General features: G+C 36.1%; 1 protein-coding gene across 1 annotated transcript; it reads left to right on the top strand.

Moving 5' to 3' along the window:
- Positions 1 to 40,556: 40,556 nt before the first annotated feature.
- LOC145059857 (putative histone acetyltransferase HAC-like 2) lies at positions 40,557 to 66,236 on the top strand. The gene is made up of 8 exons (XM_079007628.1): positions 40,557 to 40,700; positions 41,880 to 42,020; positions 64,876 to 65,013; positions 65,133 to 65,254; positions 65,362 to 65,677; positions 65,800 to 65,870; positions 65,958 to 66,036; positions 66,111 to 66,236. Exons 1-8 carry the CDS (start codon positions 40,557 to 40,559, stop codon positions 66,234 to 66,236), a joined length of 1,137 nt encoding a protein of 378 aa, XP_078863754.1.
- The last annotated feature ends 5,853 nt before the right edge of the window (positions 66,237 to 72,089 follow it).

Raw genomic sequence — 72,089 nt, 5'->3', positions numbered from 1 at the left:
GTCTTAAATGGACTTTGACAATGGTAGCATTGGATATCTAGAAAAGCATTTCTCTTCCCAATGGAAAGGGATCGGCCATAGTCAACTCGGTTGACCAAATGGTAAAGAGAAAGGCTAAGTCTGAGATAGTCTCATGTGCCATTACCAAAGGGTCTATATGTTTTATTGCCAAAGGGAAGGACACTGATTGCGAAGATGCCATATTTACCTAAAAGATCATAAGATTTATCAAGTCAAAAAGTTTGACTCTACTTCAGTTAAAGTCCACTGACTAACTCTATTAAATTTCTATTTGGAGATTCTTATTACATAATGTGAATGGGTCACATGTTGATGTTTTTAAGAATCAAAGAAAAGATAGGAAACTTAAAGTAAGTATATGTTGATTCTGATTGCGAAGGTGGGTTTCGATCGCATGGTTCGGCAATCAGAATTTTGAGCTGTTGCTTAAGAGTTATAATATATTGCTTATGAATAGATAACAACAAGGTTTTCATGTGGATTGTAAGGATAAGTTTTTCCGCAAAGTTTTAAAAAAAAAGGAAAAAAAAGGGGTTTTAATTTTATTTATTTTAAAAATATCCTTACAATGGCATCTGTGGAAAATTGTTGCTTATATGTTTCCAGTAATAGCAATATCGGAAAGTGGATTTGATTCCTTCATTTGTGGTAGTGTCTGAATTTACCGAATGAAGAAAGTTTTCATCACCCAAGTTTCAATTGGACAGAAACTTGGAATCATACAAGTTGTATTGTATGATGAATGAGAATTTTCATTTTTGAAAATTAAGACTAATTCTTTGATCACATGTATATGTGAGTCAATTGAAGGACTAAGGAATTAGGTACACTAGGTGTGCGCTGGTCAAGGTCCACCACAAAGATTGACTTGTCATGATTTACTAAAGATTAGTAAATATGATTATACTTATGAGGTTAAGTATAATTTTGTAACATTGGAAAGGTTACAATGTATGACAAAACAAATGAGAAGAATCAAATTAGGCAGAATGATAAAAGTTTCTCAAATCTGAAAGGATGGGAGAGTAGTTTAGTATCGTATTTCATGATCATCTTAATGATTATGAAACCATATCACAAATTCATACTCTAAGGACGTCTTAGTGCATTGTTATGGCTCAGAAGAGAGGTCATGAATTGTTGGATTGGTTCAAATCAAGAAGATGAGTCATACTTCGTTCCAAAACAATTCTTAGAGTCATACTCCAAGATTGTAACTTTGAGTGACATAAAGGAGGATTTATTAACACTAGTCAAATGTAAGAGTAAAATGTTTTCTACTCTTGTACATTTGAGATTGGTAAGTTGTGATGTCTTGGATGAGACAAAGACCAACTAAGACCAATTGTGTGAAGTGTTAGTCTTGATAAGAATCCGCATTGTCCCTTGAATATTTGTTTTGTCAAGGAATGGTTCTTGACTGGGGAAACTTATATGTCAAGGGGATAGTGGGAGCCTTAAAGATCCTGAAAGAGTTTCAAGATTTAATCAAGAGTAAAACCTGTAATTTATCACTAGCACACGACTTAAGGTTTGCAATCTATCGTGTTGACATAATTCTTATTTCTGTACCTACTTCAAATAAGTTGAATTTGCATGTGAGTTATCAGAGTTCAACTTGGAAGCATTGGTGGGCCTTGTGCTACCAAGGTGACAAGAAACTAAGACTGAACAAGTTTAATCCATGTAAGGCTGAATTTGTCACTAACCTTATCTTGTGATTATGGTTTTGACAAATTCACATGGGTAGGAACTCATACACTATAAAATCTAAGTGTCATAAGGTTTCTCTTCGATTCATGAAAATGATGCTAAGGAAACGCTTTCACTAAGTAGATTTTACGTAGATATCAATTGTGTTATTTGCATTTTCAAAAGTCGTTAGTGGAGCGCGTGTGGTTCACCGACACACCAACATGGACTTGTGAGAAATGGCAAATGTCTAAGCAATTGAGACTATGATTACGGTATCCCTTTTCATAGTTCTGAAAATTGTTTAGACACACATGTGAGCCATCTAAGAAAGGGTGTATGAATCTAAATTTCAGAAGTCCAGCAGATTTCTAGAAATATGTCAGAGCTAGTGGGAGCATAAGTTTTATGCTGATAATCATCATGTTAGTGGGAGCATGATTATTACGTTTAGTGTTGCAAGTTAGCAATGTTAATTATAGAAAAGAAAGTTTCAATTCGTGAAGTTGTAGGGGTTGAAAAGTTGTTTTGCTATAATTAAGGGAGAGGAAATTATACTTCATTTCAATTCTAAAGCTTAGATTGAGATTTTAATCATCTTTAGTCAAGAATATATATATGAATTTTATGTTGGAATGTTTCAACTTGAAGAAATTTTATATATATTGCGTTTTCAAAATTCGATTATGATTACGACATCCCTCTTCATAGTTAAATTTTGAAAACATGGCAAATAAAAAATATTGTAGCAAAAGACTGGTCTAGTATCATGTCTTTATGTCAAACATCATGAATCGTGTCCCATATGCTTCGGATATAGGATCGATTGCATGTGCTATAATATTCATCTTTTCTAAATTTTCCAAATGCTTAAGGCATTGAGAAGGGAAAAATCTAGAACTGGATATGACTAAAGTGATTAAGCAATTGTCGAGGACAATCTGAGGTTCGCCAAAGATTGGTTGCTAAGGGAAAGTTGGAAGTATGATGTAAGTTGTCGGAAAGGACCATATTGACATATTCTGAAAAGAAGTAACTCTTGTTCGGAAGTGATAGTCAAAATGGGACTATGGAAATGTCTCCATAGGTGGAAGTTATTCAATCTATGTAAGATTAGAAAACCTTAATGCAAGAAGGATGTTCAAAGCAATGTACTTTGAATATGAGACTTCCGTTCCATAGAGGTTGACCTTCTTTGGAATACTCTGTAATGACTGGTGACAAGGTTTTGGTGACTTTTTGCATAATCATTACAAGAGGAACATTGCATAAAAGTTTAAAATCTAACAGATTTTTTGGTAAACGATAGGAATCGGGGATTCTCACATTTACAATAAGGATTTGCGATTGTGAAATGAGTATCAATGGAATCATGTTCAATTGATCTATATCACAATGTAAGGATCATAGACAAACATAGTGTGCATACTTGGAGTATGGCATAACTATTGTTTAGAAAAACAAAGTGTACATGCTAGGAGCATGGGACGACTGTTGTTTTTATTCAAGTCTTAAGTTGATTGTTTGAAACATTATACAATGAATAATGTGTAATCAATATGGTGATAAATAAAAGGTGGTTCTATTTATATTCAAAAGGGTTCTAAGACCATATTGGATTCGATTATTATTGTGTTTCACTTTGCATGTTTTGACTTCCAAAATAGCTAGGTTATTCTTTCCGAATGACTAAGTTATTTAAACACTCCACAGTCGTTTATATGTTGGAAGTAGGTATGAATCAAGACTGTCATGAATCGAGTTTGTAGATGGCTAAATGGGTTTAGTCATAGCAATGGTTGCTACAACATTCATGAGTGCTCATAAGTTATGAGTATTGGAATAAACCCACGCTCACATATCACTTCATGGAATTTATCTCTAGTGATCGTGAGACGGTAATATCATATAAATCTTCAAACCTAGAGATATGAGTTGTTACCTATGAGTTGGTTGTGCATTGATTGCACGTAACACATCAGTAACTTGATGTTATAAAACGTGCCTTTGTGTGCAATTCAACAAGTAGTAGAACAAGCATATGAGTCGAAGTTTATCTGTTCCTTCTAGAAATAGAAGCGATATTTGGGCCCCTCGATGATTTTGTTGTGACCTGTGTACCGGCCGGTCAGAACTAAATTGATGTGTTCAATTAAGTTCTTTGTCAAACAAATCGGAAATCGGGAAACAAACTGTTGGACAATAAGTACGATGTTGTTCCATGTATTTGTCCGGCTGATATCATGAGAAGAGAGGATTATATGATCACTTACCTAAAATGGCGCTTCATAGTTCAACAGAGTTTTCGAGAGCTACGATTGCTGGTTGGTTCCTAAAGTAACATACGCAAATATCGTTATTAGACTTATCCAAGTGGGAGTCTGTTGGATAAGGTGTCTAAGTCCATAACTTATTTGGTACATACTTGACCCGACCCGACATGGTCCATTTGGGTTGCACTTCACCCGAACTATTTATGGATAATTTTATGAGAGTTATACACATATGTTTATTAATATATTGTAAGCTATAATATATTAATATGAAGTTATTTAATTAGTCTTAGTCTTAAATTAATTATGAATTAATTTAGAGATTAAAAGGAAGACTAATTAAATTGTGGGCTATTGTTTTATATGGTGTGGGCTAACACTCATTTGTTAATGGGCTAGGCTTATATGGAAGTCCATGGATGATCCATGGAGCTTTTAACCCATGGATCCTTGGAAAAGGAAAGGTCATGGGTTATTAGGGTTTCACCCTAACCATGCACACTATATAAGCATGCTTATGTTGCATGAAATAGCCACTAGTGTGGTTTTATGTGTGTGGCCGATTTTCTATGTGTGTATACACTCTCTCAAAGTTTTCCAAGTGTTTGTGGTGATTTGTGATTCCATTTGAGGCATTCACAATATTGGTGCTTGGCTCTCAAACTCCAAACAATCAACCATCATCAAAAGGTATGTATTTCTACTAGTAGTTTTATGATTCATAATCCTTATGCTATGCTAGTTAGGAAGAAACCTTGGAAATTATTATTTGCATTTATTTTAGAAGAAAACATAGATCCAAGGTTTATTAGGATTGCATGCACACTTAGGAAGTGTTAGATTGCTCAAAACCCAACAGCCTATATGTCAATAATAAGTCCCGATGAACAAGTAGGGTTTTTATTACCAAAAGGGGTAGAAGGTCCTTCGAAGGTTGGAAAAGCTTCAAAGTAGTCTAAGAAGCTATCTGAGCAACCAATTGTGAATGAGGTTGTCAAAACCGGTTCAAGATCCTTTTGCTCAAGAAGTTCAAAAGGGGGTGGTTCCTTGGAAAACAAGAGTTCTTAAAAGAACCAATAAGTCGGCACATAGACCTCGCCATTCACCTGAAAGACCACTTGTTGAGCAGTTCCAGAGGAGCATCTTTTATCATCAATGGAGGGTTATGTTTCTAAAATCAAGAATATTTGCAAACTCCATCTCAATCGAAGTGGTTTCATCATTTGTGAGATTCCTCATTCTGTTTCTCTTGCTTCGAAGAAAAGAAGAGCACATGCTATGGTATAGAAGATTAAGAAAAAGAAGAAGCAGTTAGAAGAACCTCTTGATGAAGTGGTTGTAGAAACAGATTTCGAGAGTGGAAGTGATCATTCTCCTATTTGAACTGCAGAGATTGGCTTCACATCACTTCAAAGGGACTCTCTGGTCAAGTTGACTTTCGAGGAGACTGGAAGTATTAGTGGCTCTGTGAAAGTATCTAATACAGACACAACCACTACTTTGGGTGACACTTCATCTACTTCCATCCCTGATACCACCCAAACTTTTGGTGGCTGAATCCGTTTCGGAGGAGGTTCGAACTTCTAGCATCCATGTGAAAATATCTAATACGGACACAAATTTCAACAAGGGTGATGAGATGCTGACTTTCGAAGCTTAAGGTAACACTTCTGTTTCAAATTCGTCAGTTCCTATTTCACTTATTTTATCATCCATAATTGAAACTTCACTCATCGACATTTCTACTTCCTTACCACCATTTCATACATCCAACCACACTTCATTGCCCGCTTTAACAATATCACCTGCTTATTCCAATATCATGAATCAACCCTTTAGTTCTCTATTCTCTTCTTAATCAACCGAGGGTGAAAAGTTAGTACCTGAAGAAGCTCATGATGTAGATGATGTGATGGTCTCTTTTTTTAAGATTCAGTTCGACCTAGAGGAGGATAACATTCCTGATGATATGCTTATGTCAGGAAAGTAGTTCAAGATTTTAAATCACAAGCTGAATTCGTAGTTATAGATTCAGGCTGCTACTGGTGGTCGAAATATTATTTTTAGGATTGAGGTTGATATGTTGCTTAAATCACAATAGCATTGGTTGAAGTTGGCCATGGAAAATATTGAAAGACAACAAGAAGATATTTTGAAACTCCATGCAAACAATTTTGAGTTTGAAGTCAAGAAGCTTCGTGATGTAGCAAAAGAAAAGCATATTCTTTTTGTTGAAGAAGTGAAGAAGGTTAAGGAGTCTGTTAGTATTAAAGTGGTAGAGCTCAAATCTAAAATGTCAAAGGAGATTGCCAAACTTGATCAGAATTTTTCAACTCTTCATACCAAGGTTGATGTAATTGTTGAAGTTGTTATGAAGGTTGTGGAGTATTTCATTTCACTTTCTACTAATGTTGATTCTAAGACAGAGTTTGATTAGAAGGTGTTTTCCAAGTTGGAAGAATTTTTGGTGAGCTTGAAGGAGTCGATTTAAAATTTTGATACTTCTCCTAAAACCTATGTTTCTCAGGAGTCTTTATCATAGATGTTTTCTTCCTTAGTAACTAATCTAAAGGCCGAACTTTCTCCTCTCCTAAAACTTCTTCATTTGATGCCAACAGATGCCCCACTTGACAAACCGGTTGTGTAGGTGGGAGATAAGGGGGCTGGCTCATCGAAGGATCCTAATCAAGGAAAGGTTGTTGGGAAGGTGATAATCATGTAAATTCCAACATCACTTCCTACTTCTATGTAAACAAGCTCAACCATAATGACTTCGTAGCCATTAACCAAATGCATAGTCATTGGTTCTACTGTTGGGGGTTCGAGTTCGAAGCCACCACCTTCAAAACAAGTAAAAGGTGATAGAGGAAAGGGTATTAACAACATTACGAGACAAGGGTAAGGTGATCCACCAAGTCTTAATAATTGATATCCAACTAATGAATATTTTTACGAGACAACTGAACATATTGTTTCTCTTGGGGATATGTATGATTTTGAGAAAGTTCCGAAAAAGAGTTATGAGATAGAAAACACTAATTTCAATCAGTTGGATTTTCCCATCAATCATATGATGTTAATCTCAGCTCAATATCAGTTGGTAAATAAGTTTGATGATGTAATGCCCGCTTTTCCAGGCTAGGCATTATTGTTGATGTAATAGTCTAGGTTAGCCTTTGTAATTCTGTTGAAGTATTAATGATGAAATATTTGAGTATTATGTGTTTTATGCTTAGTGGTGTGGCTTAATTGAATTAAGAATGAAATAAGCATAAAAAATAAAGTGTGAGATAAGCCCGATATCTTTCATAAAGTTGTAGTGGTCGAAACAAGGATTCCGGAGATATAAGGAATGCCGAAATCCGAGTTATAACGAAGAAGTTATGACATGTCGAAGTTTTGCGACAAAACCGGCACGACACTGAATGACGTAAAATATGAATTTAAGATAGAGCGATATCTAGCCTTAGTGATCTAAACGAAAGTCGTAGGGTTCGTTAAACCGAGAGCGTGCATAAAAAGAACGGCCAAATCTGACTTCGTATGAGGAAGTTATGATTTTCCGAAGTTTCGACTTAGCGGTCTGCAACCCGAATACTAAAATATGAGATCGAGTGATTCTTAACCGAAACAATCTAAACGAGAGTCGAAGATCTTGTCAATAGTAGTCCAACGATAAAAAGACAGACGAAAACGGAGTTCAGATAAAGGAGTTATGAATTTCGAACGGAGTTTTCCTGTCCCGGCCTACTGAAAATAATATATGAGTAATATATTTTTAATATATTAAAAATAAATTCAAAATTAGCCAACGGAGTCTAAACGAGAGTTGTATAGCATAATCTCACCTTTGCGTTGATATAAAGAACGTCGAATAAAGAGTTCGTATGCGAAAGTTATGAATTTCTGAAGTTCGGGGCGCGAACCCCAAAGCTGTGTCAGAGACCACGACGTGGCAGGTCTTCTAACACCTCCGGGAGTCCCCCAGACGCAACTTGTGATGACACATGCAGTGACGATGAAGCCCACGACATGGAAAAATGTGCCACGACGTGGCAAGGGCAGATTTTTCCCTATAAATAGATTTGAAGGGCTAGCCGTTTAGGGTTGCTATTTTCTCTCCTCTCTCCCGATTTACCTCAATTAACGTGCAAGAAATATCCCGAAGCCCCGATATCATCCCGAGACCTGAAGCGAGTCCCGAAGCCCAAAGATCCCGAGAAGAAAAGAGTTTCCGAGCCGAAGCTCTGCCCGCGAGGAGTCCAGTTTTTGTGAAGATCATCCACATCTACCGAAGAATACTACTTTTACAAGCCGTAGTGCTGTCTGATCATCTTCTGATCAAGTGAGTGTGTAGTTACTTTATTCTAACGCATAATTATGAAGTATTTTATATAAAATACGTGTTATGTGTATATATTGTTGTTATATGTGTGAATGTATATTCACTTTCTTCTATCTCATAGATCTGATTTATTCTCTATGAAATACGTGTTATGTGTGTGTGCCTCATCTATTATGTGGAATATGTATTGATTGAACATGCTATACTGGTTTTAGACTATGTATAAAAATATATATTTTTATCTACTAATATGTTGGGTAGAACATGGGTAGATAGTTGACGTGTGATAAATAGATGAGAGGCCTCGATGTAGTTTTTGATTCAGTCATCTAGCGGAGTTTAGATGACGACCACATACTTTTCTAGACAGTCCTGTGGAACGCTAGCATGTTCGCCACCTGTAGGTGTTAATGAACTTCGGTGTTCCTTCGCTGTACTCCATCCCCCTCATGGTTGCCTTATTTGACTTATATGCCGAGGAACCCCCGAAGCATGTGTTGTCGCCCCGATGAAATATTCTTAGACTAGGTCCCTTATGTTAGTTGTCTTAGGGACGTAAAGTGAGAATAACGGGAATGGGTAATTGGGTTATTGTTGGTTGGTGGAATTAAATATAATTATTTATCGTGGGTTGAAAACCCTATATGCTCACCAGGCTCCCAAGCCTGACCAACTCAGTTTCTTTGTATTACAGGTAGTGGCGCCAGAGCATAAGTTGGATGACTTGTCAAGTTATTTTTGGATTATAGACCAGTTGTTGTAAATAACTGTTGTAAGGTCTGTATTGAAATGTTTATGCTTTTGGTCTGTTTATCGGAACATGACATCCAGAGTATTGTAATATAATGAAAAATACATTACTTGAAGAAATGCTTTGTTAAATCTTATTTTATCATATTTTGTTTTGGGAATGAATTCCGCAACTCTTTAAATCAAAATATTACTTTGAAATCATTTTGAAAGCATAAATTAAACCGGTCTTTTCTCGCCATGATTTTGGGGATGTCACAGTTGGTATCAGCGCATTAGTTTAAGCGAACTAGGAATTTGTAGGATTTCTAGACTTAAACTTAGAATGCTAAGTGAAATTGTGAGATGTGTGTCTGTTATATTTTAGACACGAGCACTAGTATATTTTAGGAAAGTGGCCTAAAATGCTTTCATGTGCTAAATGTTATATGTTTCCATATATGATATTATTTGTTCGGATCTATGGTCTGTTGCCGACCAGATCTGGAAACCTTATGTGTGTTGGATTCTAAGCATACGTCGACGACATTAGAACTAGCATGTAAACGTTTCGGAGTGATAAGGATGATTTGAATATCTATCGTGAATGAGGATCTAATTTCACCTTCTTCGGTGTATAGATCAAAAATGGTGAGAACGAGGAGTGGAGTTGGAAATGCTGACGAAAACAGGAATCAACCACCAATGATTGAGCAAATACCTGTCGTAGCAGCAACACCTGAGCTGATAACAATGGCTGGTGTACAAATGATGATTCAAGCAATGTTGGATCGTCGGATGGAGGAGACTAGGCGGTTGCTTCAACAGAATCATGAAGAACTGTCAATTCAAGTAGAAGAGCTCGAATTGAATGAAGGGCACTCGGAAGGAGGAAAATTCAATGGATCTGTTGGTCAAGCCAACCCACTGATAGTTAGGCAGAACAACCAGGAAAGAAGGAATGATGGTATGGGATGCAAGTATAAGGATTTTCTTACTTGCAAACCATTGACCTTCACTGGAAAGGACGATCCGATTGGAGTTATGGATTGGATCTCAGAAATGGAGTTAGCCTTCATGATGTGTGGCTGCAGGGGCAAGTTGCAAAGCACTTTCGCAGTACGTCAATTTAAGGGTGGAGCTGTTCGTTGGTGGAACACTTTAGGAAAGACCCTAAGCCCTAATGAGCCACTGCAACTGACATGGGTAGAGTTCTTGGTGCAGTTCAAGCGCAAGTTCTGCTCGGCCCAAAATCTGTTGGAGTTAGATAACAAGTTTCTGACATTGACCAAGGGCAGCATGTTAGTTGATGAATACACAAACGCTTTCACCGATAAGATGGAGTTTGCTTTGCGCATCGTGCCAGATGAGCTGACAAAGGTTGACCGATACGTAAAAGGACTTCCATGGGAGTACGCGGTGCCAGTACGTCAGGCACCTACTCTAGAGGCAGCTATTTGGGCTACAAAGTCTGTTGAGGACATGATCAAGGGAAGGACCGCCGACAAGGTTGAAGTTGGCGAAAAGAGAAAAATTGAAGGAAATTCAAGTTCCAATAAGAAAAGTAAATTTTCGAAGTCAAATTCGAAGAAGTTTGGAGGAAAGGGAGGCAAAGCGAAATGGTGTGATCAGTGTAAGAAAAAGCACACTGGGAAATGTAGTGAGGATGTAACCTGCTACAAGTGCGGAAAAATTGAGCATTTTGCCAATGAGTGTCCGAACAACAAAAGGATGTGTTTTGGTTGTAATGAAGAGGGGCACATTTTGAAAGACTGTCCGAATAAGAAGGAGGCAGCTAAGCCCAACATTCCACCAAAGCTGAAGGCGAGAGCCTTTCAGATGACATTGGAAGCTGCGAAGGACGAAGCTGATGTCGCTTTAGGTACCTTTCTCGTACACTAATTACCTGCTCAAATTTTATTTGATTCTGGAGCCAACTACTCCTTTTTTTCGCATGAGTTTGGTAGAAAACAAGCCTTGCCTGTTGATAGACTAGATAATGCTTTATTAATCGAAGTAACTAGTGGCAAGTTTGTACCTGTTAGCCATCGTATGAAAAACATCTTAATCGACCTTAATGGGAATAATTTTCATGAGGAATTATTACCTATCAAACTTAATGGTTTCGACATCGTGTTGGGAATGGATTGGCTTAGCGCCAATGATGCCGAAATATTGTGCAAGAAGAAGATAGTAAAAGTAAACCCGCCAGGGAAAGTGTCATTTATGGTGTATGGGGATAAACGCAGAGTGAATTCTAGAATCATTTCCCTAATGAAAGCCAGATAGTGTTTGACCAAGGGATGTACATCATATTTAGCATTCGTGATCGATACTAAAAAGGAAAAGAAGGTGATGCAGAATATTCTAGTGGTATGTGATTATCCGGAAGTATTTCCCGAAGATCTTCCTGGATTATCACCTGATAGACAAGTGGAGTTCAGAATAGACTTGTTACCAGGAACCACGCCAATAGCAAAAGCACCGTATCGATTAGCACCGATGGAGATAAAGGAGCTGATGATGCAACTTCAGGAGTTATTTGACAAAGGTTTCATTAGACCTGGTTCATCGCCCTGGGGAGCTGCAGTGTTATTCGTAAAGAAGAAAGACGGGAGCATGAGAATGTGCATTGATTACAGAGAGCTGAATAAGGAAACAATAAAGAATAGATACCCGTTGCCAAGGATTGATGACCTGTTTGATCAATTGCAAGATTCGAGCTATTTCTCGAAGATCGATCTTAGGTCATGATATCATCAGCTGAAAGTTAGAGAGCAAGATATAGAAAAGACTGAATTCAGAACACGATATGGACACTACGAGTTTTTGGTTATGTCGTTTGGACTAACCAATGCTCTGCCAGCATTCATGGATTTAATGAATCGGGTTTGTAATCCATTCCTTGATAAATCTATGATAGTGTTGATAGATGACATTCTGATTTATTCGAAAAGCCAAGAGGAGCATGGAAGACACTTGCGAGAAGTGTTAGAAGTTGTGAAGAAGGAGGAGATGTATGCAAAGTTCTCCAAATGTGATTTTTGGATTCGAGAATTCCAATTCCTGGGTCACGTGGTCAACCAGGAAGGGATAATGGTCGATCCTGCAAAGATTGAGGCTGTAATGAAGTGGGAACAACCAAAAAGTCCCATGGAGATCCGAACCTTTTTAGGATTAGCCGGATATTACCGAAGGTTTATCCAAGGCTTTTCTTCGATCGCTAGTCCATTAATAGCTTTGACTTACAAAGGAGCTACTTATGCTTGGAGTGATAAGCATAAAGAAGCATTCGAGTAGCTAAAGAAGAAGCTATGCGAGGCACCGATTTTATCTCTACCCGATGGAGTTGAAGACTTCACTGTTTATAGCGATTTGTCTGGAGTTGGATTGGGTTGTATTTTGACCCAAAGAGATAAGGTGATCTCGTATGCATCTCGACAACTAAAAGAGCATGAAAGGAACTACCCTACTCATGACTTGGAGTTGGCAGCGGTAGTTTTTGCTCTGAAAATATGGAGGCATTACCTCTATGGCACGAAGTGTAAACTTTTCACTGATCATAAGACTCTCCAATATCTCTTTAATCAGAAAGAGTTAAATATGAGGCAACGATGTTGGCTAGAGTTACTCAAGGACTACGACTGTGAGATACTTTACCACCCCGGTAAAGCTAATGTTGTTGCTGATGCTCTCAGTCGGAAAGTCAATGTTTAGAGAAAAAGGCCAAGAGCGTTGAGAATAGAAGTTTTCTCGACAATTGTAGAGAGTATAAAGAAAGCTCAAGAAGAAGCTTCTGAAAAGAATGACTGGAAGGAGGAACGTTTGGGCAAAACGTTGGTGTTTGGTACAAACGGTCATGGACTGAAGGTATTCCAAGATCGTATTTGGGTACCTAGGTTAGGAGGAATAAGAGATCTTCTGATGGAAGAAGCTCACAAAACCATGTACTCAATTCATCCTGGCAGCACTAAAATGTATAGGGACCTGAAACCCTACTACTGGTGGCCGACGATGAAGCTTGATGTTGCAAAGTATGTGGCAGAGTGTGTGACTTGTGCAAGAGTCAAGACACAACATCATAAACCATATGGGAGTTTAGAGCCTTTACCTGTGCCTATCGGTAAATGGGAACACATTGCTATGGATTTTGTCACTAAACTACCCCGAACAGAGAATGGTCATGACATGATTTGGGTGGTCGTTGATCGATTCACTAAGAGTGCGCATTTTATAGCAGCCAAGGAGAAATGGTCTATGGATAAGCTTGCGAATTCTTATGTGAAGGAAATTGTGAGGCTTCATGGTGCCCCGTTAACGATTGTGTCAGATCGTGACAGCCGTTTCACCTCAAGGTTTTTGAAAAGTCTACAAAAGGAAATGGGTACCAAGTTGTGTTTAAGTACAACTTACCATCCACATACTGATGGTCAGAGCTAAAGAACGATACAAACACTTCAAGATATGCTGAGAGCATGTACCCTAGACTTCCTAGGTAACTGGGATGAACATTTACCTTTGGTAGAATTTTCCTACAATAATAGTTTCCTCTCGAGCATAAAGATGGGACCTTATCAAGCTTTGTACGGACAGAAGTGTCGTACGCCGTCTTGTTGGCTTGAGGCTGGAGAAAAGCAGTTTATGGGACCCGAGATGGTCCATCAGACTGCTGAAAAGTTGAAAGTGATCAGGGAAAGAATGTTAGCAGCTCAAGGTCGTCAAAAGAGCTATGCTGACAAGAAGCGAAGGCCGATGACCTTCGAAGTTGGAGATTCGGTTTTGCTTAAAGTCTCGCCGTGGAAGGGACTTATAAGATTTGGTAAAAGGGGAAAGTTAAGTCCAAGGTTTATTGGACCATTTAAAGTTCTTTAGAGGGTTGGGAACCAAGCTTACAATCTTGAATTACCTGAAGAACTGAATGGAATTCATAACACTTTCCATGTGTGTTATTCGAGGAAGTTCATGGGAGAAGTTCCCGATATAATTCCAATTTCTGAATTGAGAATTGATGAAAACAAAAGGTTAATTGAAGAACCTGAGGCAATTTTTGACCGAAAGTCTAAGAAGCTTCGACGCAAGATGGTCGAATTAGTGCTTGTCCGTTGGAAACATTCGAATGGGCCAAATCTCACCAGGGAAACGGAGAGTGACATGTTGAGTCGCTATCCACATTTGTTTGTTGATGTGTGATTCCGCGGACGGAATCATCCTAAGGGGGATAGAATTGTAACGCCCACATTTCCAGGCTAGGCATTATTGTTGATGTAATAGTCTAGGTTAACCTTTGTAATTCTTTTGAAGTATTAATGATGAAATATTTGAGTATTATGTGTTTTATGCTTAGTTGTGTGGCTTAATTGAATTAAGAATAAAATAAGCGTCCAAATTAAAGTGTGAGATAAGCCCTATATCTTTTCATAAAGTTGTAGTGGTCGAAACAAGGATTCCGGAGATATAAGGAATGCCGAAATCCGAGTTATAACGAAGAAGTTATGACATGTCGAAGTTTTGCGACAAAACCGGCACGACGCCGAATGACATAAAATATGAATTTAAGATAGAGCGATATCTAGCCTTAGTGATCTAAACGAAAGTCGTAGGGTTCGTTAAACCGAGAGCGTGCATAAAAAGAACGGCCAAATCTGACTTCGTATGAGGAAGTTATGATTTTCCGAAGTTTCGACTTAGCGGTATGCAGCCCGAATACTCAAATATGAGATCAAGTGATTCTTAACCAAAACAATCTAAACGAGAGTCGAAGATCTCGTCAATAGTATTCCAACGATAAAAAGACAGACGAAAACGGAGTTAAGATAAAGGAGTTATGAATTTCGAACGAAGTTTTCCTGTCCCGGCCTACTGAAAATAATATATAAGTAATATATTTATAATATATTAAAATAAATTCAAAATTAGCCAACGGAGTATAAACAAGAGTTGTAGAGCATAATCTCATCTTCGCGTCGATATAAAGAACGTCGAAAACGGAGTTCGTATGCGAAAGTTACGAATTTCTGAAGTTCGGGGTGCGAACCCCAAAGCTGTGTCAAAGACCACAACGTGGAAAGCAGTGCCACGATGTGGCAGGTCTTCTGACACCTCCGGGAGTCCCCCAGACACAACTTGTGATGAAACATGCAGTGACGATCAAGCACGACGTGGAAAAAGGTGCCACGACGTGGCAAGGGCAGATTTTGCCCTATAAATAGATTTGAAGGGCCAGTCGTTTAGGGTTGCTATTTTCTCTCCTCTCTCTCCCGTTTTACCTTGATTTACGTGAAAGAAATATCCCAAAGCCCCGATATCATCCTGAGACTCGAAGCGAGTCCCGAAGCCCAAAGATCCCAAGAATACTACTTTTACAAGCCGTAGTGCTGTCTGCTCATCTTCTGATCAAGTGAGTGTGTAGTCACTTTCTTCTACCGCATAATTATGAAGTATTTTATATAAAATATGTGTTATGTGTATATATTTTTGTTATATGTGTGAATGTATATTCACTTTCTTCTATCTCATAGATCTGATTTATTCTCTATGAAATACGTGTTATGTGTATGTGTGTGTGTGCCTCATCTGTTATGTGGAATATGTATTGATTGAAGATGCTATACTGGTTTTAGACTATGTATAAAAATATATATTTTTATCTACTAATATGTTGGGTAGAACATGTGTAGATAGTTGACGTGTGATAAACAGATGAGAGGCCTCGATGTTGTTTTTGATTCAGTCATCTAGCGGAGTTTAGATGACGACTACAGACTTTTCTAGACAGTCCTGTGGAATGCTAGCAGGTTCGCCACCTGTAGGTGTTAATGAAATTGGGTGTTCATTCGCTATACTCCATCCCCCTCATGGTTGCCTTATTTGACTTATATTGTTGAGGAACCCCCGAAGCATGTGTTGTCGCCCCGATGAAATATTCTTAGACTAGGTCCCTTATGTTAGTTGTCTTAGGGACGTAAAGTGAGAATAACGGGAATGGGTAATTGGGTTATTGTTGGTTGGTGGAATTAAATATAATTATTTATTGTGGGTTGAAAACCCTATATGCTCACCAGGCTCCCAAGCCTGACCAACTCAGTTTCTTTGTATTACAGGTAGTGGCGCCAGAGCATAAGTTGGATGACTTGTCAAGTTATTTTTGGATTATAGACCTGTTGTTGTAAATAACTGTTGTAAGGTATGTATTGAAATGTTTATGCTTATGGTCTGTTTATCGGAACATGACATCCCGAGTATTGTAATATAATGAAAAATACATTTCTTTAAGAAATGCTTTGGTAAATCTTATTTTATCATATTTTGTTTTGGGAATGAATTATGCAACTCTTTAAATCAAAGGATTACTCTGAAATCATTTTAAAAGCATAAATTAAACCGGTCTTTTCTGGCTGTGATTTTGGGGATGTCACGGATGACAAGGAAGAATATAAGAGATGAAAGTTGAGATTTCATGCAGTCCTTGAAAAGAAGGAAGAGGATATATGTTCCTTATTGAAAGTTGTTAAAGTTCTTAGTGTATCGAAGGATAAATTGTTCGAAGGGTTGTTATAGAGCTTTTGTTATCATGTGGTTCGAGCTAACAATGTTGCATCTAATTTCTTAATGGCATATTTTCCTCTTATGAATCTTAATGATCTCATCTGTGTTTAAAAGATCTTGATTAGTGTTGATGTGTTGAAACTTCAAGTTAATAGCAAAGAAGATTTCTTTATAGGTTTTGCTCATATCAAGTTGTTCATAGATAATTACTTTGATTGTCTAGCTTTGACTGATGTGGAGCTTGCTTTGGCAATGAATCAACAAGTGACAGTGCCTCAATCGTTGCTGAAAGGTCAAGGAAATCTTAAGAATTTCGAAGATGGGGTGATTTGTGTTAAGCCTCTGGGAGTTGTATTGGTTGGGAAGAACAAGAATCAAAAGATTACAAAATTTTTGTTCACAGTTGAAGATATGGTGAGATATACAAATACACAGTACATGAGTCTTCTTGTTCGTCTTATAATAGCAAAAGGGATACAACTGGAGATAAGGCTGAGATTTGAAAGATGATTATTTAGTACATGAAGATTCATAGAGTACTTTATCAAGCAATGAAGATGCTAATGACATAATATTCGACACTTCTCATAAGGGGGGGTGGGATGTAATGTTTGAAATGTGTTGTGAGATGTCGAAGCGTCTTTTGTCATGTCTAGTTTCGAAGCATGTATTAATGTATTCGAATGTATGTATTTCATAAGGGTATTTTAGAGTTCGAAGTTTAAGTGTCTTAGCCCTTATGTATTTTTTGTGTGTTTCTGATAACTCCAATAAATGGGGTAGGTATAGGAGTTAGAGTAACTTTTGGTGAACCTTTGAACATTTTACTCTTTCAACTCGTGTACTCTTTCAGAAGCAATAAAGAGCCAAACAAATTATATTTACGTTTTGTGTTCTTTATTCAATTGATACTCTAATTTCATTCTATACAATCAATTCATATGTACTACATACCAAGCCCTTGCTACAATTCATAGGATCAAAAGAAAAATCTTTTCCCAAATGTTTAGTCTATGGTCTTATAATTGAAATTGTTTATACTATGATTAATGAGATAGTTCCGAATTATTTAAGTGTAGAACATTCTAACATGTTAAAAGAAAGTCATGAAATATATGAAGCTAGTATAGTAGCCATAGTTCACTGTTGATTCGAATATTTGAATAAGATGTATTATTGTGGTGCAAATATCTATTGAAATTAGTTTACCTAATGGATCGTTTAGATATACCACAATATGTATTGATTCAAATAAATCCAAAAGGTTTGTGTAAAATGTATTTGTGGAATCATAGTCTTGGATACATAAATGAAAAGCGCATTACCAAGTATCTAGTTGGATCGGATTTTGGATATCATTTGACCGCAATTCTTATGATAAATGCAAATTTTTTTTATCAAGATAGATGATGAATACATCACTAGGTGATGCGAATATCTGTTGGAATTATTTTACACTAAAGGACCATTCAGATTAACCATGATATATGGTAAGACCAAGTTCGTATGAACATGAGTATGGAACCTTTTTGGTGTTCAGATCTCTCATAAAGTGAAGCTAAGAATCAACTAGGCAAAAAGATGAGACACTTATAGTGAGCATCTCATTCAAAAACCTTATCGACCATCTAAGGAATTATGAAAGAGTTTCACGAGCTATCTCTACCCAGAACATTGCCACTAGGAGTGTTAGTTGGATATAGAAACAAATCATTAATTAATTTTATACTAGCTGAGGCATATTACGCTTACTAACAATTCATTGTTGCACCATGAATAGTGTTATGAGAAGCCCTTTGGTATTGTACCAAGTGAGCAAGTTCTTAAAAGACCCTATAAGATATGAATTAGGATTCATTCCTTGCTTGCATATATGGAAGTCTACGATTATGAGGCTTATGCTTGTCATGAAGCGCTCGATAATCTAGATCTTAGAATATATCTCATTGGAGAACCCATCGATCATTTTGGATAGTTGTTTAACAAATCTTCTAAGAAAAAGTGTATGTTACTCGGAGGACGGTCTTCCAAAAGAGGGAGCTGATATCAAAAAGGGCTAGTAGGAGCTATATTGATCTTGATAAGATTCAAGAATCAACCAACAAAGAACCTAAAGTTGGACCTAACATTTAATTCGGGATTGAAAAAGCTATTGAGGAAATTGACATATTTCCAGTTTTTCCTTATAGATATGATAGACGATATCATATACCAAGATATATAACAGTTTATATTAACGAGGTAAATGAGTCACTAGTATGAAGCAATCAGAGTATACCAGTTATTGGAAGTTATGGAAGGCCCTAGAGGCTACGAAATGGAAGGAAGACATGGAAAGTGAGATTCAGTCCATGTATGTTAAAACTTGGTAGATCAAGCACTTGGCCTTAACGATTAGGTGTAATTGGATCTTCAAGAAGAGACAAGCATGGGTAGTAAAAATAGATAATCAAACCAAGATATGTTGTGAAGGACGTGTAAGCTTGATACATTCATTTATGGACGGAAATAAGCATCTCGCGGGTGGGATCATTTTTCAATGAGAAAGTTCAAGGAGTTTAAATTACAAGAAATAGAGATGAGCCATACATATGTCAAAGTTAGTAGGAGTAATTGGAATCTTTGTTTCAATGAGAAAGGTTAAGGAGTTTAATTTTCGAGAAACGTAAATGAGCCATATATATGTCAATGCTAGAGGGAAGATTGTTATTATCCTTGTATTGTACATAGTTGGTGTACATTTTATAGGAAACTATGTTCTAACTTAGTAAGTGTAAAAGATTAGCTTGGTATTAGAATAGTTTCACTATGATACACTTGGGAGATACAACACACATACATAATATAATGATCTATGGAGATTGATTCATTGGATTAAACCAAAGTACATGGACTCTTGAGGAAACTCGACATGTAGAACTTGGAAAGGTTCGTGCTTAATAAATACAAAATGACATTGATGGATGGTAATGTCATAGTTATAGAAATGAGCTAAAGGAAATGAGTCATGTCCCACATACGTCTGCTATGGGATCGATCATATATGCCATAACATGTACCAGATCTGATAACTCGTATGCCTTGAGCATGACAAGTTGGATTGGATCAATTTGGCGAGAATCAACGAATCAAGATCAAGAACATTCTTTAGTGTCAGAGGAGGACAGAGGAAATGATCTTAACAATATGGAAGAGATCATTAAAAAGACTACACAGATGCTAAGTTCCATACTAATAGAGACAATTCTGTTCGTAGTCGGAATTTGTGCTTTTACTGAATGGTGATGTATTAGCTTGGAAGAGTACTAGGTAATACACCATGGTGGATTTAAGAAACTTAAAGTATATTGTAGTTGGTTAAATCACAAAGAAGACAATGTGACTAAAAGAGATTCATTAGTGACATCCTTGTTGAAATCCAATCATTGCAGCTCTTTTTGAAGGCTCTTGTGACAATAATGGTGAACTTACCTCGAGTATGGATCCCAAGTCACACAATCTCACATGATACATACTCAGTAAGTAACATTACATTTGATAGCTTTTCGAATATAAAGACATCATAGTTAATAAGTCATATCGGAAGATAATCTTGTCGATCCATTCCTAATCCAATGTCACTGACCAAGTCTAACAATCAGACAGAGGGCCTGTTTGATAAACGTCTGACCGAGTCGGGTCAGACGTAGTTTGCTGACTCGGTCAGCTGTTTTGTGTTTGATAAACCAAATCCAGATGGCTGACTCGGTAAGATGTATCTGAGTGAAAAAGCTGGGGAATTACAGCTGACTCATAATCGCTCCATCTATGCCCTTGCCCTAAATTCTTTTCAGCGCCTCCAAAAAAAAAAAAAACTCCTTCCTCCTCTTTCAACAGCAACAACAATCGGCTCCAATCGCAAGACACTGGTACCCCTTCCTCTTCATTCTTCTTCCATCGGGACCTACACAACAACATACCCCATATCGACATCTCCACATCAAGCCACATCTTTCCTGTCGGAATCATCAAACAGGTAACTTTTCTTCGTCTACTGCCTCATCGTTATTTCTCTTCCATCTTATTTTTCTTCTATTGTTTTGTTAATGATTTTTGAAATCAGAAAATATTTATGTATAAGATATGAAATCAGAATCAATTCTTCTATTCTTCTATTCTTCTGTTAATGATGTTATGAAATTTGAAGTTTTCTGTGTATAAGATATGAAATCAAATTACTTTTTTGTTCTAATATTACAAATTCTGAATTAGTATGTGAGTTGGAAGTTCTTGTTTGTAGTTCTTTGTGAAATTGTTTGGGTATATGTGAATTCAATTGACCTTAATTGGTTATGTAAGCTGTGAAATCATGCGATAATTATTTATTTTTTTATTTTTTTTTGTTATTAGGATGTGAAATCTTAAAGTTATGATGATTGGTTTGTTGTGTTTTTTTTGTTATTAGGCTGTGAAATCTTAAAGTTATGATGATTTGGTTTGGAACAAAATTTGAAATTTTTTCTTGTGAAATCATGTTTGTATTGGTAATGTTGTGATTTTTTTGTTTATAATCTGTCAAATCTTATAAACATGCTGTGCTTTTTTTGTGTGTGTATAGGCTGTGAAATTTTATGTTTATAGGCTGTGAATTTTTTTGTGTATAGGCTGTGAAATTTGTTTTGTGTATAGGTTGTGATTTTTTTTATTATAAGCTGTGAAATTTGAAAGCCATTGGCAATGTTGTGATTTTTTTTTGTTTATAAGTTGTAAAATCTAAAAGCTATTGGCAATGTTGTGAATTTTTTTTCTTTTTTTTATAAGCTTTAAAATCTGGAACTTTTTTTTTGTATAGGCTTTGTTGACAATGTTGTGATTTTTTTTGTTTATAAGCTATGTTGTTGATTCATTGGTAGAAAATTATTTTAATGTTTTAGGATGTTGGTTTGGAACGAAAGTGAGGACAAAACTTTTCTTGATGCATGTATCCATGAACTAACCACTAATGGTCGTGAGGGTTCTGGGCTTAAGGCTAGTTCATGGAAGTTAGTACGCGAAAAATTGATGAACGAACACGGTAAAGAGGTTGATCAAAAGCAAATGAGAAACCACTTTGACTACTACAAATCAAAGTATGTTGCTTGGGTGAAACTGAAAAACAAAACCGGCAATATATATGACCCTATAAAATATAAATTTAACCTGACTGATGAACAATGGAAGGAAGAGGGGAAGGTAATCTTTTTATAACAAATACTATTATGATTATTTTTAAAAAATACTAATATTTATAAAAATTGTAAACAGTTGAACAAGCACGTGTTGTCATTGAAAACTAAACCCCTGCTGTTTCCTGATCTTTGCACCCAATTATTTGAAGGGTCGACCTCAACCGGCTTTCAAAGTTGGGGGCCATCTTCTACAATCCCTCGTCCTGTAGAAGAGTTTAGTCCCCATGATTTTGATGATGATGTTCCAATAGAAACCTCAACACAACACGTAGGTGCAAGTGAAGAGTCTTCAGGGCGTTCAAAACATACGGAAATTGGTGGAAACAAAAGAGTTGGTGGGAAAAAAAGAGATGCAAGGGCTTTAGAAGTTGAAGATGAGATTGTCAAGCTTGCAAGGTTGTTAGTGGAAAAAAATGAAAGAATTGAAAAAAGTGAAATGGATAAAGATATTGATGCGTGTATGGAGAAATTGAACAAAATGGAATGGGGAGAAGAAGATGAAAGACACAAGACCGCTCTTTTGCTATTTGGTGAAAGTGTTGATGTTCGAAAAGTTTGGTTACGACTTTCGCATACTAGTTGTGAGTCGTGGGTGATGGGTGCTGGTAGGAAGTATGGTTACCTTTGATGAGTGCGGGTAGAAAAGTTTGGTTACTAGTTTTTTTGGTTACTTTGGATCCTATATTTGATGACTTTTTTGGATGATGTTTTCTAGTTTTTTTCTGGTTACTTTGGATCCTATATTTGATGACTTTTTTGGATGATGTTTTCTAGTTTTTTTCTGGTTACTTTGGATCCTATGTTTGATGAATTCCGCATCTTATGTTATATGACTTTTGTTAGTTTGGATGATATGTTATTTGATATTGAATATGACTTTTGTTATTTACTAGTTTTTTGAATATGACTTTTGTTATTTACTAGTTTTATGTTATATGATGTTTGTTATATGACTTTGGTGCATGATTTTTTTTTACTTTAACATGTTACCTAATTGTTTGCAACAGGTCAAGTATGGTTTCTGATGGTGAAGTTATAGCTTTTCTTCTACTTGTGTTTTATTGGTTGAGGTCAAACCGGCGCAAACTAATCAGAATTCATAGAATTAGAGATAACGATTCAAGCGGGTATGCGTATACGCAAGATTTGATGTACGGAGACCCTACACAATGTTTCGATATGATGCGTCTTACACAAGAGGCATTTGCACTATTATGCAACCATTTTACCGAAAAAAATTGGTTGCAAGCTAGTAGGACAATAAGCATTGAAGAGAAGATGGCTATCTTCTTACATGTTATAGGACATAATGAACGTTTTCGCGCGGTTAAGGGAAGATTTCATCACTCCACACAAACGATTCATCAATGTTTTCATGAGGTCCTAACAGCAATGATGTGTTTTGCAAAAGAAATTATAGTACCAATAACTCCTAATCCAACAAGACATAACTCGGAACGGCATAGACGGTTAAAAAATATTTTTTCCGGAGCAATAGGTGCATTAGATGGAACTCTTGTACATGCGGTTGTACCTGTTGATCAACGAACTCGTTATAGAGGAAGAGGAAAAGGAGAATGTTTTCAAAATGTAATAGGAATTTGTGATTTTGATATGATATTCACTTTTGTTTGGGCTGGATGGGAGGGTATAGCACATGATTCAAGAGTTTTGAAAGAAGTTGCATTCAATCCGACTTCTGGATTTCCATTTCCTCCACCAGGTTTGTAATCTTTATATAATTTTTATTATCTATCTTCTTTATATAATATACGTCGTTATATATTATGTCACATTCATTTGCAGATAAATATTACCTTTGTGATGCCGCATATACAAACACTCGTGGGTTTATGGCTCCATACCGCAATACTAGGTACTGGTTAGCCGATTTTCGAAGAGGCAGACCTTTAACTAGAGAAGAAAGGTTCAATTATGCTCATGCACAACTTAGAAATGTTATTGAGCGTGCTTATGGTGTATTGAAGGCCAGATTCCCAATCTTAAAACAAATGGCTCCTTATCCTTTTACAGTGCAAAGAGACATAGTCATTGCTTGTGTCGCGGTCCATAATTTTATAAGGAAATACAATATAGAAGATGACTTGTTTAGAAATTTTGAAGAGGACACTGTGGTTACTCCTGACGTCCAAGGTGGGGGAATTGATAGAGAAAACATACAAGGCATAGAATGGGGTCCAGAAGCCGTTGAATATATGCGTGCTTTGCGTGATCAAATTGCAAATCGACTACTTTCACCTACTTTACATTAAATTATTATGTTATTTTAAATTTCATTATGTTTTTATTTGGATATTAAATGATCTATGTTTAATTTACATTTTGTATGATATTTTTTATTTGTGTTTAATTTACATTTTGTATGACAATATGTATGTTTTTATAATTATTCAGTAACTTAATACATCACTATATATAAAAGAAGAGTAAAATGGTCATTTTTCATCACTCAACATATTCAGTCAGATGTACAATCAAACAACAAGATTTCTTACTCAGTCAGGATTTCTTACCAAGACAGACCTTTCCCAGTCAGCACTTTCTCAGTCAGCAACTATCAAACGGGACCAGAGTCTAAAGGCATTAGATTTGCAAATGAATTGGATTAAACATTCTTAGTTTAGTTTGTTTTAAAATAGAGAAATTAAGCAATATAAGTGTTAATTTGATTTGGAGATTATCAAGTGGAGATCTTAATATATGATGGAGATCAGCACTTTAATTAGCTTATTACTGTGTTCTCCTTTTGAATATTTAGAACCCACTTCCGAGTATTAATTTACTAAAATGTGCATAGTTAGTCATACTCTTGGAAGTAAGTAGTGATTCAATATTGTCATGAGTAATAGTCGATTGTCCACAATGATTGGGCATAGCAGACAGATTGTGCTAACACTTATGAGTACTTAATATAGATTTAAGTATTAGACCAACCCGTGCTTAGTGATTACTTCATGGATACTATCATAAGTAATTCTATGACGATAATATCTTCTATTCTTCAAACGTAGATACACGTGGGGTTTTTCTCTATGATTCTGTTATCAATTGGTTTACTCCAACGCAATCCATAACAGGTTGTTATAAAGGGTATGTCCATGTGTGACATGATGTAGTAGATACACACTATGTAGTTGAAGTTTATTTGTTCCTTTTGCTTTCACAGTAGAAGTGATATCTAAGTGCCTCTCGATGATTTGGTGCTGACATCTAAAGTGCTTAGCTGAGCCCTGACTGAAATTTATGTGTTCAATTTAGTTGTCAGATGTAGTCGTTACAAATTTATATCGGGAAACGTAATCTTGAATTCTAATATTGACCATTATCCATGTCTTGAATTCATATAGATATCTAGAGCGAAGGGATAGTTGATCACTTGTCTAAGGGCTGAATCTTGATTGGATCAAGAGTTTGGTAGTTACATTGGATGGCTAACTCTCTGTTGATTATTGGAGAAGTATTGGTCCTCGTATAGTTGATGAGTTGTCCATGTGGGAGACTGTTTGAAAGAGTGTCCAACGTCATTAATTATTAGTAATATTTCTAATAATAGTAGGGTCCTTTTGGGTTGCCCTCAAGAACCAAATTAAGTAGAATAAATAAAGGAGAAATTGGTTTACAAGTTATTATGATTAATAATTAATTAGAAACTAATTGGAAATATATTATGGGAATTAATTAAACAGTTTAATTAATTAAAGGGTTGAATATTCATTAATCGATAGTTGGTCAATCAGGAATGTGCCAGAACCTCTATGGAATTAGGGCTGGGTGAAAATCACTTCAACCCAAAAGGAGTGAAATTCGTGGTTTCCTCCTTGTCCTACATGGAAAGGAATACAAAACCTAGGAAGGCATCCAAGGCAATAAATAGGGTCGTAGGGATTTCATTCTTCCTTGCACCTTGGATTTAAGTTTCCCCAACTCTTCTTCCTCCCCCTCTTAGGGATGATTTCTAACCCTAATAGGGTTTGTGAAATTAACCCTTCTCCTAGTTGTTTTTATTCCACTCTTTGGTATCGTTGGGTGTGAAGGATTCTGGTTTGGGTCCTGTCATCCAAGCAACTTCGTGGAGGACATGATCCCAATATGGAGATCATGGGCTACATAAGAGGGGTTGTTTTTTAATGTTTTTATGTTTTCATAGTGAAGTTGTAATTAGTATGAAGCCATGGATCCTTGGGTGCATGTAAACTTATGTATATCATAGATTGATTTTTCCGCTTCCTAGTTTAAGTAAATTTGATGCATAGAAAACCTAAAAATAAGGACCGATGATGTAAGATCCATTTGGTAAAAAAAGATGTATCGTTTGAAAGAAATCCAATTTAAACACCTCACAAATCAAGCCTAGGCATCACTGCCGTAAGTATATTAATCAGTATAATGATTGGTACTCGCATCTTAGGGAACAAGGTTTACTTCCAGTGATGACACGTGACATTCAAAGGTATTTCTCACAATTTAAAAAAAAAACAAATCTCTCACATATGGGCTCCGTTTTTTATGTTCTTTATATCCCTGATTTTGTATGAAAGATAAATACAACTTTCATTTAGACATCGTCGCCTAATTCATATTCTATTTTTAACTTTTACAATCGATAAGGAATATATTGTAAAAAGATGTTGCAAAACTCATAACTTCTTCATACAAGATCTGCTTTTAGTGTTCTTTATATTGATGGTTTCGTATTGACGAGTACTATAAATTTCATTTAGATTGTTTCGTCTAACGAGTAACCAATCTCTATTTCACTTTTGACACACATTGGTGTGTCGGGATAAATGCGAATCTTTAAAAAATCATAGCTTCTTCATTCAAAGATAGATTTAGGCATTCTTTATATCCACAAAATCATCATCCCAATTACCACAACTTTCTTTAGGATTATTTGTTCAAAATAATCTTCTATCAACAAGGTTAGTTTTATTGCTTTACTGATAAATTCCTAATACAGTTTTCTACAAATATTTTTTAATCTTAATATTTGTTCACATAACATGTATATAATAATTCTTTATATAGTTTGTAACGCATATGATGAAAAATTAGCATATTTCAAGTACAAACACAACGAGATTCGCATATCACTCTAGAATTCAAGATACAAAAGGACCTAGCATGCATCCCTATTTATACTTAAGGGACCAAACCTAAAACCTTAATGGTCAAGGCCCATTGGCCCATAGGCCCATGTGTTGGATTAGTGTCTACGTCCATAACTATAATTGGTATATACTTGACCCGGCCAAGCATGGTCCATTTGGGTTGCATGGCATCATACATTTGGGTAGACTAAAATGAGAGAAATAACACTTAAGGTTTATTAGTATATTATAAGTTCTAATATATTAATAAGATTATTTAATTAGTATTTATCAAGATTTAATCTAGAATTAAATAAGTGATCAAAATAAGACTAATTAAATATATTGTGTAAATCATCCATACTTGTATAGTGGGCTGAGACTCCATGGATTATCAAGTTGGGCTAATACCCATAGGGTACTCCATGGATGCTCCATGGTGTATTTGAACCCATGGATCCAAGGAAATGGAAAGCCATGACAATTAGGGTTTACCCTAATTGTAACAACTATATAAGCATCATACCTTGTGCAAAATTCGGCGACTATGTGTGTATGTAGAGGGTAAGCCGATTTCATGAAGTGTGCATTTTCTCTCAAGTTATTCCAAATGTTCATGGTGTTGTGTGAGCCATTTAAGGTGTCACACTTGAGGCACTAGGCTCTTGAGCTCCATGGAATCTTGCACCAACCAAGAGGTATGTAATTCTACTAGAATTTATATTATGTGTATTTTATATTATGCTAGTTAGAACAATACCTTGGAAATTGATATTTGCATGTATAATAGAGAAAACATAGATCCAAGGTATTTAGTGTTGCATGTACACCATAGGAGTGTTAGAATGCTCAAAAACTCAACAGTGGTATTAGAGCCTAGGCTTGTTTTCACTTATACTTGATGCAAACTTGTTTTTTCAAAGCTAAAACTGTCCAGACCATAAAACTCAATGAGTTTATGCAAAAAATCGACATGGTCATCATTTTGGGCATGAACTCGACGAGTTCCTCAAAGAACTCGACGAGTTTTGGGTGCAGACAGCTTGTTGTTTGATGTTTTTGGCTGGAATTAGACTAGGAACATTACCCTAAGATGTTTTTCAACTTACAAACCTATTTTTAATGTGGTAATGATTATGTTAAACCAATTTCAATGCTATAATCAAAGTTTCAAGATTATATATGTTTATGTAATTCTTGAAAAATTGTTGATTATGAATGTTCATGCTTGTGAGTTTTAGTTAGATCATAGGAATTATGTGCAAATTGTTTTGTTAGTATAATTCTTGATCTTAATGAAATTTTATGAACTCCATAACTTGTCCTCAAGTTATGGATTACCAAAAGTTTTTTTTGTTACCTTGTTTATGAGTGGATTTAGATTAACAAAAAATTATGTGTTAGTTCTTTTTTAATCCATATTGATCTAAAAGAAGTTTATAAAATATGTTTTTGTAACTTGTCTTCAAGTTATATGAAAAGTCATATTTATGGATCTTAAAACTCATAATTATTGCCAAAGGTTACACAAAATGAAGAGTCTTATTCATTAAATTGTTTTATGACTCCATAACTTGTCCTCAAGTTATGGAAGTTTAAGAGTCACTTCTTTAAAAGTGTTATTAATGAATAAGGAGTTATATAAAATGAAGAGTCTTCATTTTAATGTATATTAAACTCATAAGTTATGAATATGAAAGGTTTTGAATAGTTTCAAAACTTTCCCTCAAGTTTTAGAATTTGTAAAGTATTACACTCTAATACTTTAATTCTAAATTAAACCTTAGAATTTTAAGAGTTTAGAATTCAAACCTTATACTTTTATAATATTAAGAGTTTAATTATTATATATATATGTATAAGAATAATCCAGTCTTACCATTCGTAGACCTCATTCACGAAGCCGGTCTATAAGGGGGGTATAAGGTTACTGCCTATAAAATGGCGGTTTTATAGGTGTCCACTCTCACCCACCACTTTCTTGACTGGTCGAGGGTTGTTAGCCGAACGGGTAGGAAAGGACTATAATTCTCCCTTCATTAAAAGTATAATGATAAATACTAAGTACCTAAACACTTATAAATTCCCAATCTTAGTTACTTAGGAAAATGTGAAAAGGTGTTAACCCATGAAATTACACTTTGTACCTTACCACGTCGTTAGTGGAGCGTGTGTGGTTAACCGACACACTAATAAGGACTTGTAAGAGTGGAAAAGGGTAAATTGACTTTATTATAGATTGGTGGACCGTGTGTGGTTAACCGGCACATCAATTAGGTAACATAGTTAAGGGTACCAAGTCAATTTACATGGTTGTTCACACCTTGTTTGTGATCCTCAGCATTCCAGTCACAAACTTGAGAGGGCACATTCGAGATTCAAATGTGCCATTGAAAGTTCAATGTATCTCAAAAGATCTAGGAGTTTCAAGTCCAATTAAAACTTAATTATATTTCGTTTTTCATGGTGGAAATTGGTAAATCATCATTTACCTACCTTCAACTATTTTATAACTTGGATTACGACATCCCTCTTCTAGTTATAAGAAGGTTGTTGGGTCCTAGCCTTAATATTTTATATTGGGTGTTATATTAAGGACTTTAAATCAATTAAACTTAAATTTCTCCCATTATAGATGTCTAGTTTAGACAGCTATGATTTTCCCAAATCTTTAGGAACAAGCTTTCCTAATGAAGATTATATCCCATATGGCAATCAAAATGAAAGATTAATCCCTTGATGAGCATTAATGGGACAAGAAATCATATTTCACTTCCTCCACCTCTTCCAATTATTCTCCCTATCCCACAAGTTCTTGAAAAGTTCAAAGTCACATATTGACAAGCCGGGAGAGTCGGGTGTCACAGTCTCGAGGTAGCTGGCTGTTGACTAGGTTCTTCAGTCACTGCCTGATGACAGATCACGACATGAACCTTAATGATCTTACCTATTTACTTGTTGTTGCTAAATCGACAATGATTTGGAGCACTGGAAAAACAAATTTGATTGGAAGATCTACTTACCAAACTTTCATGGACATTAACAATGATAACACTAGAAGTCTAGAAAAACTTTCTCTTCCCGATGGAAAAGGACTGGCCATGGTCAAGTCATTTGACCCAATGGTAAAGAGAAAGGCTAAGTTTGTGATAGTCTCGTGTACCATTTCCAAAGAGTCCATATGTTTCTTTTTCCAAAAGAAGGGGCATTGGTTGCGAAGATGCCAAATTTACCTAAAAGTCCATAAGGATAGTAAAGTCAAATGTTTGACTCTACTTTAGGTAAAGTTCATTATCTAACTCTATTAAGTTTCTGTTTGGAGATTCTTAATACATGATGTAATGTAATTACATTTTGATGTTTTGGAAGAATCAAAGGAAGCCTAAAGAAAGAGTGTGCTAATTCTGATCGCGAAGATGGATTTCGATCACATGGTTTGATGATCAGAATTTTGAGCTGCTGCATATGAGTTATGATATATATTTCTTAGGAATAGATAACAAAATGTTTTTCATATGTATTTGCATTGTAAGGATATGTTTTTCCACAAGTTTTTAAAATGAAAGAATTTTTTTTGATATTATTTATTTTAAGTATCCTTACAATGGCATTTGTAAAAAGAAATTGTTGTTTACATGTTTCCATTGATAGTAATATTGGAAAACGGATTTGATTCTTTCATTTGTGGTAGTGTCATAATTTACCAAATAAGGAAAGATTCTCATCACCCAAGTTTCAGTTGGATAGAAACTTGGAATCATGCAACTTGTATTGTATGATGAATGAGAATTTTTCGTCTTTGGGAAATTAAGACTAATTCCTTGTTTAAATGAACATGTGAGTCAAGTGAAGGACTAAAGGATCGAGTACATTAGGTTGTGCACTGGTTAGGTCCACCAAAAAGGTTGATAAGATTATTCGTTATGATTTACTAAAGTTTAGTAAATATGGTCATGCTTACAAGTGTTAGTGTAATTCTGAAACATTGGAAAAGTTCCAATGTTTGAAGGAACGGATAAGAAGAATCAAATAAGGCAGGAAGATAAAAGTTTCTCTAATCTGAAGCGATGGGAGAGTACTTGAGCATCTTGTTTTATGATTATCTTAGTGATTTTGAAACCATATCTCAATTGATCCTCTAAGGACACATTAGTTTATTTGTTTGGCCAAGGAGAGGAATCATGAATTGTTGAAATGGTTAAATCAAAAGATAAATCATACTGCGTTCCAAAGTTAAATCTTAGACTCATACTCCATGATTGAGCCTTGAGTGACATAATCTTAAGAAAGCTTTAAAACACTTGTCAAATGTAGAGTAAAATGTTTTCTTACTCTTGTACATTTGAAATTGGTAAGTTGTGATGTTTTGGATAAAATAAAGACCAACTAAGGCCAATTGTGTGAAGTGCTTGTCTTGATTAGAATCCACACTATCTCTTGAATATTTGGCAAGAGAGTCTTATATGTCAAGAGGACAGTGGGAGTCTAAAAGATCCTGAAATAGTTTCAAGAACTAATCGAGAGTATTGTTAATCACCAGCCCACGACTTAAGGTTTATAACCTATCGTGTTGACATTTTCTTGTTTCTGGTCCATTCCAGTTTATGTTGACCATGTATGTGAGCTCTAAGTGTTCTCAGTTATTTGCCTAACAATCTGGAAGCAATGGAAGGACCTTGAGCTACCAAGTGGCAAGAAATTAAGATTGAACAACTTCAGTCCATATGAGTTTGGATTTGTCACTAACCTTGTCTTGTGATTATGGTTATGACAAATTCACATGGATAGGAACACTTACACCGGAAAAACTAAGTGTCATAAGGTTTCTCTCTGATTCATGAAAATGATGGTGAGGAAACTCTTTCACTAAGTAGATTTTAAGTAAATAGCAAATATGATATTTGCATTCTCAAAGTCATTAATGGAGCACGTGTGGTTGACCGACACACTAACTTGGACTTGTGAGAATGATAAAAGGTCTAAAAATTATGATTATGACATCCCTTTTCATAATTGTTTAGACACACATGAGAGCTATCTAAGGAAAGGTGTATGATTTTGATAAAGTCTTATCAAAGCAATCCCGTATCAAAAATCTGAACTTTGGTACGAAAGTCAATAAAATGTTGATTTCTAGAAGTCCAGTTGATTTTTTGGATACATGTCAAAGCTAGTAGGAGCATAAGTGTTATGCTAGTAAGATAATACTCATTATGCTAGTGGGAGCATGATTATTATGTTACATGTTTCAAGTTAGCAATGTTAATTATAGGAAAAAAAGTTTCAATTCGCTTTGAAAGGTTGTTTTGCTATAATTAAGGGAGAGGATTTTATATTTCATTTCAATTCTACAAGCTTAGATTGAGATTTTAATCAACTTTAGTCAAGAATATATTTGAATGTTATGTTGGAATGGTTCAACATAAGGAAATTCTATATATGTTGCGTTCTCAAAATTCGATTATGATTTCGGCATCCCTCTTCATAGTTCGAATTATGAGAACATGGCAAACAAAAATTTTATAGCATGAATCACGTCCCATATGCTTTGGTTATATGATCGATTACATGTGCTATAATATTTATCCATTCTAAATTTTTCCAAATGCAAAGGGCATTAAGAGGGAGAAGAGAATAGAACTCGATATGACTAAATTGATTAAGCAATTGTCATGGACAATTGGAAGTATATAGTTAGGACCATATTGACATGTTATGAAAAGAGGCAACTCTTGTTCAGAAGTGATAGCCAAAATGGTAATATGGATTTGTTTCCATTGGTGGAAGTTATTATTTGAATCTGTATAAGATTAGAAAAAATGATTGCAAAGAAGGATATTCAAGGGAATGTACTTTGAATGTGAGACTTCATTTCCATGGAATTGCTTTCCATTATAATACTCTGTAATGTCTGTTGCCAAGTATTTGTGACTTCTGTGCATAGTCATTACAAGGGGATCAATGCATATAAGTTTAGAATCTAGTAGATTACAGTAAATGACAAGAGCTTGGTATTCTTACATTAACAATAAGGATTTGGGATTGTGAAGTGAGAATCATTGAAATTATGTTCAAATTGGTCTATTTCACAAAGTAAAGACAAACATAGTGTGCATACTTGGAGTATGGCATAGCTATTGTTTAGAAAACACAGTGTACATGCTTGGAGCATGGGACAACTAGTGTTTAAATTCAAGTATAAAGTTGATAAATTGAAACAATGAATAATGAGTAATCAATATGGTGCTTAGATAAAAGGGTTTTTATTTACATTCAAGAGTTTGGGACCATATAGGATTAGTATTATTCTTGTGTTTCACTTTGCATGTTTTGAATTCCAGAATAACTAGGTCGTTCTTCCTAAAAGACTAAGTTATTCAAACTCTCCACAGTCAGTCATAATTTGGAAGTAGGTATTGATTTAAGACTGTCATGAATTTGGCTTGTATGATTTGTCTAATGTGCATTAGACATAGAAATGGTTGCTGCAACATTCATGATTACTCATAAGTTCTGAGTATTGGATTAAACACACGTTCATTTGAATCAATTAATGGATTTTATCACGAGTGATTCATGAGACGATAATATCTTTAGTTTCACTCTTATCTCGGTTGCTAACTGGTGTGGGAGATGAAGCCAATTTATATTCTTCAAACCTAGAGATATGATTTGTTAACTATGAGTTGGTTATATATTGACTACATGAAAATGCATTGGTAACTCGATGTTATAAAATGTGCCTTTGTGTATGATTCAACAAGTAGTCATTACAAGCATATGAGTCGAAGTTTATCCAGTCCTTTTACCCTTAAAGGGATAAAAACGATATATGTGGGTCCCTTGATGATTTAGTGATGACACTCATAAGTGCTTGGCCAAGCTTGGACTGATTTGATTTGTTTAATTAGTCGGTCATCATAAATCAGACATATGGGAAACAACAAATGGACAGAGATAATGATTATAATCCATGTCTCAGTCCATATGATATCTAGAATGGAGGAATATATGATCAGTTATCTAACGAACATGTCATTGATTTGTTCAGAGTTCGGCAACAACTTTTAAGAGCTACGATTGTTGGTCGGGTTGTGAAGGCGTACTTGCAATAATAGTTATTAGACTTATCCAGGTGGGAGACTGTTGGATTAGTGTCTAAGTCCATAACTATAATTGGTATATACTTGACCCAACCCGACATGGTCCATTTGGGTTGCATGGCATCATACATTTGGGTAGACTAAAATGAGAGAAATAACACTTAAGGTTTATTAATATATTATAAGTTCTAATATATTAATAAGATTATTTAATTAGTATTGATCAACAATTAATCTAGAATTAATTAAGTGATCAAAAGAAGACTAATTAAATATATGGATTGATTGTGTAAATGATACATACTTGTATAGTGGGCTAAGACTCCATGGATTATCAAGTTGGGCTAAAACCCATAGGATACTCCATGGTGTATTTGAACCCATGGATCCAAGGAAATGGAAAGCCATGACAATTAGGGTTTACCCTAATTGTAACAACTATAGAAGCATCATATCTTGTGCAAAAATTGGTGATTATGTGTGTATGTAGAGGGCAAGCCGATTTCATGAAGTGTTCATTTTCTCTCAAGTTATTCCAAATGTTCATGGTGTGGTGTGAACCATTTGAGGTGTCACACTTGAGGCACTAGGCTCTTGAGCTCCATCGAATAAAGCACCAACCAAGAGGTATGTAATTCTACTAGAATTATTATTATGTGTACTTTATATTATGCTAGTTAGAAAAATACCTTGGAAATTGATATTTGCATGCATAATAGAGAAAACATAGATCCAAGGCATTTAGGGTTGCATGTACACCATAGGAGTGTTAGAATGCTCAAAAACCCAACACCATGAATGGTGTCAACCAATAAAAATCCATCATACAACACCTTCTGGAATATTCTTGAGCATCATCATCTTCTAATCATACTTGGATCAACATGGCACAACAAAGGAATCAATATGGAATATCATTTACTAAGATGGTCTCTGATGGCGTAACAAGTTTTCCATGGCGCAACATCTCCTGATGGCACAGAAAGGATGTGAATCGTGCAATAGGCATCAAGAGTGGCGCATGGACATCATGCTTGGAGCAACAGCATCACCATTGAGCAACATGCACATGCATGACACAACAATAAGCCTCATGGCGCAAGAGTGAACAAGATGGTGCAAGAGGAGTTCCATGATGGCGCACGAAGGAGTGCCATGGAGCACGAACATCCTTCTTGGCCTATATCTTTATCATATGGCGCAACAAGGTACCCTTGTTGCTCCTTATCCCTTCTAAGTGCTCCAAACCTCTTTCAGGTGCTCCAAACCTCTTCCAGATGCTCCAAAACCCCTTGTATATGATTCGTTCCTTTGGAACTTGATCCGTTCCTTTGTCTGATTATCCATTCCTTTCTGAGAAGATTCATTCCTTTGTCACATGGTCCATGAACCCCAAGTGCTTGATAGAGTTCCAAGTGCTCCAAATGCTACATAAGCAAGATCCAAATGCTCGAGTTACATTTAATAATATCCACCTTGACTTGAGCATCCTATGAACTCCACCTCGAAAAAGAACTTCCTCTCACTTCCTCCCATTTGTCCCCGAATGGACCTACCTCCTGTGAACATCAACTAAGTCCAAGCAAAGCTTAAACTTCTCCGTAGGAAATGAATTTGTTAACATATATGCTGCGTTGACCTTGGTATCAATATTCAATATTGAAAAATTATCTCATTCTAAAATATCCCGAATGAAATTCACCGTGACATCAATGTGCTTTGTATTCTCATCATACATAGGGTTCTTTGCAAGACTTAAAGCACTTTGACTGTCACAATACAAGAAAAGCTTCTCCCCTTTAGAACAGGACAATGAATAAACCCTTGATGCCATATCTCCTTGTTTATTCCTTACGTCATGGACATGTTCTCGGATCCAGTTGTAGACAAATCAATGGTATCTTGTAACATTGACTTTTAACTAATGGCACATCCGAATAAATTGAATATGTAGCTCGTCTGTGACATGCGATTCAATAAGTCACCATCTTAATTAGAGTTAACATATCCCGCCAACTCACTCTTCGTATATGCTCCTTACACCAAGCAAACATCCGTCATTCCCTTCAAGTATCACAAGATCCACTTACAACTTCCCAATGAGTCTTCCTTGGATTACTCATAAGCCTGCTAACCACATTAACTGCATGAGCCAAATCAGGTCTGGTTTAGACCATGACATACATGAGACTTCCGACAACACTGAGTATGGAACCCTACTCATGTACTTCCTTTCTTCATTTGTAGTGGTATAGTGCTTGGACCAAGTTTAAAGTGAGCCGAAAAAGGAGTTCCAACAGGCTTGGGAGATCACAATTGAAGGATTGCAGAGCTTTCGTAATGTACTTTTGTTGAGAAATACATATCCGCCTTTCTCTTTGTCCCTTTGAATCTTCATCCCCGATATCTTCTTTTATGCTCCCAAATCCTTCATCTCAAACTCATTCTTTAGGGTCGCCTTCAAGTCATTTATTCTAGCCATGTCTTTGGTTGTAATGAGCATATAATCAACAAATAGAAACAAATATATGTAGGAATATGGAGACAATTCCTTTGAGTAAATACAATTGTCAAACTGGTTCTGAGTGTAGCCATTTGAGATGATGAATGAATCAAATGTCTTGTACCATTTTTGTGGAGACTGATTCAAACCATACATGTATTTCTTCAACAAACATACATGATCCTTCTCATAATCAAGGAATCCTTGTGGCTGGGACATATAAATCTTTTCTTTTAAATTTCGATGAAGAAATGTAGTTTTCACATCAAGATGTTCAAGATCCAGATTGAATGCATTCACCATGGCCAAAAGAACCCGAATTTTCTTGTGCTTCACGATTAGTGAGACCACGTCGTGATAATCAATTCCTTATATCTGAGAAAACCCTTTGCCACCAACCTTACCTTGAACCTAGCCGGTCCAACTCCTCGTATCCTTTCCTTTTTCTTAAAGATCCATTTTCATCTAACTAGCTTTGCTCCTTTTGGTAATGGAACAAGATCCCATTGTTCATTCTTCTCTAAAGATTGCATTTCTTTATTTATGGCCATCTACCAGTCATTTGCTTCTTTACTCGCCACAACCTCTTTATACGATTGAGGCTCGTCAGTGTCAACATCTTCTCCAGTTGCTAAAGCAAAGCAATGGAGTCAAGTTCACCTAAATTCACACATCCCACATATCTTTCAGGTTGTTGAATGCCCCTCATTGATCTTCTTTTTGCTATTGATTCTGAACCATCATCATTCTGGATATTAGCACCACTGGACGAAGATCCCATGGGTTGCTCTTGGGTTTCATCTTGTCCATGTTGTTTACTGTCGCCTTGCTCTTTGTCACTTATCACAACTCTGTCTGGAGTTTGATTTGAAAACTCCACCTTTTGGCTAGCACCCTGATCTTTGTTCCCTGCTTCACTTGTATCACCTCCTCCTTGGTTACCCATGGCCGATTTATCAATGGTCACATATATGCTCATGATAAATTTAGGAGATCTTCCTTCTTTTGTACACCACAGTCAATAACCTTTTACTCCTATCACATATCCTAGAAATATGCACTTCATTGTCATTGGCTCAAGTTTATCATTATTCAGATGAGCATATGCGAGGCATCCAAATATATGTAAACCTGAATAGTCATAGGGTTTTCCAAACCATACCTCATGAGGAGTCTTCAAGTCAATAGCAGTTGATGGTGATCAATTCACCAGAAACAAATCAGTATTAACTGCTTCCGCCCATATATGCTTGGATAAGTTAGCAAATATATGCATGCACCTTGCATGCTGCATGAGTGTTTGGTTCATCTGTTTGTAGGAACCTACATTCACAGAATATGAGATAATAATGTGAAAATTAAGAAAAGTAGACGAATCAATCTCGAATTAAGAAAGAATCAGTGAAATATTCTTGCAATTATATGATCATCAGATCCGAATACAATAGAGAAACCTCACATAAAAATGTGAACTCTCATTTTCTCTGTGTATGATGAAAAATGAAAATCTAAGTGAAAAAGGAGGCTGGCTAAAAATAAAAAATGACCTAAAGTATTTATATTCCTAGGGTTTATGAAAAAAAAAACCTCAAACTAATAGGTAAAACATAAAAATTCAACCGTCAAACATTTTAATATCTGACACCATTTTGCCATCCCATTTTGCTGTGGTGTGTGTTGTATTGTGCAGTGCCCCACTATACCTTCGCTTTGTAGAAATTGTTAAATGGAGCATTGTAGAACTCCAACCCATTGTCATTAGTTAGAGTCTTGACCTATTTTCTAGTCCTATTCTCAACCTTGGTCTTCTATTCATTGAACTTCCCAAACACCTCATCTTTGGTATTCAAAAAGTATAACCAAACCTTTCTTGAATAGTCATTAATGAACGTCACAAAGTATGAGCACCCTCCTTGAGACTTCACTGGTGAAGGACCCTACATATTTGAGTGAACATACTCCAGGATTTCCTTGCTTGAGTGTTTACCGGTACTGAACTTCACTTTGTGATGCTTTCCCTTAACGCAAGCTTCACAAAACTTTATCTTTCCAGTAGCCTCTCCATCAAGACGTGCTTTTTTAATTAGAATTGACATGCCCTTCTCACTCATGTGCCCCAACCTACAATGCCACAACTTTGTCTTCTGATAGCCACCGTTCCCATAACCGTACTTCCATCTAGGATATAAATTCCTCCACGATTCATCTTCCCTTTCATTATAACAAGAGAACCTTTGGTTACTTTGACCCAGTCACCTTCACCACCACACCTCATACCATTCTTAGCCAATGTGCCAAGAGAAATTAGATTCTTATGAAGTTCTAGAACATACCATCAATCTAACTTCCTGACCATGCCATCATGCATCTTGATATGTACCGTGAGACTACCTTTGATATTGCTCACCCAATCATCACCCATCTTGAATGTACCATCCTACTCTTTGAAGGATTCGAACCGGCCACATTTATATGTCATGTGATAGGATGCTCCATAATCCAAGACCCAAGCATCAACAGAACTTGATATACATACAATCAATACATCACCATCGTCCCCTTCATCGAAACTTTCCTAAACCACAACAACAATGTTGTTGCTGCTTGATTCACCCTTGGACTTCCCATTCTTTAGTTGTGGATAATTTCGCTTGAAGTGCCCCTTCTCTTTAGAATTATAACACTTAGCATTCGATGAACCTTTAAACTTTGATTTAGAACATGATCTCCTTATGTTTCCCCTTTCCTCACTTCTGTCCTTCTTCTCCCTACAAACAAACTGAAACTGGACACCTCCTCTCCAACTGAAACTTTTCTTTTCAGTTCCTTGGACATCATCAAGTGCTTCACATCATTCATAGTGATCGCTATCCTACCATAGAGCATAGTATGAACGAAATTCTCATACGAGTTAGGAAGAGAACATAAGAGAATGAGCGCCTGATCTTCATCTTCAATATTCACATCAACGTCTTGTTGATCCAAGATAATGCGGTTGAAATTATCCAGATAATCTTTCACTTGGGTACTTTCTGACATTCTAAGAGTGTACAACATTTGCTTCTAATACAACCTGTTTGTCAGTGAGTTGTTCTAGTACTTTTCATAAAGTTTATCCCAGAGCCTAGAAGAAGTTGTTTGATCCATGACTTCCCTCATACTTCATATGTAAAGCTCAATAGAATGCAAGTATGCGCCTTTGTCATAATGTCCACCTTATTATCAACCGCCATGTCCTTTGGCAGTTTTGCCTCCTTTTCTTGTGTCGCCGCACATCCTTTTTAAACCAGAAGAGCCCTCATCTTCACCTTCCACAAAGTGAAGTCATTTGAACCATTGACCTTCTCCAAATCAAACTTGTGAGTAGACATCTTCAATCACAGTAATACAAACCGTAGCTCTAATACCAATTGTTACGATGTAAATCGGATAAATCAATCTATAAGCACATAAGACACAATATTTACGTGGTTCGGTCAAGGTGACCTACGTCCACGGGCTGGAGGGTAGTATTCTTTTATTTCAAAGCTGTCAAACAGAGGTTACAAGTACAAACTGAAACAAACAAAGATTCTCATATCATTCTTGAATTCCAGATACAAAATGACCCATCATGCATCCTTATCTATACTTGAGGGATCAGACCTAAAATACTAATGGGCCAAGCTCATTATCCTATAGGGCCGTGAATGGTATTAACCAGTAACATTACGCCATTCAACATCTTTTGGAACACTCTTAAGCATCATCATCTTCTACGCATACCTGGATCAACAAGGCACAACAAAGGAATCAATATGGCGCATCAGGTACCAAGATGGTCCATGATGGTGCAACAATTTCTCCATGGTGTAACAACGTCTCCAGATCGCACAACAAGGATATGAATGGAGCAATAGGCATCAAGATTGCTACAAGAACAACTAGTTTGGAGCAACAACATCACTATGGAGCAACAGACACATGCATGGTGCAACAAGGCCATGCATGGCGCTAAAACAGACCTCATGGCGCAAAAGTGAACAAGATGGCGCAAGAGGAATGCCATGATGGTGCAATAAGGAGTTCCATGGTGCAAGAGCATCTTTCTTGGTCTAACCATTTATCATATGGTGCAACAAGGTCCCCTTGTTGCTCCATATCCCTCCCAAGTGCTCCAACCCTCTTCCAGGTGCTCTAAGCCTCTTTCAGGTGCTCTAAACCCTCTTGTACATGATCCGTTCCTTTGGCACTTGATTCATTCTTTTTTCTAATGATCCATTGGTTTCTCAAAAGATCAGTTCCTTTGTTGCATGCTCGATGAACCCCAACTGCTCCATAGAGTTCCAAGTGCTCCAACTTCCCCATGAGCATGACCCAAATGATCGAGTCACATTTAACACGTGATTTTTATAACCTAGTTATAGGCCAATTATACAAGTTTCTCTAATTGGATGGCTTGATAGGAAATCTATTATGATAAATGTTACCTAAGCAAGAGATTTTTGAGGCATAAATGAGATCCAACGTGTAATTAACAAAATAGATTATTAACGATCCCATACATCTATGAACTATACTTCGTGTAATTTATAAAAAACAATTTACCTTTTTAAAAAACAAGTGGATGAGATAAAGCTCACCAAACCATTTATTTGATTTGAAAATTGGATCATAGATTTTAGTAATTAATGTTTTTGGAAACAAAAAGAGTATTAAATTTAAATAACCATATAATAAATAAAACATTGTAGACCGCCCCACCTGGAACTATAACACACCATCACCCAATGAACATTCGATATTTACTCGAAAAATAAAAACTAGGCCATTCAAATTTCTAAGATTGGAGCAGGAACTTAAGAATCTTTTTGAAACAGGAAAAGAAACATTATGTTCTTGAGGGTCCACTTCCCGAAGAACCTAGTCTCACTCTTAAGGCAATTCATGATGAATGACTGAAACATGGTGATGACTTCATTGATGTTTCATGCTTTATGCTTGCTACCATGGTTCCAGATCTACAACGGGATCTAGAACATTATACTGCTTATGACGTGATTAAACATCTCAAGGAGATGTTTGGTAAGCAAGCAAGAACTGAAGGATTGAAACTATTTGATCCCTTCATGGTTGCAAAATGGAGGAGACTGTAAATATAACCACACGTGTTCTAATGATGAAGAGCTATTAGGATCACTTGGAGAGATTGGGTTCTCCATATCCACAAGACGTGACCACAAGTTTGATTCAGAATTCATTTTCAAATTCTTCTGATACTTTCATAATGAACTATTACATAAGTGGGTAGGATAAGTCTATCTCTAAGTTACACTTGATACTCAAAACTTATGAGTAAAATATCTTAAAGAAAACCATTCAAGTGCTTATAATTGATGAAGGACAAGTCAAGAATAAGAAACATGGAAATAACTTCAAAGGCAAGCCACAAGCTAGAAAATACGAAGGGAAGAAAGATCCTGTAGCCACACCACCAAAGAAGAAGGAAAAGGTAGCTAAGGATGACACATTCTTTGAGTTTGGAGTTGTTGGGCATTGGAAAAGGAACTGTCCTACCTACTTGTTGGGTTAAAAGCCAAGAAGGTTAGGGAACACACTTCATGTATTTCTATTTTCATGATTGAAATGTATAACACTTGGATATTTGATACTGGTTGTGGAACTCACATATGTTATTCGTTGCATGGGTTCAGAAAGAGTAAGTTGCTGAAATAGGTGAAATGGTTCTACATGTCGGCAATGAAGCACGACTTACGGTCCAAGCGATAGGACATGTTGAATTATGTTTAGCATATGGCCTCTATTTATTGTTAGACAATGTATGCTTGATTGCTTATTTAACAAGAAATATCATTTTAGCTTCCACTTAAAAGAAATCTAGTTTTGATTATCGTTTTGTTGATGACAATATTCTTTCCTTCTTGAATGGAATATTCTATTTTAAGGCTAGACCAATAAATGGAACTTATGAATTAAACCTTGATAACTATTCAAGAAATAAAACCATTTATCATGTTAATACTAAAAGGATCAAAGAAGATTTCAACCAAACATATCTATGTTATTGTCAAATTGGTCGCATAAACAAGAAGCGTATATCCCAACTCCAAAAGAGTGGACTTTTGGGGGAAAATGACATTGTACGATTTGATATATGTGACTCTTGTTTGTAGTGGAAAGATGACAGTTAAGCTGATATGGAGAAAAGATCTGAAGGATTCGAGAGCAGATTCATGTGGGGACTCATTCAGTTTGCTTTTTTGATCATGATTATTATTCCAGTTGTGTTCCCTTTGTTTTTAATTTCTAAATTTACGAGTTAAAACCTTTTTCTTTTTGTACATGATTAGATGAATCATGACATTTTGGATTAAATCACAAATTTCGTTTGTATATTCTTATTTAATTTATTGTGTCAAGTTTGATTGGACGTCCGTGATGGGTTATTAGGGTTACAACTACAATGCCTTAAGCGGAAAGCAATTAAACAATTCAATTGATTAGGGCACAGGTAACCTAATTGGATCTATGTCTTTCACATATAGCAACATACTATGAAGGGCTAATCTACATAACTTTTTTATGAACAACCTAATTCATAAGGTAAGAAAATTAACCTTGAAGAATATTATAGAAAAAAAATCTTGAATTCCTCCTTGAAAGACTCTTGGAAGCAAGCGCCACAAGTGTCGCGCCTCTAATGGTTCACACCCAAACCCAAGCGACCAAGGTGCTTGAAGTGAGAGAAGAGGAGAAGAAGAATTTCGGCCCTAAGCCTCTAGGAAGAGTCAAAAACGAAATTATTAACCCTTTGGGGTTTATATAAGAGTCTAGGAAGATATTGGATAAGGCAGGGATCTCCAAGATAACCCGAATCCCTTAGCTTCCTCCCTAATGCATCCAAGACACCATTAGAGCCCAAGGTAACCCTATATGGCTTCTAGATTTCATTCCCCGTTTTATGGGAGGTTCTAGAAACTTTCAATGCTCAACTATTGAACATTGTCACCTTTAATCCTCTTACTTTTAATTAATCCAATTAATCCCAAAATTAATTTCAATTAATTTCTGATTAACTATTAATTAAATAATACTATTTCCAATTAATATATTATTTTTATAATACATTAACAAATCATTTATTTTTATTTCCAATTAATGTATTAACCATATAATAAATTAATAAATCATTCTTTCTCTCTAAAAGCTATCCTATTTAACTTCCAAGTTTGAGGGCAACCCAAAAAGACCGTGTTACTATCAATTCAAGTTTATACAAATTATAGTTATGGGCTTAGATACCTAATCCATCAGTCTACTACTTGGATAAGTCTAGTAACTATAACTATCAATATAACTTGCGAACTAATCAGCAAATTGTAGCTTCCAAAAGCCGATGTCGAAGTCTGACCCAATCAGTTACGTGGCCTAAGATAAATGATCAAATATTCCTCCGTTCTACAAGATATCGTAAGGAAATGAGACATGGATTATAATCAATCTCATTTTCTAAGTTTTCTTTCCCGATTTCTGATTTGTATAGACTAAATTCAGACTGCTAATTGAACACGTCAATTTAGTCTAGGCTCGACCAAGCACTTATAAGTCAACACCAAATCACCGATGGGGCCAAAGATATCGCTTTTCACGTTAGGGCAAAAGGAACGAATAAACTTTGACTTATATGCTTGCACTATTTACTCATTAAATCTTGTACAACAATACATTTTATAACATCAAGTTACTGATGCGTTTATGTGTTATCAATGCACAACTGACTTGTAAACAACAACTCATATATTTCTGTTTCAAGAATATAAGATATTATCATCTCAAAATTTCTCGTGATAAAATCCATGAAGTAATTCTCTGAGCAGGTTTTTATGCAATACTCAAACTCCACATTTTCTAAGTACTCACAAACATTGTAGCAAACATTGCAATGTTTAATACCCACAGACAATCTATAATTCAATTCATGACAGTGTTAATTCACTAGTTACTTCCAAAAGTACGAGCGACTTTGGAACTTCGAATAATTAAATTATTCTGGAAGTAAAACGTGCAAAGTGAAACACAATAATAAATTAATTAACTATGGTTTCAAAATTATTGAATATAAATAAAACTCTTATTATTTAATCACCATATGAATTAATAAATTATTTATTGTATAATGTTTTGAGTAATCAACTAAACACTTGAATTAAAAATCAATCATGTCATGTTATAAACATGCATACTATGTCTCTCTATTGTCCTTCCTTTGCGAATAGATCGACTAGACAATATTCCAATGATGGTCAATTCTCATTTCCAAATTCTTGTCACTATTAGAATGTGTTAGAGTTCAACCTTACATGCGATGATCTCCTGTAATGTCGAGGCATCAAATTCATAGAGACTTAGCTAACAATATTACAGAATGTTCCAATGGAACTTTTTTACTAAAAACAGTTCCATAGAAATGAAGTCTCAAATTCAAGGTACACTCCTTGAACACATTTCTTGAATTAAAGTTTCTAACTCACATGTAGATTTTAATAATCAACTCCCATTATGGAAACATTTCCATATTCCCATAGGAACATCAATTTTTGATCAAGAATCATCCCAATATAAAAGATGTCACTATGGTCCTCCCAACCAATACTATACTTCCAACTGTCCACAAGCAACCAATCCTTTGGTATAACCTTAGAATGTTCTTGATGGTTGTTCAAATTTAGTCACACAAAGTTTTAATTCTTTTTCCCTCTCAATGCCTAAGGCGTTTTGGAAAAATCATAACAAGTGAATATTATAGCATATATAATCGATTCTATATCCGAAGTATATGTGACTCGACTCATTATGTCTTACATAAAGACCTGATACCTGATCTGTCTCTTGCTATAATATTTCCATATATTGAATTTCCTATGTTGAACCATTTCAACAGGATATTCATAAACGTCCAAGCCTATGTTCTTTTAAATCCTTTGTGACAACCTGAAACTTCTTTTGTACGAACCGTTTAAAAATCAATCAATTCAGATTTATTTATGCTCTCTTTTGCATTATTTTGGGTCTAATTAAATATTCTAAGCTCAGTGTAATCAAGGTTTGGGTCCAAGAACGAGTTTTTCTAAGTCATATCGTAGCATCCTGGCGTAACACCCCTTCAAGAGGAGTGTACGACCGCAAACTCGAGTTTACGGCCGTAGACCCCCACCTACCCCTTGGCCAAAAACTTGTCCCTATATAAGGGATGCTTGGCCTTCATTTACCACTTTACTCACTTCAAAAGCTTTCTCTCTCCACTCTCTCTCTACATCCATCGAATTTGCTTAAAGATCTTCAAGATTGTAAGTGTTTCTCCACCTTAAATTGAGTTTCATTCCTCTATCTAGTGGTAAATCCATGTTCCTATCTCATTAATCTCATCTTTGTCTAGATCTTCTCTCTCACCAAGAATACCAAGAACACGCACTAGTTCTTGGTGGCTAAAAACCCCATTTCAACTTTCCTTATAGTAAGTAACTGCTTCCTATCCTTGTTATCTACTAGAAATGCTTGTTTTTCACTGTAAAATCGACCCAAAAGACATGATCATGGAGGATTTATGGCCGTAAACCCTTGTGTACAGCCGGACACCCCTCATTGGCTGCAAACCCTAGTGGTTGGTCGATTATTGGCCTTAAACTCATCCTAAAGCTAAGTATGGGACTTAGAGCACTTCCAAGGGGCTAGTAAGGACCTTAAAACACCTTAAATACACACTTCATCATGAGTGTACGGCCACAAACTCCTTGGCTGTACACCCATTGGGCCGTAAACCCATGGGTCGCAAACTCATTTGGGCCGAAAACCCATGACCGTACACCCTTTGTGCGGTCGCAAACTCCCCTCTTTCAATCACATGTGATTCTAACACTTAGTTTCAATTGTTTCCTAGTCTCTAAGGTGATTTCCTTCCCTAGTTAGTGGTGTTATACCCTAATCTAATACATATATGTGCTACTATATCTTAATAGGATCCGTTTGAGTCTAAGGCTTCATTTGACACTCAGCATCCCTATCGACTAACAATTGAATCCCACGTCAAACAGTGAGTTCATACCCCTATGCTTTTATGGTTTTTAAACGTTTTTCAGGGGGGATAATACAAGCCAAACTTAAAGGCTTTCAACGAGTTAAAACTGATACAATTAATACAAATCAATGGTTTTTCATCAAGCATTTAGATACTTTATCCCTTTTCTAATATGCGGAGCATAAGGGACGTTATCTAAACTTAATTGCATAGTTTTTAGAACATATCACGAACATGACATTTCAGTCAAAATATAATAGGTATAGTTTGGGGAATTCCTTATCACTTTTATAGATATAAATTACTTACCTGGTTGGACATATAAACTAGGACAAATTTAGTTTATCCATCAATACTTTTAGATAACAACAGTATAACACTAAATGATTATTTTGCGTATAATTACTTATACTCTACATAGTATACAAACGATTTCAAACACGAGAAAAACGATACAGAATAGCACATATACTGGTTAATACAAGATTGCGAGACATCTCTTCATTGTACCCTTCGGGGCACTGCTAAATCCTCTACATTTAGTATAACTAGAGTCCCCTGGAGGGATAGAATTAGATTTGTGAATAGATCTATTCGGGACTGACAATCTCACACCTAAAATGTTAGCTACAGTTAGGCAGACATGTCTGGGGTGAAAATTTTCGTAACATACGACACCTGAAGAAATGTCCCGGAGGTCATCAGTCATATTAGCATGGTTATACGAACTCACAATAGTATAAACTAACCTTGTTTACAGGATTATCATTCTTCAATTGTTTTATTTTAATTAATAAGACTACCTACATACTACACTGGTGGGTATTCCAGGGATACAATATTTGGTTTTATTTTAAGTAATAAGACTACTTTATATATATTGGTGATAGTCAGGGTTTTCAAACAAGAGCATACATACTGGTGGCAGCCAGGGTTTTCAACGGATCATACTATTCATACAGTAATCAACAAACATGATACAAAATATTGGATTTTCCGGACAAGAAGACAAATATTTATACAAATTCAGTGACTAGTTTACAATTCAAAAACTTGCTTATAAACTCACTAACTTTATGCTGATATGTTTTGAAAACCGCTTGTATTCTCAGGAGATCAGTAGATAGGTATACTAGCCGGCTTTTGGAGAAGACAGAGCATTTTTGGAGTCTCGTCTTTATTTTTTGCTACTTTTCATGTATACAAACCTTATATCAAACAAATGTAAATATTCATATTATAATGTAATGGTTGTGTTTACTTTGATTACTATGATGCAATTGTTGTGACATTACATATGACGTCCTCCACCCTCAGACGTTTCCGTCGTTTGTATATACGGTTTGGGGTGTGACAGATTGGTATCAGAGCTATTGTTTATAGTGAAATAAGTATACCGAACCTTACAAGGTATACAATTATAAACACTAAGGGGCTAAAGTGCTCTGAACTAAAAGTATACTTTCAAAATATAAGTATTTTACAAAAACTATACAAGTATACCTAGATTCCATAAATAGTATCATAAGTAGAAAAAAACAAAAGTATTTGGATGTTGGACACTGCGGTTAAACCTGGGAAGTTATGTAATCATGTCTAGGGTCAATATAGCATGATCAACTATATTTATCCGAGACATGACCAACATGTGTTTGAGAGTGATTGTGACGTTGCAGCAGGCCTAAAACTTACCAAATACATTGTAGAGATTCATTCGAAGTGTTGCTACTTATTTCTTCCTAGCGATAGTTTACTTGCATTAGCAACTTTTCCTTGTTTATCGCTTAGTAGAACACTTTATCTATCAGATTGAGAAATATCTTGTTTCATATATCTTGATTCAAAAGTCTAATGGACTTACCATATTCTTCTTCCTGATTATTTTAGAACGAGATGCCTCCAAAGATCAGACCCAACAGAAAGAGCAACAATCCCCCAATAGATCCAGCACCACTTCCTTAGTTCGACCCTGCTATATTCCAGTCGGCAGTCACGGCCGTTGTGGCTGCCATAATGTTGCAGATAAATGCTGGTGGCTCTAGCGGGTTAGGAAGTGGTGCCCAATCCCTCAATCTTGATGAAAGCCAGGGACACCAGAAGGAGTGTTCCTATAAAGATTTTATGAACGCAAAGCCCAGATCGTTTGATGGAAATGGAGGTGTCATTGCCCTAACCTGGTGGACTGAGAACAAAGAATCGGTCTTTGAGATCTGTGCATGTTCCAAAGCCAACAATGTGAAGTTCACAGCTTGCACCTTTACAGACAGAGCACTAACCTGGTGAATTGGTCGGGTCAAATCCCTAACCCCGCCAGTAGCATATGCTATGGGTTGGGAAACTTTGAAAGAATTTATGCTCGTGGAATACTGCTCAATGGGCAAGATGCAGAAATTGGAACACGAGATTTAGAACCTTAAGATGAAGGGTTTTGACATTGCTGCATACACACCTAGATTCTGCGAACTGGCTCTTCTTTGTCCGGGAATCGTCACCCCGGAAAGCAAAAATATACAAAGATACATTTGGGGATTGACGCCCCCAACTCAAGGAAATGTTTTGGCTACTAGGCCTACAACTTTTGACAGCGCCAAGTGCCTAGCATAGACTCTCATGGATCACGAAGTTGATCTTGATGCAGCAGCAGCCACTCCCGAACTACCGAAGGCGAGTGGTGGGAAGAGAAAGTTCTGGAAACAGTGTAAGGGCCAGTCTTCATAGGATCCCTCCAAGAAACAACAAGTGGTAGCAATCCACGCTGCCACTACTCCTGCCACTGTTCCTGCAGCTCAAGCACCTACCAGCAGATATACTGGTACCCTCCCTCGGTGCAGCAAGTGCAATTATCATCATAATCTCGGCCCATGCCGTGAAATGCTCTGCAACAACTATGGCAATAAGGGGCACACAGCTCGTTTTTGCAAGACACCAGTCCAACCAACCAATCAGGCCTCTGGAGTAAGTGTTGGTCAAGGCTTTTATAGCTTTGGGGAAGTCGGGCATTATAAGAGAAATTTACCCAAGGCAATAACAACTGGCAACACAGGGAGAGTACTAACTATGGGGCAAGAGGAGGCAGTTGATGACCCTACCGTTGTTACGAGTACGTTCCTCCTTGACAACTGTTATGCATGAATTCTTTTCGATTCTGGTGCGGAGAGAAGTTTTGTTAGTCATGCATTCAAACATCTCCTCAAGCATAAACCCCAACCCTTAACCGGAACGTTTACCGTTGAGATGGCTAACGGTGAGAAAGAAAGCACTAACGACATATTCCTCGGCTGTACCCTTACCTTGAATGACCATTCCTTTCCTATCGACCTTATGCCGGTTTCTATAAAGAGCTTCGATATCATCATCGGCATGGATTGGTTGAGACCCAATCGTGCTGATATCCTTTGTTACAAGAAAGCAATTCGTCTTAATCTTCCCTTTGGCAAAAGTCTCATGAAGTATGGTGATAAACTCAACTCAAACCTCCGTATCATTTCGTGCATCAAAGCCCAAAAATTTCTGCGAAAGGAGTGCCATGCATTCCTAGCCCATGTCATTAACGAGAAACAGGAAGTTAAAGACCTCGAGAGCATCCCGAAAGTCTGCAACTTTCCTAATGTCTTTCCCGAAGAGCTCCCGGTATTCCCTCTCGAGCGCCAGGTCAAATTTCACATCGATCTAATCCCCCGAGCTACCCCCTGTAGCTAAATCCCCTTACCGTCTAGCACCAGCAGAAATGCAAGAGTTATCCAGCCAGCTCATAAGCTACTCAACAACGGATTCATCAGACCGAGTTCCTCACCCTGGGGAACCCCGATCTTATTTGTGAAAAAGAAGGATGGATCTTTTCGGATGTGTATAGACTATCACGGACTGAACAGGCTCACCGTCAAAAATCGTTATCCTCTTCCTCAAATTGACGACCTTTTTGACAAACTTCAAGGAGCCAGCTACTTCTAGAAAAATAGACCTAAGATCAGAGTACCACGAGGGTGATGTTCCTAAGACAGAATTTTGGACTCGATATGGTCACTACGAGTTTTTAGTAATGCCCTTTAGTCTAACCAATGTACCAGCGGTATTCATGGATTTGATGAATCGGGTGTGCCATCCTTTCCTGGAAAAATTCGTAATCGTATTGATTGACGATATACTTGTCTATTCCTGAAGTGAGGCGGATCATAGCAAGCACTTGCGGCTAGTACTAGAAACTCTAAGGGCAGAAAAGCTGTATGCGAAATTTTCTAAGTGCGAATTCTGGATCCGAAAAGTAACTTTCCTTGGTCACGTGGTAAGTTAGGAAGGCATACATGTGGATCCTTCCAAAATCAAAGTGATTGAAAATTGGTCGGTACCGAAGACGCCCACAGAAATCCGTCAATTCTTGGACCTCGCTGGCTATTATCGCAGGTTTATCCAGAATGTCTCCAGGATTGCTAAGCCTCTAACCACTCTGAATCAGAAAGGTGTACCCTTTGGTTGCAGTGAAAAGCAAGACACTGCGTTCCAAACATTGAAGCATGCCCTATGCAGCACACCTATCCTATCTCTGCTCGAAGGGATGGAGGACTTCGTTGTCTACTGCGATGCATCCAATCAAGGCCTAGGCTGCGTGCTCATGCAGCGAGGAAAGGTTATTGCTTATGCCTCAAGACAGATGAAAGCACATGAAGTCAATTATACAACTCACGACCTGGAGTTAGGAGCAGCGGTTTTTGCATTAAAGATATGGACACATTACCTCTATGGAACCAAGTGCATCGTCTTCACCGACCATAAAACCCTACAACACATTTTCAACCAGAAGGAGTTGAACATGAAGCAACTGAGATGGGTAGAGCTACTCAATGATTATGAGTGCGAAATATGCTACCATCCCGGAAAGGCAAATGTGGTAGCAGATGGCCTCAGCCGGAAAGAACACTCAAGTTGTAAAGTGAAGGCATCGACCATGACCATCCATTCCGAATTTATATGCACAAATCAAAGAGGCTCAACTGGAAGCCTTAAAACCAGAGAACATGTTGGATGAAGCCTTGAGAGGAATGGAGAAGAACTTAGAGATCAAGGGAGACTAAGTCTATTATTTCATGAACTGAATCTAGACCCCAAAGTTCGGTGGTTACAAGGAGGTTATCATGAATGAAGCTCACAATACTAGATACTCCATTCATCCAAGTTCAGATAAGATTTACCTAGATTTCAAGAAGTTGTATTGGTGGCCAAACATGAAAGCAGAGATCGCTACCATCGTGGGCAAGTGTCTGACTTGCGCCAAGGTAAAAGTCAAATATCAGAAGCCCTCGGGTCTGCTCCAGCAGTCGGAGATACCTGAGTGGAATATCAGAAGGTCGAATATCAGAAGCCCTCAGGTCTGCTGCAGCAGCCGGAGATTCCTAAGTGGAAGTGGGAAATGATTACTATGGGTTTTATCACTAAATTACCCAAATATCCGAGTGGGTACGATACCATATGGGTAATTGTCGATCGATTAACCAAATCCACCCACTTCCTGCCAATCAAAGAAACTTTCAAGATGGAAAGGCTCACATGAATCTATGTCCAAGAGATAGTTCGACTGCATGGTGTGCCGGTGTCCATCATATCCGATCGAGATAGCAAGTTTACCTTGAGATTTTGGCATTCATTACAGAAATTTATTGGAACTAAGCTGGATATAAGCACAACTTACCATCCTCAGACAGATGGGCAGAATTAGAGGACCATTTAGACATTGGAAAACATGCTGAGAGCATGTGTCATAGACTTTGGTAACTCGTGGGACACCCGATTGCCCTTGGTTGAGTTCTCCTATAACAACAGTTATCATACCGGTATCAAGGTTGCGCCTTTTGAAGTCCTTTATGGCCATAATTGCAAATTCCCTATGTGCTGGGTAGAGGTGGGCGAGACACAACTAGCCAAGGGTCAAGTCCCCGACAACACTCTCACCGGCCCAGGGACCATCCGTGAAACGACAGAAAAGATCATACAAATCCTGGAACGACTTAATAACTTGAGAGATAGATAAAAGAACTACGCCGATAAGAGACGAAAACCCTTGGAGTTCCAGGTTAGAGACCGTGTTCTGCTGAAGGTCTTACCTTGGAAAGGCATGATATGCTTTGGAAAGCATGGAAAGCTAAATCCAAGATACATAGGGCCATTCGAGATTCTTGCTAGGATTGGTCCCATAGCATATAAACTTCGTTTAACTCAAGAGCTTAGTAACATCCATCCCGTCTTCCACATCTCGAATCTTAAAAAGTGTTTATCCAACGGGACCCTTATGATCCCTCTCAATGAGATTGAAATCATCGAGAATCTTAATTTCGTGGAAGAAACAGTCGAAATCATGGACCGAGAGATCAAACGAACAAAACAAAGCCGCATACCAATACTGAAGGTTCGCTGGAATGCCAGGCGGGGACCTGAATTCACTTGGGAGCGTGAAGATTCAATGAAACAAAAATATCCTCATCTCTTTCCGAGTCCATGATTTGTATTCTATGTTTGAATTTTGGGACGAAATTCTCTCTAACAGGGGGATGATGTGACAACCCGAAACTTCTTTTGTACAAACCGTTTAAAAATCAATCAATTCAGATTTATTTCTTTTCTCATTAATGCATTATTTTGGGTCTAATTGAATATTCTAAGCTCAGTGCAATCAATGTTTGGGTCCGAGAACGAGTTTTTCTAAGTCATACCGTAGCATCCGGGCCGAACACCCCTTCGAGAGGAGTGTACGGCCGCAAACTTGATTTTACGGTCGTACACCACCACCCACCTTTTGGCCGAAAACTCATCCGTATATAAGGGATGCTTGGCCTTCATTTACCACTTTACTCACTTCAAAAGCTTTCTCTCTCCACTCTTTCTCTACATCCATCGAATTTGCTTAAAGATCTTCAAGATTGTAAGTGTTTCTCCACCTTGAATTGAGTTTCATTCCTCTATCTAGTGGTAAATCCATGTTCCTATCTCATTAATCTCATCTTTGTCTAGATCTTCTCTCTCACCAAGAACACCAAGAACACGCACTAGTTCTTGGTGGCTAAAAACCCCATTTCAAGTTTCCTTATAGTAAGTAACTGCTTCCTATCCTTGTTATCTAATAGAAATACTTGTTTTTCACTGTAAAATCGACCCAAAAGATATGATCATGGAGGATTTATGGCCGTAAACCCTTGTGTACAGCCGAACACCCCTCATTGGCTACAAACCCTAGTGGTTGGTCGATTATTGGCCTTAAACTCATCCTAAAGCTAAGTATGGGACTTAGAGCACTTCCAAGGGGCTAGTAAGGACTTTAAAACACCTTAAATACACACTTTATCATGAGTGTACGGCCCGGATGTACACACATTGGGCCGTAAACCCATTCGGTCGTAAACCCATGGGTCGTAAACTCATTTGGGCCGAACACCCATGACCATACGCCCCTTTGTGCGGTCGCAAACTACCCTCTTTCAATCACATGTGATTCTAACACTTAGTTTCAACTGTTTCCTAGTCTCTAAGGTGGTTTCCTTCCCTAGTTAGTGGTGTTATACCCTAATATAATACATATATGTGCTACTATATGTTAATAGGATCCGTTTGAGCCCGAGGCTTCATTTGACACTCAACATCCCTATCGACTTACATTTGAATCCCACGTCAAATAGTGAGTTCATACCCCTACGCTTTTATGGTTTTTAAACGTTTTTCAGGGGGATAATACAAGACAAACTTAAAGGTTTTCAATGAGTTAAAACTAATGCAATTAATACAAATCAACGAGTTTTCATCAAGCATTTAGATACTTTATCCCTTTTGTAATATGCAGAGCATTCGGGATGTTTTCTAAACATAATTGCATAGTTTTTAGAACAGATCACGAACAAGACATTTCAGTCAAAATATAATAGGTATAGTTTGGGGAAGTCCTTATCAGTTTTACAAATATAAACTACTTACCTGGTTAGACATATAAACTAGGATAAATTTAGTTTATCCATCACTTGTCTTTATCTTTTGCTACTTTTGATGTATACAAAACTTATATCAAACAAATGTAAATATTCATATTATAATGTAATGGTTGTGTTTACTTTGATTACTATGATGCTATTCTTGTGATACTACATATGACGTCCTCCACCCTCAGATGTTTTCGCCGTTTGTTTATACGGTTTGGGGGTGTGACATCCTTCAATCTAATATTTTAGATTCGAAACGAAGTATGAGTGACCTCTCCCTTAAGTCTAACTATAGTGAAACAATTTCCAAACTTTGCAACTTGCATATTTGTAAAATGTGTTTCTTACAAATTATATTGCCAACTTGCAACACTTAGCATAACATTTATGCTCCCACTAGCTTTGAGATGTATCCAGGAATCAACTAGACTTCTAGAAATCATTACTATTGGCTTCCTTACAAACGCACATATTGGAGATACTTAATGCTTCAATAAGTATTCAATTAGACTTCTCAAGCTTATACACATTCATATAGCATATGTGTGTGTTTAAACTCTTTCAAAACTTATAGCTATATGCCCTGAAAGTTCAAAAAATTCTTTTCCATTTCTTAAAATTCAACTATGAAAAGGGATTCTGTAATCATATTGAAAATTGGAGAATGCAGTTCACAACTAATAACCATAATGATACTTATCAGATCTTTAAAATATACTAGCAAAAGTGTTTCCTCATAGTCATTCTCAAGAATTCGAGTGAAAAAATTTTCCAACTAGATTTTATGGTGTGCATGTTCCCATCCATGTGAATCTATCTTTCCAACCTATAATCTGTAGATAAGGTTTATGACTATAGCTAAATCTGAATTTAGCTTTCCTTTCATGGACTGAACTTTGCTTATTCTAAATTTATTGCCCTTTGGTAGCACAATGGCCTACCATTCCTTCCATGTTGTTAAGAAGCTCACCCATATTGGCCAATGTACTTTCACTGATTAACGTGCTCTGCCTTTTGTAGTCAAATGAGAACCATAGAACTCATAAGCATTGCCAACCCACCGGAAGGTGCATAGAAAGAAGAATGTGTCGACTTAACACTATAGGTTATCATACCTCAGGTTGTGTGCTAGCGATAACTAAAAGGTTTATTCTTGATTGACTGCTGAAACTCTTCAAGATCATTAAGAATCCCACCGACTTCTTGACATATAAATTTCTCTCTCATGGAACATTCCTTCACGAACAAAAACAAATATTCAAAAGTTAGTGTGGATTATCGACAAGAAACACTTCATGGAATTGGCCTAAGATCACAACTTCCGATTCCAAATGTGCTAGAGTAAGAAAACACTATTACTCCACATTTCATGAGGTTTCATAAACCTAATTAATATAAGTTTCAAGATACGATGTGTATTTACTAGAGCATGACTCTAAAACCTGATTAGAAATGAAGTATGACTTATCTCTCGATTGATCCATTTCAACAATATCTGATTCCTCTTCTTAGTCAAACCATTGCACTAAGATGTTCTTCGAGGATCAATTGAGACATTTTTCCACAATAATTTAGATGATAAGAAAACACGATACTAAATTACTCTCCTTTCCTTTTAGATTGGAAAAACCTTTATCTTTCTCCCTAATAGATTCTTCTTATTCGTTCTGCCACTCTTTAAATTTTTTAAAATGTTAGAATTATGCTCAATCTTATAAACACAACCACATTTACTAAATCATCAATAAATCATTTCGAATAGAATTTGCATCGTTCATGGAAGATTTGAATCATCCACATCCATGGACTAGATTCATTAGTCCTTCACTTTGACTCACATAAAACATGTGATCAATAAATTAATCATGTTCTTCCAAAGATCAAGATTCTCATATATCACACAATTTGAATTATATGACTCAAAGTTTCTATCCAATTGGAACTTGGGTGATGAGAATTCTTTATCACTTAGTCAGTTATGACATTTACCACAAGTAAAATAATAAGAATCAAATCTACAATTAATATTTCTAATAATAAAAATGTAACCAACACCTTCATAGACTACATTTCAAGGAAATATAAAGCAAACCTACTATATAAATAAAAAAATCCAATTTTATTTATAATAAATGAAAAATTAGAACTTGTCCTTACAATGCATAAATGAAAACAATGTTTATAGAAATTTCCTATGCAATCTATTAAATTATCACAACTCCTAATTAGTAGCTTCCAAAATCTGATCATCAAACCATGTGACCGAAATTCATATCTCACGATCAGATTCAGCTCAGTCTTCTTTAGCTTCCTTCTTTCTCTTAGATCCTTCAATACCATCAAAATGTGATCATCACATCATGTATTAAGAATCTATGAATAGGAGCTTATTAAAATAATGGAGTTAGATAATGGATATACCTGGAGTAGAGTTATGCGACTTCACTTTACCATCTCTAAGATCTTTCCAGTAATCTGGGCAGCTTCGTAACCAACGCCCCTTCAATAGGCAATAAAAACATATAGAAGATTTAGGGTTAGCACATGTAACTATCCTTTTTCTTTTTACCATACGATCAAACATTTTGATCTTGGCCGATCCTTTCCATTGGGAAGAGAAATCTTTTCTGGGCCACCATTTTCACTATTGTTAACGTCCATGGAAACTCTGGAATCAGATCCTTCAAGAACTTTTGCTTCACTTATGCTCTTAAGCATTTCTGCTTCAGCAACAATCAACATATGTGTCATATCAATTAGGGTCACGATGTGGTCGCTCATATAAAAGTTTTTAATGAACTGACTATATGACTCAGGAAGTGAAAGTAGAACCAAATCAATGGCATACTCCCTTAGGAAAATGACACCCATTCTATCCAATTTGTCAATGTGCAATTTCATTTCCAGAACAGGCTCACACGTAGATTTTCCATCTTGATTGTTACATACCAATACGGCGTGTATAGTTTCGTATCTTTCGACTCGAAGGAATCGTGACGTGGAGAGAGTCACTGGAGGAGGAGGAGAAAGAGGTGGAGAAGCATGATATCCATTTCCACCATTGCTCGAAGAAGGGAACATACTTTCACTTTAATTAGAATGTGGAAGATCATCTTTAGAAGGAAGAGGAAAACTATTTCCAAATGGATGATGAAGACCACTATTGTCTTGACTTAACATCTATAAAGGGAGAAAAGAGAATTCAAGTTAGTTGATTTTAATCGTTAATTATTAACCCATAAATTCAAAGAAGGATAGGATCCATATTTTCGATTCAAACTTTGACGAGGGATTCTGTAATCAAATTCGAATCTATTTTAGGTAGGTAATGCTTTTACCAATTTCAGTCTTATGAAACTCCTAGATCTTTTCAGATTCATTGAATTTGATCAATAGCATGTTGAATCTCAGTTATGTTCTCACTTTTATGACTAGGATGCCGAGGATTACAAACGAGATGTGAATAACCATGAAAATTAGTGTGGTACTTTAGATGTCATTTACCATCTCGCTTTAATGTGCCGGTTAAGCACACACGCTCCATTAATCAACGCGAATTTTTCGGGACACTCATCACCACCCTTTATTTGTCCCCCATTAGTGTGCTGATAACTACACACACTCCAGTAACAACTCATAAAGTGTAATGTGCAATTTCATGGATTAGCTTACAAATTCACATTCCCCAAAAGTAACTAAGAGTGGGATTTTAGAAAATAGTTTAGTTTCTTTATACCATTATACTTTTAATGAGGTTATCTCCTATCAAATTCGTTCGGCTAATGACCCTCCACCATAAAAAAGAGAGCGGTGGTAAGAGTGTATACCCAATGATGGTCATTTTATAGGAGGCTTCCTTGAACTCCCCTTATAGTATGACTTCGTGAATGAGGTGTACTAGCGATTTGACTGACTATTCTTATGCATATAATATATATTAAACTTTTAATTATATATACATAGTATAAGTTGTATTTTAAAACATTTTAAAATAGCACTGATTTAATCATTTAATAAATTAAACTTTTAATATAATTAAATTGAAACCATTTTTATGGATTTATTTATTATATTTTAATTAAATTAATAATAAGATCCATAGGGATATATTTTAAAATTTTCAAAATACCAAATATCATTTGATATAAATTATTAAGTTCAACTAAAATCTAGATTTATTATTTATACTTTTAAAAAGAAACAATCATATTTATCACAAAACAATTAATCAAGTCAAATGCTAATCTCCCAACTTCTAGGTTTTTATAATATCATCATAGATACACCAAAATCGAATTTGGGGATAAACATAGTAAGTAGATATCTCATAAAAGTTCTTAAGGCGGATTAGGCCTAAAATCCAGTCCAGACTGAGCTCACGTCGTGAGCATCAGAAGCTCATGTCGTGAGCTATGACAGATCTAAAACAGGTTTCTTATTTGATTCACCAATGTACAAATACATGAAAGACAACACTTGGTTCTGATAGAACTTATGGGTTATTAGGGTTACAATTACAATGCCTTAAGCTGAAAACAATTAAATAATTCAACTGATTACGACACATGCAACCTAATTGGATCTATGTCTTTTACATATAGCAACATACTATTAATGACTAATCTACAAAAATTTTCTATGAACAAACTAATTAATAGGATAAGAAAAATGACCTTGAAGATTATTATAGAAAAAAATCAAAATTCCTCCTTGAAAGACTCTTGGAAGCTAGCGCCACAAGTGTCCGACCTCTAATGGTTCATAACCAAACCCTAGCGACCAAGGAACTTGAAGAGAGAGAAGAGGAGAAGAAGAATTTCGGCCTTAAGCCTCTAGGAAGAGTCATGAACGAAATTATGAACCCTTAGGGTTTATATAGGAGTCTAGGAAGGTGTTGGATAAGGTAGGTATCTCCAAGATAACCCTAATCCCTTAGCTTCCTCCCTAAGGCATCCAAGGCACCCTTAGAGCCCAAGGAAACCCTAGAAGGCTTGTAGATTTCGTTCCCCCATTTATGGGAGGTTCTAGAATTACTCAATGCTCAACTATTGAATATTGTCACCTTTAATCCTCCCGCTTTTAATTAATCCACTTAATTCCAATTAATTTATGATTAATTGTTAATTAAATAATACTAATAATACTATTTCCAATTAATATATTATTTTCATAAAACATTAACAAATCATTTATTTTGATTTCCGTATAATAAATTAATAAATCATTCTCTTTCTTTCTCTAAAAGATACCCTATTCAATTGCTAAGTTTGAGGGTAACCCAAAAATACTATGCTACTATCAATTCAAGTTTATACCAATTATAGTTATGAGCTTCGACACCTAATCCAACAATCCATATGTGTGAAAGATCATCGCTTTATTACCTATTGTTGAGTTTATGTGATTAAAAGAATAATCTAGTTATATATTCTTGATTATAGTTGTTTTATTGCCATAAAATAACTATGACTAGTTTTGGTTCAAAACCTAGGGGTTAGGTTAATAAAGTTATGAACTTTAATGTGTATGCATGAGTAGATGATTATTTTATGCATGATATAATTCTAATAATGTTTAGGGTTAATAAAAATTAAATCTTGCATGATACGAATTGTACAATGAATTTAGGAATAGTTAATTACATGACGATGATGTTAAGAGTCCTTTTAGTCATTACTATTTGTGTATGGACCAAATACATACATCAATTTTGAGAATCGATGAATAATGAATAAAAGACCATTGCATTAATGTAATTATCCATGATTTTGAGATGTAATCTAATTTAAAACAATGTACCTGAAGTGATTCTCTTCCAATTAGTTTATCGAGAGTAGTTGTTTATTTAATAATAAGCCCCTCCGTAACGTCCCAAAAATTAAGACTAACCATTTTCTTTTTTAAATTAATAAACTATTATCCAAAACATCATCATAGAAATCATAGTGAAACAAAAGTGTATCAATAACATCCCAATACATCAAAGTAATATAAAATGCAGAACAAGGTGGTGTGTGTACTGCAATCATCTCAGGCCCTTCCCCTTTGAAACAGATGTACCTGAAAATATAACATAAAAACCATAAGCACAAAGCTTAGTGAGTTCCCCAAGATGTGACATACCATACCTAATAGACATATAATGGGCCCCGCCCGGCATCAGGCCCCACCTGACATCAAGCCCCGCTCGGTATATAGATTTGTCAGCCATCAGGCCCTTCCCGGTATACATATAAACATATAAAAATATAAACACATAACACATGCAATAATCACAAAGATAGTTAGTATACATAATGGCTATCGGACCCCGCCTAGTTACATATAAGCACATAACACATGCAAGTTTCACATAAACATCTAACATCCTAAACATAACAAACCCTGGGCTGACATTGGTGCCTTCGACCCACTAAGATGGTGAGGAAACTCAACTCTAGATGTTGAACACTCAAATGAATCTCGTCTACCAGTTTGAAAAAAATCCCCGCGCTATCATCATCAAAATAATATCCAGTTAATAATTGGATCTCGAACCATGAACAAGAATCTAAGCTACTTAACCCATAACCAGGGTAAAATACCATTTTACCCTTTTCTTATTTGGCCCAAAACCAAAGCCCAACCCAACTACTCAAAAGGCCCAAATTCCTGAATGGCAACCCGAAGACCAATATGGCCCAATCTTCCAGATGGGGCCCAAAACCCATTATGGCCCTAAACCCATGCGAGCCCAATATACTAGAAAAAGCCCAACATCAGAAGTCTAAAACAAGGCCTAATCTTAAAAGTCCAAAGCATGGCCCACTATCGAGAATCGTCAAACCCAAGAATTCATCTGTTGATACGTGGGGCGTACTCAGGTCGTACGCCCAATGTATGCCTCATACTCCCAATCCACTCCATTAAACACTTAATTAGCTAATACCTCTTGCCAAACTCTTAGATATGGTCCTAAAGGGTGACTTAATATGTAAAGTAGGCAACTTTACACCCATGTATGGCTTAATGAGACTCAAAGCTCAAAAAGGAGCTTAATAAAGCTCTTAACACTTTCATGGACCAATATCTTTCACAAAGTTTGCATTTTTATGAACAATGGGCCTCCATGGAGCTAAGATCTAGCATCCCTAGCTTCTGGAGTAGATTAAAAGCTCAAGTTTATCTCAAAAGACCCAAAAATGCATAAACAAAGTCCCAAAACTAGATCTAGCATAATGAAGCATCAAATAGAGAACTTTATACCTCAAATGGATTCCAATGATGATGATGACTCTGGATCTACAAGCCCAAGCTACTCCCAAGCAACCACCAAAAGTTCTTATTCTTCTTCTTTTTTCACCAAAAACACCACCATAATCTCACTTTCAAGCTTAAAACTCACAAGAGGCACTTATGGTTTCGTTTTTTGGTCATAAGGTGATGGAGGCTGATCAATAATGTCCAAAAGGTTCTATAATGTTATTTAAATAGGGTGCAAACCCTAAAATATAGGGTTTTCCCCTGCACCATGTACGCCATGTGTACTGCACGTACGCCCCGTGTATGTGGGTGAAACATGCGATCAACTAATTGTCTAGTACAATAAGGTTACTCATAGAGTACGCCCCACGTACCAACTAGGGACCAAAATGTTAACAATTTGCATTAAAGGGGATAAAAGGAAACTTACCAAGTTACGAATGTTACACACCCCCCCCCCCTTTATTTTTTTCATTTAGTTAATGTAACCTATAATAAAAAAAGTCTAATGTTAATTTACTACCGTTCCTTTGAGCTTGTCACCCTTTCTTATCAAAACTATACTATACTTGATCAGGTTCACTACCCAGACAGTGTTGTTTAGATGTGATAGACTAGAAATTATGAATAAAAAAACTAGTGCATTAAAAATATACATCATTCTTATTTTGAATATGGCTCCAACTACAAAGGTGGACAAAAACCATTTGAGATTTGGTATGGAAAAGCTCCATCTTTATCTTACTCGAAGGTTTGGGGTTGATGTTTTTGTTAGACATGAAACATAAAGCAAACTCAATCCCAGGTCTACCAAATGCATCTTTGTAGGATATCGTAAACATTGTATAGGTTATTACTTCTACGTTCCAAGTGAGAATAAGAACTTTATTTCATGAAAATCTGAATTCTTAGAAAACAAGTTTCTAATGAATGAAGAAAGTGGGAGGCGCATCGAACTTAAGGAAGATCAAGAACCATAACTCGATGTCACTCAAGTTGGCACTAGTACTGAAAAAGAGATTTTTCAAGATGAACACATTGTTTTTCTTCAACCTACTAATAAACAAGGCATTTACATATCCCACAGGACTCGTCAGGAATGTCACACCCCCAAACCGAAATAGTGGAAACGTTCGTGGGCGGAGGACGTCATGTACAGTATCACAACAATTGTAAAATAGTAATCAAAGAAACAACAATCATTGTATTAATAACATAGTATTTACATTGTTTTAAAAACATTACATGTATAACCTTAAAACTATAGCAAAAGATAAGACGTAATGCTACTATGCTCCGTCTTTATAACGCCCGAGAGAGTACTTGCTACTAACTTTTCTGAGAACACAAGTGGTTTGAAAAGAGAGTATCAACATTTATGATGGTGAGTTCATAAGTATTTTGGTGGAAAAGATGTGTTCTTTTTTATTAACAATGTTATTGTGTTCTTCTAGAAAATCAAATATTTTTTTAGTAAACATATTATAATCTTAGTACTTTGAGACTAAAAAGTATAATTTTATTATGTTTATAACCTGTGATTCGATATTCTAATTCATGTACTTAGTCTGACCCGTCCTGTTACCTCCTATGATTACTTAGTGTATACAATTATATATAGTAAAAATCGAACGGACAACTCATTGGGTGAATCTGCCCTAAGCCCACAACCAAACAAGGAACAGAAAGAAATGCGGAAATCACACATTCCACTGTTTATCGGATCTTCATTATATAGAATAGTTAATAAGTCTCGTATAGATCTATACACACATTCACACTCTCCCTCCCGAAAATTCTAGTTAATAAGTCAAGACTTAAGGTCGTACTTAGGTAAGTACACCACGAAGTCACTACTAGAAAACAACCCTTTAATGATGCGCAAACAATGACACTCACTGATAGAGGACGCGCATTTATGTGTGCCCTAAAAAATAATGTCAGTTTTGCAAAATTTGAAGGATAGAGGACACGCATTTGTGCGTGCCCTAAAATTAGTGTCAGAAAAGAAAAAAAAAGAAAATGCGAAGGGCGCCTTTCATAAAATGTGTGTCGTCTAAATGTGACGCTTTATAACATTTTAATGAAACACACATTTTTAAGGGAGGATTTCACCCGCCTGTTGAATCCCAAAAATTAAATCCCCCGTCTCTTCCAATTAGCAAGAAAAAGCCCTAGGCCTTCGTCTTCATAACCGCATCGCAACACCACCCAACCTCCGATCTCGCACCGCCAAGTGTCTTCGACCATCTTCTCCGACCATTCTTTCCTATAGCACTACACCGATAACAAAACCCCTATTACTAATTTAGGTCACCATTCACCAACAACCTCATTATTCCGAGGCTATAAATTCGAGTGTACATTTGACCATAAAGTCAAAATTGAATCGCATGTTCATTTGACACAGAGTTATTGATACGGCAAATGACGCCCCCGCCTCCAGTCTCTAGTCGACGACACCGACGAAGCCTCCTCCTCCGGCCGCTTCCGTCTCCCCCTTCTTTCACGTTGTTTACAGGTATGATCCATCAGCCATGAGACCATAAAGCCTTGTTCTCATCTTTTACATCCAAAAACACCCTTCTTTTTTCCATAACCTAATTAACTCTTTTCATTTCCTTCTTCAACCATGAAAGAATCGATAGAAAGCTAGGGTTCCATCAAAATCGGCGGTAGCTATAGAAAACACCAAACCACCAAAAAAGCAACTGAAGGTTTAGGGTTGTGTAAAATATATCGGTAAAAAATTATGCTCAAGATAAACAGATGAAGGACCTCTCGAGAGCCATGAAAGAGCTACTCAATGATATGCCTCAATCTATTGAGAAGATGATACAACGATCCCAAGAATCTTAAGGAAAGCAACACCAATGGGAGGTTAAATCGGAGCTGTGCCTTTGGTCTACTACATACGTCGATATTTCCTATGGTGATCAACCCTAACAGTATACTCTATTCCTCACTAAACCAAGGGCATTGGCAGATCTAAGGGAGACAAATACAAAGTTCTCTAATTAGATTGATAAAGACATACTTTAGAATGTGTGCCTGTTTTGAATGTGTGTGTGCAGGAGTTTGGATCAGAGTGTGGGGGCCCAAATCAACGTTGTGTGTATATCTCCTATCTTGATTCTGTAAAGTACTTTAGACTTGTGGGAAAGAGTGTGAGTGGTGAATCTCTTAGGACCTTTGTTTATCATGAAATATTGGTACTTCAACTTCTTTCACTTCTCTTTTCTTTACTTTATGAACAGTTGTGTTGGTGTGTTGATGAACTTGATTAAAAGTATCTCTTTTGTTTTTTTCCCTATGTTATGATGATCATCAGATTGGATACCTCGAGTATTACAAGACATGGGGTTTCACCACCTGTTCTATATGGGCATTTCCTCTTATAAAAGGAGAAGATTACATTTTTTACTGCCATCTAGAGACTCAAAGGACACCAAAGTAGGATAAGCTACGACAATGGTACCTCTCTCTGTCTCTGCACATAAGGTGTTTGGTAAAATGCCTCAAAGAGTATATTTTTCTAATTACAAGTTTTTTATGTTTAGGTACAAGTCAATGCTAAAGAAAGGGTCGGAAGATGGTGTTGTTATGGACTACACAAATTTATACAATCAGTTTTTTGTTGCTAGTGGAGAGGGGAATACAAAGATAACTGCAGCTCGTTTGCCCTTTTTTTATAGTGATTATTGGTCAGGGGCAGCTGAAAACATAGTTAGGAAACTTGAAGTGGAAGAAACTAGTGATGGTGGATCGCAAAGCAAGTTGCCTAACAAGAGAATCTTGAAAGCCATGGGACAGGATAAACTTGATGTTGCAGTCAAGGATGTGTTAGTGATGCAAAAGTTAATCTTTTTTCTTGCTGTATATGCTGGCTCACTTAGACTAATATCCTTCTTTCTTGATTTTACTTGTAGTTGGGCCAAACTATTCTACCTGTGAAGGAAAACTTTATGATTGCCCATTTACAACATGTTTGCACTCAGTGCCACGAAGTGATATTATCGGGAAGCACATGGTTTTGCAGCCACTACAAAAAGATTCAACCATGTTCAAGGTAAATGAGCTCTTTGTTTTTTTTCATCTCTTTCTCTTAAATAAAAACATACATGTTTATTGATGATTATAGTGTGCTTCACTGCAGATGTTTTAATGCTGAGAAGAATCTTTCTAGGAGTGAAATACACACATGCCATTCTGGTGAAAAGAATCTACTCTCTGAGGTGAGAAACTCCATAAAAACACCTTAAAGATCTTCCTTTTTCTTTTTTCTTTTTTCTTGTTAGTGTTGATGTAGATAAGTTTACAGGTTATGGTGAAGAATACGACTGTTGATACCAAAGATAAAGATGATGTGTTTGTGAATAGTTTCTTTGAGACTCGTGATGCCTTCTTAAGCAAATGCCAGAAATCCCATTTTTAGTTTGATACATTATCCCATGCCAAATATTCGTCTATGATGATCTTGTATCATCTAATCCACAAGTCGCCTCGTATTAAACCAACCTGCAGTGCTTGCAACAAAGATGTATGGCCTGTATCTGAAGCCAAGGATTCACCAAACTGGCAAAAAGTCTTGGGAGAAGAACTTACAAAACATTTGACAACTTGTGGATTTAAGTCTAACCTTAGAGGTCGGTATCTTCTTCACTGTAACTTTTAAATTCATTGTGGTATATATTCTCTTGCTCTACATTCAGGTGGTTCTTCACCAATTATCTTTCATTTTCTTCTTCAAGATTTGTCTTTCATATTGCCCCTGAAGATGAGAAAAGAACGTCCCACAGATAAAGGCATGTCTTGGCTGGTCAAGACACAATATATATCTCCTCTTAGCACCAACGCCACAAGACTGGTTGGTTTTAAGTTATAACTTCTAACATTTATATTTTCTCTCAAAATTGTTTTCAAATATCTTTTTCTTTGCAGCCTTTTACTGAAGAACAAGCAAAAGAACTACGAGAAAGACGTGGTAACACCATATTAGACAACCATAATAGTAGGTATATAATTTTCTATTTTCCATTTCTAATCTTATATCTGTATATAAATATGTATTGTATATTTGTATTTTCATCTGCTCCTGATTTTTTTTGCAGGAAATGGAAAATTAAGGACATTAAGGTTTCATTTGAGGCTTGTAAGTCCCATCCTATTCATGCAACCAACAAAAAACTACACCCGGTTGAGATTTTTCCATTCTTTCCCGATTTCGAACGGTACAATCAATAAATTTATTTCTTCATATTTACCCTTTTACCCTTTTAAACTGATATAATTTTGATTTTTTTAAAAACTCTACATATGAATCTGTCAGGAGAGTAAAAAGTTTAAGCGACTAAAGAAAGCATTAATAAATTTATTTCTTCATATTTACCCTTTTACCCTTTTAAACTGATATAATTTTGATTTTTTTAAAATTTTCCATATGAATCTGTCAGGAGAGTAAAAACTTTAAGCGACTAAAGAAAGCAAGTTCTGATGTTGATGAAGGGCAATCAGGATTTTCTTGACTTTCTTAAAACACATTTTAGTAATCATTATCGTGTATAATCATGATTAACATTTTGCCCATAACTTTGATTAAAATTTGAGATTAGTTTTATTAGATCGACATCAAATCCTTTTCCTTGACCTGAAAATCAAATAATATAAAAAAACATAAAAATAAGTTGTGTTTTGTTTAATTATTGATTAATTAGTTACCATCATAGTCAATACAGTTGAGCAAAATTTCACTAGCTCCCAATTGTTCAACAGCTTTGGCAAGCTCATATGCTCCAATTGGATGGCCCTCTCTTCTACCATTCACCTGTTAATTTACATTTACATAATAAACAAAAAAATCATTGTTTCTAGTAAAAGTAATGAGTTAATGCAGCAACAAACACTTACAGAAAGCTCATGATATATTTGGTGATGTGGATGAGCTGTTGAGGCAACGCAAGTTGGGACTAGAACGAATCAGTAGATATGATGATAGTGGTGAAGGGAAGGAAAGGAGGCTTGAAGATGAATTTGAAAGAACGCAGATGTGAGTTTCATGGTCTTTTTTCCTTTTTTTGGGAGATAGATATTCCAGAAAGAACGCAGGTTAGAATATTCACATTTACATACTATGTATTAATTGTTGTTCAACTTTTGTCTTTGTAGACATCTGAGGAAAGCACTGATTTCTTTTATAATAGTGGGTGGACAGGAGATTTACGCAAAGTAGTCAAACATATTCACTCAAGATCTTTGGGTGTTCCTTTTTTCACTATTGGAAAAAGTCTTGGAGCAAATATGATGGTATTAATCTCTAAGATCCTCCAAACTATATTGAATTTGTCGACTATGATGAGAATTTGGAGATTATAACTATTAAACCAAATTCACACACTTCATATGAGATTAATTAACCAATCCATGAACATGTTAAATTAGTTGACTAGCATTAAGTAATCCTAATTTAAGGTAAAATATCTAGGTGCAAATGGTGATAACATTCTTATAGATGGGGCTGCAGCAATTTGTTGTCCTTGGGACCTCCTGGTTGGTATATCATAAACATCAAAACTCATTATAAAAAAAGGTATTTAAATTTGATAACTCACTCTGATATATCTCTTTAATGGCAGTTCTGTGACAATTCACTTGATTGTAAGCATTTATTTTGTTGTTTTCTATTTATTACTCTCAACTTTTTCAAAATTAAAGAATAAAAAATGATTGGTCACTTTATATTATGCAGATAGTCCTTTTACTGGGGGCAAAACTTCAGGTGATTATCACCAAGATGTGGTTGGGGATTCAAGAAAGAGGAGAAGTAGTGAAGGGACCATTGGTTGAGCCTACCAGTTTGGAGAATGATTAAATAAACCTTTGTTTATTTGCATATTATAGCATCTTACATTTATTTCTTTCTATTAGAACCTTTTATTTCTCTTTCTCTCTCCTTGTTTAATTTCATCTTATTTGGTTTCAATGTACTGGTATCTAAATGATGTCAACATCAATATAATAGTGTCTAATGCTAATATGCTTATTCAAGCTTATGCAAGCTGGAATAATCTCAGCCAAGTTCATGAACCCTCTAGTGTTAGGGTAATTTTCTAGTTCCCTCGGTGCATATCAAATTGTTCAGGTCATTTTTTTGTATTCATGGATTAGTTAGTGATTCTTTCTCTTATGTGGTAGTGAAGTGGCTAAACTGACTACAGGTCATGGCAATTTTCATGCCCCCACCACCTGCTGCTACCTACTTGGCCTTTCATCCTCAAGACAACAATATCATTGCTATAGGAATGGAGGATACCATCATTCAAATTTGCAATGTTAGAGTTGATGATGACCTTGAATTTCTCTTCCTCTGTCTCTCTTTACAGACACATGGATCCACTTTTACAATCGACCATGTATGTTTCCGGTGTGTACTTAGTTGATGGGTTCAATTGGAAATCTCCAATCTAATCATACAGTCACTCTAAGTTCTTGATCGAATGACAATTTCAAAAAGGTAATTTTCAACTTCATCCAACAAGTCAATCTTAATCCTCTGAAATTGTTTGTGGCTGCCTTTACCATCATTGTATGCCTCTTGGGTTCCCATAAAACCCAATATGTGGTGAGATAAATTTCTGATTTGTTATAATACACACACATTATCCGACATCTAGGGTTTATAGTAAGAAGAAGGCCCAAATTTCTGGCCCTCATCTCGGCTCCCTTCTCTTATATCTTCCCTCCTAATCTCCCAACCTCCGACCTGCCACATCCTTTTAACTGTGGCACTTCTTTTGTTGCTAACTGCTGCAACAGATCAGCCAAAAAGGGTAATTACTTGTCTCTGGTGTTGATATTAAGACGTTTTAGTGTCCGTTGAATCAATATTTGATTTTAATTTTAATTTCAAGTTTTGTCATTGTTTTTTTTTGACCCATTTACTTCAATGGGGTTGAAACATATCTAGTTTAATTGTTTTGATTATATAAAGTCCAGATGTGAGTTTCATGGTTTTTTTTTTCCTTTTTTAAAGGTAAACATCCATCAATTTTCAATTAACTCTCTCTTTTATAAAATATCATGTTCTTCATTTTAGAGAACATTAATCTCTGTTAGTTTTTATTTATTTATTTATCCTATTATGTGTTGGATTACAGCAGTGATAGGAGCATTAAAAATAAAAAACGAAACAAAAAGATAATTCTCTCCTTATTATCATATGCCTAATATATTATGTACTTCAAATTCTCACTTTTTAAATCTTTAATCAAATTCTCACTTTTGGATACAGAGCTTGATGAGAGAATGCGTGACCTAAATCTTTTATCAAGTTCTCACTTTTGGAAGTGGCCATAAGAAAAGGTAAGCAAAGGGTAATTTGGTATTTGTTGTTGTTATTTTGTATTACAATACTTTCTTGTATATATGTATAAAGTTTGTTCTTGTTTAGATTTGACTTTTACCATTGATTTCCTTATTGAGGCATTGTACTTGGAAAATGTTAATTCTTACCTTTTGTCCATGTAGGATCCACCAGGAACAGGAAAAACACAAACAATTCTTTGGCTTCTTAGTGCCATATTACATACCAATTGAGTATAAGTCTCTTAGTAACTTTGTAAGACATTGATTACTTGAGGGTATTTTAGTAACATTGTAAGAGATTGATTACTTGAGGGTACTTATGGTATATAATGTTATATTCTTTTGTTAACATGGTCCTTAGTGCAATGAATTATCTTTATTGTTTATGGTATTTTATTTTGTATTATGAGACTTTGAATGTGTTATTTAATTTGAAAATTAGTAAATCTATCAAAAATATATAATTTTAAAAAAATTTAAAATTATGACATGCAAAAATACATGTCGTCTTCCTTTATGACACATGCTTCCTTGATACGCTTTGCGTGTCATAAACACGTGCGTCGTAAGGTTACGACACGCAAATGCATGTCGTTATCCTTTATGACAGGGCCTTTCTTGATACGCATTGTGCATCATAACTGAGCGTCGTAAATGCACGTTGTAAATGTGCGTCGTAAACAGATGACGTCCAAATGCACGTCGTCTTCCGTTATGACATGGCCTTTCTCTACGCGCATTTGCACGTCATCTGAGCGTTTTATGACACGCATTGCGCGTCGTAAAAGGCTGTTTTTCTAGTAGTGAGTGTCTCACAAATTTATTGTTTCAACGAAATTACAAGTAATAAGTGGAAAAACCTTTTAATAAATAAAGATGAATTTCTTCCATATCTAAGTTTAAGATGATTGATATTATGAATTGACCCATAAATTATACCTATTATAATTTATATGTGTGTTTTCATACCGTTTTCCCTTAATTAATAAAATAGTCCATAAATTCCATAAACTATACCCATTATAGTTTATATGCATGTAAATTACGTAATATAAACTTTTTGAATTTTAACAACCTTGAGAGTTTATAAGTTTGGTAACAAAACGTTTAGTTAGTATTCTTACCTATAATATTTATAATGTATATAAAAGAGTGAAATAAACAATTTGTATTTTAAACACAATATTAATTATGTTTTTACTTGTATTCCCCCCCCCCCCCCCCCTCCCTTAAAAACATAGAAAAATCTAGAAAAGTATAGAGGGGTATGAACTCACCTTGTGTGGGTGTTCTTGCTTAGATACAAATAGGTTGCGAATAATCATCGTGATAGAATACGTGATTATAGCCGTATCCTAATAATTTTTACACACAATATAGTATTTAAATCAAATAAGAATAATTTAAATATTAAGTTAAAGTGTTAAACAACACTTAATTATTGTAAGAAAACTTACAATAAGCCTTAGAATAGTTTGTAGGTGTTCTTGGTGTGTTTTTGATGAAAACTAGCTAAATTGGTTGTTTTCGGCCCAATCTATGAAGATTGAAAGGTGTTTTTGGAATGATAATAAGATCAATGGATGATACTTGCAAGATCTTCAAGAAGAATCAAGTGTTTTTCGCATGGAAATCAAAGAAATGAGAGGTTTCACATGTTCTTGAGAGGAGAGGAGTGTTTTCGGTTGGATTCCTTGAGAGAAAAGTTAGATTTTTCGGATGTAATGTGTAAGAATGAAGGAAGTTTTCGGTTTACACACACACACACACACACACACACACACACATATATATATATATATATATATATATATATATATAAAGTATAAAGGGAAGTGGTTAATGGTTCTCGGCTGAGAACACAAACCGAGGAAGGGTTCTCGGTTGGGAATTCAAACCGAGAAGATAAGCCCGCAAGGTTTGCGGC

The sequence above is a fragment of the Lactuca serriola genome, chromosome 6, assembly GCF_051521515.1.
Source record: "Lactuca serriola cultivar US96UC23 chromosome 6, Lser_US96UC23_V15, whole genome shotgun sequence".
NCBI classification, from domain to species: Eukaryota; Viridiplantae; Streptophyta; class Magnoliopsida; order Asterales; family Asteraceae; genus Lactuca; species Lactuca serriola.
This window is presented reverse-complemented; position numbering and strand designations above follow the sequence as displayed.

What these genes read in the sequence shown, in the direction of transcription:
- LOC145059857 (XM_079007628.1), top strand. Translation starts at nt 40,557, where the DNA reads ATGGCGCAAGAGGAATGCCATGATGGTGCAATAAGGAGTTCCATGGTG. An exon ending in CACCAAAGAAGAAGGAAAAG is followed by an intron (nt 42,021 to 64,875) that starts GTAGCTAAGGAT and finishes GTGTGTGTGCAG; the next exon opens with GAGTTTGGATCAGAGTGTGG. An exon ending in AAAAGAATCTACTCTCTGAG is followed by an intron (nt 66,037 to 66,110) that starts GTGAGAAACTCC and finishes GTGTTGATGTAG; the next exon opens with ATAAGTTTACAGGTTATGGT.